We start from the raw sequence: 55,763 nt of genomic DNA, 5'->3' as shown, positions 1-55,763 counted from the left end.
TTAATCTATATTCATTCGGGTGGATGAAAATAATCCCAATTTTGGCAAAAGAAAAATTAAGTGATTTCTTCTCATCTGCGTAAGTCTTGATAGTCAAAGTTAACCAATACGTGTACCAATAATAGAAAGCAAGTATAGTCGAGAAGTGTAGCAGATTTGACATTCTATCTTCGGTTTGCATTTGCCACAAGTTAATGCCAAATACAAGCTTAAAATCATTTGTAATCTCGATACGTCATGAAACGAATCCATCAACATATAGCAATTAGATATAGAAAGCAAGTACTCCGTAATTGCTAATGCATATAAATCAAATGCACCAACCAAGAAACTTCTGGGAAATAACTAAGAAGGTGCTTTCACGCAAAGATACTTTGGACGAATCTACTTCTGTCCGCTGATCAATTAAGCAAGGAATCTAAAGTTTTCAACAATGGTTACAATCCATACACACATTACACCTGCCTAGTGAATTTTCTAGTCGAATCTTTCCACATGCAGATTTGCAACAATGTTTTTGCATCCAAATGCAGTTTCCTGCCTGGCTATACTGGACAACAAATGAACATCAAGCAAGCCTAGAGGCAAGACGTAGCTCTCACATAAAACCCCGTAGGTCTAAAATTGAACGGACAAAAGGTGAGGCGAACATCTCATGTAAAAACCCGTAGATCCAAAACTAAACGAACAAATTGTACGCGTATTTGGAGAACAAAAATGTAACTGTTGTTTGCAGATCTTTCAAAGTACACAATGTCCCCAAGTCCCAAATACACAGTCACCGGCAGTCCAACCCTTAGTTACAACCAAGCACGTTTGATAGTATTACTAACACAACTTCCACAACCAGGAAATACTGAGAAATCTTTAGCACTACATTGTCCTGTTAATCACAAACCTCATGTCTCACCTAAGGCAAGCAAAAGATAAACTGGACTCTCTCTTAGGACTTACTGGACTGAACTCTTGAGGATGATCGAGTATATAAAATAGATTTATAAATAAAAAATGATGAACATACCATATAAGGAATTATTTTTCTGACAGTGAGAAATAAGAGATCCTGTTTAGTAACTTGAATCCACTACTCATAAATTCAGTCATCATGAACATACCATACAAGGAATTATTTGGCTGAAAGTGAGAAATAAGAGATGCCTGTTTAGTAACTTGAATCCACTACTCATAAATTCAGTCATGATGACCATATAAGAAATTATTTGGCTGACAGTGAGAAATAAGAGATGCCTGTTAGTAACTTGAATCCACTACTCATAAATTCAGTCATGAAGAGATGTTCATTGAGGAAAGATAACTACAATTACAAATTTAACTCACTACATATATAAAGTCATAGGAGTAAAAGGTTGAAATGGTACAACACAAATTAGCATAAGGTCCTAACCAAGAAAAGAAAAAGGAAAAGGAAAAATGATACTTGATTCTTGAATAGTAAAAAAAAAAAAAAGTAAAAAAATTGGAAGCAGAGAATCACTCCGCTTCAAGCAAAGAGGCGCCATGAAGTACAATGTAACTTAAGAGGCCATGGACAACTGAAGCAGCTACAGATAACCTTGAAGCTTGAACTTGCCTAATCATGATTTCTTCCGTGTCATTGGACTACTTTTACAGGATACCTGTGGATACAATCCTCCCAGGGACCATTGGGAGAAGGCTTTACATTTCGTAGTGCCTGCCAAACAGCACTATTACATTTAAAACCACTTCCAAATGCAATCTGCCAAACTTTGTTACCTTTCCTCATTCTTCCTTTGGCCTCTGTATACGCCAGCTCATACCAGATCGAGCTGGATGAAGTATTTCCAAATCGGTGCAGTGTCATTCGAGATGCCTCAACGTGAACCTGCGTCAGCTGCAAGTTCTTTTCCAGCTCGTCAATAACAGCCCTTCCGCCAGCATGTATGCAGAAATGATCAAAGGCCAACTTGAAATCCGGAATATAAGGCTTCACATGCTTATTGAATATTTTCTTAATTATCAGAGTAGCAAAGAACAGAAGCTGCTCGCTGATGGGTAGAACAAGCGGACCCAAGGTAGTGATATTCGTCTTAAGCGCTCCACCAGCGATTGCCATGAGATCTTTCGACAAAGAAACCCCAGTTTTCCCAGCATCATCCTGTTCTTGATAAACACAACGAAACGCCTTGTCATCAGCCCCACGATGTGTCCTAACAACATGAACAAGCTTATACTTTGCCCTCCTCCTATCCACGGACTTATTAGACAGCAAAACAGCAGCACCCCCAACTCTAAACAAACAATTCGGTATCAACATACTCTTCTTATTCCCAAAATACCAATTCTGAGTAATATTCTCCGTACTAACAACAACAGCATACGTATTCCTATGCACTTGCAACATATCCTTAGCAAGATCAACCGCTATCACACCAGCACTACAACCCATACCACCCAAATTAAAACTCCTAATATTCCCTCTCAACTTATACTTATTCACAATCATAGCTGATAACGACGGGGTCGGATTAAACAAACTACAATTCACAACAAGAACACCAATATCCTTAGGTTTCACATTCGTATTCGCAAACAACTTATCCAAAGCACCAAACATAACTTGTTCAGCTTCATCCCTCGCAGCCTTCATCGAAGGCTGTGGGGGTACATGATGCATAGCCTCAGGTACATAAGTCTCATCCCCTAGACCAGAACGTTCTAGAATCTTCCTCTGAAACTCAAGTGATGACTCACCAAAATCGCGAATTAAACGCGAATGCTGCATAAACCTTTCATAAGGAGCTTTAAGTTCATCATTAGGTTTATAACATGAGTAATCAACTAAATAAACGGGTCGCGGTCGGGTCATGATGTAAACAGTGGATCCGAATACTAAAACAGCAGAACAAATAATAACTGATACAAGATTATACTTCAAATGTAACCATAAATGAAGTATATCATCAGGATTCATTTGTGAAGCTTCGATTAATATCACAGCCATTACTGGAACCAAACATAGAGCTAACAAATTAGAGATCAAGTAATGGTAACCTAATTTAACGTACTTTAAGTTTACACTGTTAAGGAAATCAGGCAACCTACGGCTCTGTTGGATCTCAACTCCGGCGACGGCGCCGCCGTCTGCGGCGGAGTTGTCGGCCATGGTGGTGGTGAAATTAAAGAGAGGGTAAAATGGGAATTATGACAGTGATGGAAAGGAAAAAAAAAGGAGAAGAAAAAGAGTTTTGTTGTTGTTTCTTATTTTTCTCTCTAGAATGAAATGAATGAATGTGATGGCTACTGGAAGTGAAACTGACTTTTTTGGAAATTGCAAATTTAGCAGAAAGATTCCGTAATATAATGCTCTGCTTTTATAATAGTACAGCTCGACATCCAATTCGACTGGTCTCTTTCTATCATTTTCCAGATAAATTCTTTTATTTATTGAAAATTATATGTCGAAAAGTTAATAATAAGTTAATCAAATTAAAAGCCTATTATCTAGAGATATTTGGATTTGAAACCGGCGTATTTGTATTTTTGACAGAGTATTAAATATAGGGGAGGAGATTTAATCGTAATATATTGTTTCATTTTTAAGCAGATGCCTATATATTTTGATTCGAAATCTCTAAGAACGGCTAGAAAGAGAGGGTTTTTTTTTATCTTTCATTCGGTCGTGTTTGAACCAGTCTCCACAACAAATACCTTCCTACTGCAAGGTGAAGCTGTGACCTTTTCCTGGAATTCACTTCGGTTCGGAGGAGCAACTAGTCAAACTTCTTGAGCTGTTGAAATATGTTTTTGACAACGAATATTGAAAACTTTTCCTCATCTCGAATCTTAAACTTGATTTTGAATTCTACACTATGCGTGAAAAAATATTTGTGGGAAACCAAACGTCCACCTATATGGTGGAGGCGCGTGAGCTACTCTCAGCTCACGTAGATCTGGTGGGATCAGATAGATGGAGTCGTGTGAGCTAATCTCAGCTCACGTCGAGATGTAGTGCGATCGGACAGATGGAAGCACGTGAGCTACTTTTGAGACTCACCATATTCAAATTGTGGTGGGACTGAATATATGTGACTTTTTGGCTCTTAACCATAAAGCTAGAGTTCGAATTTTGAAATGAAGAAACCTCTGGTTATATGGAGCGATTACCTTTTTAATGATATTTGAATTACTTAAATCAGTGAATAATAAATGAAGTGAGCTAAAGATAGAACAAAAGGTCTAAAAGATTTATGTGATTGACAGATCTTGATTGAGTTGTTTGATTGTTTATATTGGCTCTTAACCATAAATCTAGAGTTCAAATTTTGAAATGAAGAAACCTCTGGTTATATGGAGTGATTACCTTTTTAATGATATTTGAATTACTTAAATCAGTGAATAATAAATGAAGTGAGCTAAAGATAGAACAAAAGGTCTAAAAGATTTATGTGATTGACAGATCTTGGTTGAGTTGTTTGATTGTTTATATTGTCATATAAATTAAATTTTGTTATGTTATGCATTCTGGGGCTGTTACTAGTAATAATATTATTTTTTTCTTATTTTCAGGACCGCCAAGATGGTTCCTATGGACAGAGGGGATGAAACGTTTGACCATGACATCTGACACCTTTAATAATATGAATACAGAAAAATAAAAATGGAGTATCTCGTACATGTCCAACATGCTGATTTTGTCACCAAATATTCTTTCATTAATGATGTTGGATTAATAATAACATATAATTTCCTTTTCGACAGGTTGTACTAGAATCCACTGAACAAATAAGTTAAGTTACTATCAAATATTTATTATGTACCCATTATTTCTCGAACTGAATATAATATTAAAATTCTATACGTACGCTTATTAAAGAAGTTTTGAACCTCCAAAAAGATAAACATTTGAAGGTTTGAAATGTCTAACAAAGTATTTGAAAAAGAAAATGATGTTAAACACGGATCTTTTATCTTTGAAAGATTTGCAATTGATTGATTACAGATAAAGTGGGTTAGAAGTTTCTATTTTAAACAACCAAAGAGAAAGTTCGATATTTAATCTGTCCAGAAACTAAAAAAATCAAAATCAATTTATGAACTCCGTTAATAGTGTGAGTATGTATTTATACTATCGTCAAATTTCTTTATAACAACGTCAATTTTCGGATAATTTTTTGATTATGAAGTATTATTTAATAATAATATGACATGAAAAATTGGTTTCAAATAAAAATGAATAGACTTATAGTGAAATGTTATTATATAACTGTTATAGAGAAGTCTGACTAGATATGTTGTATATAATTAGTAGTCCTAAAACTAACAAACATTAATCATAAGCTAGATTGACTTTTAAGAGTCAAATATGAACAAATAATAATATGAGACTGCCATAAGGGTAGACCATATCTTAAGAGATTACTTTCACCAAAAAAAAAAAAAAAAAAGAGAGATTACTATACAGACTTGTTTGCTTCTAGAATGCATCACATTGTGTCATTTCTATCTTACCCTAATCGAATGTAGTTGTATATTAATTATCACTATAGATTATTAATAAGATAAGGCTACCGTATTTTAAGAGATATTATAAGTTATTCACTTTACTTCTACGACGCAACCAACGTGATTTCTATCTTACGCTAATGTAGGGCTATACTAGTTATCACTATAAATTATTAATAAGACTACCTACTTTTAAGAGATATTCTAAATTATTTACTTTACTTCTGTGACGCAACCAACGAGGAAATAAATTAAAGAATGTTTTTTTTTTTTTTATCTTACAAAATGGAGTAAACTTGTACTAATATTATTACAGAGTTGAGATAATCAAATTATGTCCTGTTTCTTAGAGTGAATCTCACTTTACTCCCCTAACATTTAAGGGTTAGGAAAAAAATACCCCCTCACATATTGAATGGGAACGATAATCCCCTATTCAATATTTTCCGGTGAGAATATTTTATTTTTAATAAAAATCCTTTTTTCTTCTTCTTTCTAGAATTAAATACAATATATAACCAACCTAAATACAGTCTAGTATTAGTACCCGCGCGAGCGGATGATATTAAAGACGCTAATCTATGTTACATTGTGATGTCGCTTGTTTGAGTGCATTGTATCATAACAAAATGTCAAGTATCATCTAATTTTCAATAGAATATACTCAAATTAACGATATTTCTGTGAAATTAAAGGAAACAAATTAAATGTTTTTAAATATTATTTGATTTAATCTTTAGATTTAATTCATAATGAATATGGGTGTGTGTGTACACACACACATTTCTCTAACCCTTTCTCATTTTGTTTTTCTTACTATGATATTTTAATTATTTTCTTTTTCATTTAGTATCTTACGTTTAATCAAAATAATATCATAAATGATTTTAGTCGTGATTTTGAATTCGTCCAAAATATAAATAGAAACTTTCTCATGTTACTTGTCGTAAGATATATTGATAAATTTAACAATTACTACTTAGCACTATTTTACAGAAGCAATTGAATTATCTTCTCCTTGGTTTCCAGTCCACCAAATTTTCTGTTTTAATTTTAATTGATAATATATATATATATATAGACGAAGGATTCAAAGCTTGGACATATAGAGAAAAATATAGGTAAGATTTAACAAAGATTAAATCTCGTTTCAATGGCTAGTTTAGTGACTTTTTATTATTTTTGTGAAATTAATTACTTATTCTCACCGAAAAATATTGGATAGGGGGTTATCGTTCCCATTCAATATGTGACGGGGATATCGTTTTCCAACACTTAAATGTTAGGGGAGTAAAGTGAGATTCACCCTATTTCTTACAGTAAAGTAGACTTAAAACTATCTCTTACACTAGTGTTGAAAGAATTTACTGCCTAATAATATATATTTTTTCCTTTAGTTTAAAAATGATAACCTTTAAAAGTAAAATATCTGTAATTATGGGACGACAAGAGAGATACAAAATTAAAACTTTTTGGTGCTATTTGTTGTCTAGGCATGGCATACTTTTGTCTAGTCAACTTCGAATTAAACTTATCCGCATTTGGCATCTATATTAACCCAATAGATGAACAACATATATTTGCAAATAAAATTTTAGCACTTAATTATGATCAACTTAGATGCATTCCATCTCTTAAATCACTTAAATATAATAAATTTATATAATTTTGATATAAAATTTCGGTATGAGTAAATACTGCCACCCCTTCATAAGCTTGTGAAGGATTAAAAAAAAAGAAAAAAAGAACAGGTATTTGTCAAAGATTGCAACTTAATTTGATTAGTCAATGTCTTGACGATCCTTCGACAATAACATTCAAAACGCTACCGTTGGAACTAACAAGTTGTTGTAGTCATTTTTCAAAACGCTATCCTTGGAACTAATTTGACTCCTTTTTTTTTTTTTTGGTAATTGATAATAATTAGTAGTACTTAAATTAAATCTTTCATAAGCTGCATTACTTGAATTAGAAAGCAAAAAAAAAAAATCATTTCTTTGAGTATAACTTTCCAAATTATATCAAATATATATTAATCTTCTTTTTCTAGAAAGTCTGCATGCGTTTTGAGTGTCTCCCTCCAATATCATGGATTTATGTCTTAGGCAAGTACTCTAATAGGTTCTACCTAAAACAATGGATTTTAAAGTTTTTATTTTTATTTTTTTATCATTCTTTGATAGTTGAGCACTTGATTGCGGCGAGATATATCTTTTTCATAGTTGAGGGAGAGAATGGATCAAAATAAATGGACATTGAGGAAGATGTTACACATGACATCCTGCAATTAATTGTTGGCTCGAGCTCGAAGCTACTCTTTGCAACATTGATACGTGAATTTTCAAAAATGGTAATTCAATGCATATGCGGGTTTAGAATAGGGGCGGCTCAAGAACATTGAAGGTCTAAAGCCGAACTTTATTAAGAGGCCTTAACCTTTACAAAGAAATTCATATTAAGTAATTTAATTCCTGCATTATAGTCGGGGGTGGCTTTTGGGTAAAGCCGCGCTGAAGCTTGGTCTTTAGGTATTGTTACAAATGTGGCCATGCACAGTGGAAACCCATTGGGGGAGTTAGCAAATTACCTTTAGGACCCTGCTAGCTAAAAGAACATGTGTACTTTGTGATGATGGATATATACTAAAGAGGAAATAGTGCATTACGGCTGATGATATGAAGTTCTCTTTATTTTCTTAGTTCCTCTTTTAGACTCTGTTAAGTCTGAACCTCCCTCCCTCCTTTATTTTTGCTTTTGTTTCAATGATGAACTCCTATATTAATGTATGTGATTACATTAATATAATTTGATGTGATTACTCATGTCAATACAATCCTTTGCTACAGTTTACATCACATACTCTTGGAGTGCGGACCTTCAAATCTTGCACAAATGAGGGATATTCAATACGCCAAATCAGAGATGGATCCTACCTTAAAGCGTTCATAGTTGCATCATGCATTCCATATAAGAGCTCGTTTGAATTAGCTGAAAAAAAGTAGTTTTTAAGCATAAGTGTTTAAAGTACTTTTAAGTGCTGAAAGTTATTTTATAAATTAGCAGTTACGTGTTTAGATAAAAGTACTTAAAGGGTTTTTAGAAGTATTGGAATTAACAGAAAATATAAGGAATAAAAGCGTAAAGTTGTTGGTCAAACCAAAATGGCTTTTAATCCCCCAAAAAAAACAAAAAATTGGGGTTGAACAATTTCTTGTTTTGGCTTATTTTAAGCACTTTTTAACTTAATTTAAGTTGTTTTCTATTTTTGCCAAACACCCAATAATAAGTCAAAAATGACTTATAAGCTGGTTTGACTAGGGTTGGGCATAAACACCAAAAACCGAAAACCGGACCGAACCGAATTAATTCGATTTTTCAATTTCGGTGTTTCGATTTTTTTTTTTTATAACAAATTCGGTGTTTCGGTTTGGTGTTCGGTTCCGGATCAACGGTTCTTCGGTATTTCGGTTTAACCGAAGATTTACTTTTTTTTTTTTTGAAGATTTACTACATGAATACAATTTTTTTTTTACAACACTCAGTCCACTCTCAGGCCCAAATTAATGTATCCAAGCCCATCCCTATAGAGTATAGACCCACCCTTATTTCATTCACTTAACCTAAGCCCTAACTTCATTTCCTCACTTCCTCTCCTCTGTCCTCAGTTTAATGAACTGATGAATTGCAGTCAGTTTAATGATCAGCTTGACATCCATAATACAAAAAATTACATCACGAGTTCAAATTTTCCAGTATTCATTCTTAAATGTGATGTCTGTCCCAAATATAGCTAATATTGGTGCATCTTCAGTTGTTTGGTTTATGTATATCAAAAGTTCAGAACCTTTGATAACTGTTCTTCATGTTGGCCTTTGATAGGCTCTGTTCATGATCCATTTTCTTGTTGCTTCTTAGTTGCTTAATATTATTTTTTGTATGATATCAACTTCTACGTCCTCTTATGTGTTTTAAGTTAGGTAACAAAACAATGTGGTATCGGAAGTTAACATAGAAGTCAATATTTTGGTGATGATGTTTACTTATCTATAGGACTTCATCATATATATGAAGCATCTCATTTTGAAACAATCAATAAGCATTCAATAATCAGTACTCTGTAGTCTGCGCAGAGCCACCAAATTAAATTGACGTTGCTCGATAAAATAATTATTAACTGATAAAAACGTCCACCCCTAATTTTACAAGCAGAAATTAGCCCATTTTAGGCCCATGCTGAAAAAAACCGAATTAGAAAAACCGAAACCGAACTTCAAAAAATCGAACCGAACCGAACTAATTCAGTGCGGTGTTCGGTGTCCACATTCAAAAAACCGAACCGAACTTTGAAAAATTGAACCGAAGAACCGAATGCTCACTCCTAGATTTGACTAACTTATAAGCCAATCCAAACGGGCTCTAAGTTATTCTCAAGTAAGATAGAATTAAGGAATTAATGTAGGATCTTAAGTTACAAGGCTAACCTGATCCCCATATAACCAATTAAATTGTAATAATGGAAAGCTTGCCACTTATTTGGAACATAGAGTTCTGGGCGCGGATTCCTATTGCTTTTTTTCCAGCTGGGATTAGTGAGACCCGAAAGGCATTATGTTGAGTCACTCCAAGAGTAGAATCAGCAGCTCACATGACATATTTTATCACAATTAATATTTTTTGGTTGATAGAGGGATCAAATGGTATATAGTTCCTTTGTTGGTAGCTTGGAGGATTAAAAGCATGACTCTTGCTTTTCAATTGACTATTTTTGCATCAATTGCTACTTCATTAATCTTATTGATTAGCGTACCCGTTGTATTTGCTTCTCCTGATGGCTACATTTATACAAAACTTCTACCCCGAGCACACGCAATGGAACCGTAGACAGTCAAGTGAAATCCAATCCACGAAATAATTTGATCTATGGACAGCGTCGTTGTGGTAAAGGTCGTAATGTCAGAGGAATCATTACCGCAAGGCATAGAGGGGGAGGTCATAAGCGTTTATACCGTAAAATCAATTTTTGACGGAATCCCCAATAACCGCATTTCATATTAGAAAATATAAGTAAACGGGCCTCTACTTGAGCCTCCAAGGATAAGTGAGCCAATAAAGATTTTTACTGTCATTGGTAGCATTGACCTCACTAGCTCGAATGCAGTCCAAGGTGGAACAAAGGCCCACGATTCTAGTACTAACGAATTATGTGGTTAGTGAATAATTTTTAAATAAATAAAAAAAAGGGCATTTTACATAAATGGCAAACATTTAGGGTTTAATCAAGCTGCATAGCTAATGTTTCAATATTTATGTTCTGTAGCAAATCAGTCCAGCTCCCACATGTGTATTCAATTATTTTTTTAGCTGTATTCATGAATACAATAATTTTTTCCAACTGTATTCATAAAATAATTATCTGTAGTCATAAATTGGCTTGTTGTATTCATGAATACAACTATTAAAAAACTGAATACATATACACCAGTAATATAAAATACACCAAAAAATTAACAAATATGCCATATTTTTCTGTATGTATACAACAAATACAAGCGAAAAAACTGTATACAACATAGATACACCAAAAAATTAACAAGTAAGCCATATTTTCCGGTATGTATACAACAAATACAAGAGAAAAATATTATATGCACGGTAAATATACAACAAAAACAGTGAAAATCTAGATTTTTTCTAGATCTGACCGGAAAAAATTTCGGCGATCGGAAAAAATTTCGGCTAATACAACAACAACATTCTTTTCGTTTTTGCTTCTAACAATGCTCAGATCCGTTATAGATCTGAGTTTTTTTTCATTTTTGCTTCCAACAATGCTTAGATCCGTCGCTATTTGGTGCTTTTTCGGCGTAGATTTGAGTTTTTTTTCCCTTGTTGGCGCCGGAGAAGAAAGAAAAAAAGGGTATGGCCGGATAAGAACGAGAAAAGGGGAAGGGGAAGTGACGGTGGTGAAAGGTCACGGCATTTCGCCGGAGCTCCGGTGGAGGTGGTGGCCAGCGGCGGGGTAGTGGGGAGAAGAGGGGGGAAAGAGATAGGAGAGATGGGTTGGAAGTGAATAGTGGGATGAGTATTCTATTTTTTTTTGTGTGTATATATATATAGTTACTAAATGGTATTAACACACAAATATTTGCTATGAGAAGTAATTAAATTAACGGAAAAGGGCCAAAAATACCCTCGAACTATTGAAAATGGAGCAAAAATACCCTCCATCCACCTTTTAGCCCCCAAATACCCTTACCATCCACCTATTGGGTCTAAAATACCCCTATTGCTAACAGAATATTTTGGTCAAACACGTGGCATTTTTTTATTGGTTGGCTTATAAAATTAATTAAACTAATTGACCAGATAACCCAAGTGCCCCCCACCCCCTACCCCCCTACCCCACCCCACCCCCCGGTGAATTTTTTTTTTTTTTTGAAAAAAAAGTTGACATTTTTTTTTTTGCACCCCACCCCGCACCCCTACCCCCCGCCCCGACGCAAAAAAAAAAAAAAAAATTTTGAAAAAAAAAGTTTTGACGTTTTTTTTGGGTTTTTTTAGCTGGGAGGGGAGGGGGGCGTAGGGGGAGGGTGCGGGGTGGAAAAAAAGTCAACTTGTGCCTTTTAGATTTTTGGGGGGTGGGAAGGGGGGTGCGGGGGAGGTGTAGGGTGCGGGGTGGGGTGCAAAAAAAATATTGTAGTCTACACTTGTGCCTTTTAGATTTTTGGTTGAAAATATACCATGTTTTTTAGGGTGAGATATTTTATTTTTTTTGGTAACTCAATTACATTAGACATTTTAATTTATCAAGACATTTCACAGTACTTGTGCTTTTTACTAGGAAGTTGAGAAGCGTAACAATATTTTTTTTGCACCCCACCCCGCACCCTACACCTCCCCCCCCTCCCAGCTGAAAAAAAAAGTTAGACTTTTTTTTCCACCCCGCACTCTCCCCCTCCCCCCACTCCCCAAACCCCGCACCCTACGCCCCCCTCCCCTCCCATCTAAAAAAACCCAAAAAAAAACGTCAAAACTTTTTTTTTCAAAAATATTAATTTTTTTTGCGTCCGGGGGGGGGGGAGTAGGGGTGCGGGGGAGGGGTAGGGTGCGGGGTGGGGTGCAAAAAAAAATGTCAACTTTTTTTTCAATTTTTTTTTTCACGCGGGGGGGGGGGGGGGTCGGGTCGGGGGGTGGGGGGCACTATCTGGTCAATATTGCAAAAGTTAATTAGTTTAATTAATTTTATAATCCAACCAATAGAAAAATGACACGTGTTTAATGAAAAGATTATGTTAGTGATAAGGGTATTTTAGACCCAATAGGTGGTGATAAGGGTATTTTAGACCCAATAGGTGGATGATAAGAGTATTTGGGGGCTGAAAGGTGGATGGAGGGTATTTTTGCTCCATTTTCAATAGTTCGAGGGTATTTTAGGCCCTTTTCCGTTAAATTAAACTATAGCTACTAAATGTCAATACCCACTATTGTTTGTTATATCATGTAGTTATTCCTAAAAAAAATAACCATATAGTTATGATATACTTCCTCTGTCTCATAATAAGTGTCACCTTATTTAAATTTTTTTATCCCACAATAAGATTTTTATCCCATAATAAGTATCATCTTAGGAACCCAAGATATAAATTGACTATTTTTTTCAATTCTAACTTTAGACAAAAAATGACAAGTTAAAGTAATATTTAAATGATGATTGGAAAAACCACATAGTAACTTAGTATTGTTGGATTCCCAACGTCAAAAGGTTACTACTTGTGCATGCTCTAATCAAGAGGAAAAAATAATTTATATTTATCATATAGAGGTAATTTAGTAAGCATCACATTATATTATTGGTTTCTTAATCTACGTGTTTTTCGCCATGATGACACTTATTATGGGACAGAGGAAGTATATATTTAAAAATATTTTTCTTCAATCAAACTAAAGAATAATTTATTTGCAAAGGGCCAAATATACCCCTGTACTATCAAAAATGGTCAAATATAACTCTCGTTAGTCGTTATACTTTGGGTCTAAATATACCCCCATTGTTATACTTTGGGTCTGAATATATCCTTGCCGTTATACTTTGATCTGAATATACCCCTTATTTTAACGGAGGTACACGTGTCATTATCCTATTGATCTATTTTAAACTATCCCCCAATTAATTAAAATTCAACCCATAACTAATTATTCAATTAAAAGATTCATACCCATGGAAGATAGTTGTATCTGATGGAACCATGGAGTGACGATGACCAGTGCGATGGCATCACCCTCCCGCCGGCTGTTTATCGACTCTCGACATAGTACCAACACTATCCCCAAGAATGTGGCAATTTATCCAGCAGCATCAGTTAAAATCAAGGGTTATTGAAGCACTGTATCTCCTCACAAAGATCCTAAAAGTTATTACTGTTTGGCATACTACTGGTTAAGCTTGAAATTGAATTATGATTTCAGTTGCCATTTCAGTTCTCAATTGAAATTAAATTATTATTTCAGTTGCCATTTCTTTGCTCAATATGAAAACGTGAGAGAACTTTTATGGCTGGTTTACCAACTGAGCAATTACTTCCTTGGAAACTAGCCTCTGAATTTCAACCACTCCATCTTCTTATTGAGATAGACACGTTACCCATACCTATTGCCATGGTCATCGTCGGCCATTGAAGTAGGTTGTATGGCCATGAGTCTTTTAATTGGATAATTAATTATGGATAAAATTTTAATTAATTAGGAATAGTTTAAAATAGACCAATAGGATAATGACACGTACATTTTTCGTTAAAATGAGCAGACCAAAGTATAAGGGCAAGAGTATATTTAGACCCAAAATATAATAGCAAATGTATATTTAGACCTAAAGTATAATGAGGGGTATATTTGACCCTTTTTCGATAGTACAAGGGTATATTTGGCCTTAATTTATTTTCCAAATATAATTTAGAAATTAACTATCCAAATGCATAGATATATTATATGTATAAGTATATATATTTATATGTATATTTTGTACAATTATAGCCGGCTGAACGGATATTTAACGTAATTATCCCAACAAAAGTAAGTTATGGGTGTAAGGTTATTTTTGTATTTCTTTTATTATGTACGCTGAGTTGTAAAAAGCGGATTAGGGCAATTGACTGTACTATTAACACACACTCCTTTCAAACAGTAACACTTCATTCAGTAAATTTCCCTCCAATCGGTAAAAATGGAAGCCAATGCTCCTCACTTTAAGGTAAATGCTTTCCTTTACGGTAAAAAATTCTTGTTGTACTTATACTGAATTCATATATATACTTTCTCAGTTCAATTATTGAAATCCTTTTTTTGCATAGTTTGCCTTTTTTTTTTTTTTTGGATAAAATGTTCAATTAACTCGTGTTTTTCCAGCTAATTTTGGGTTCATCATCTACTGCGCGTAGAAAAATCTTAGCTGACATGGGATACCACTTCACAACCATGGTAAGTTTCCAATGTACGAGGGATATGGGATAAATTATCCCGGGATTAAATTTGATATGAGTTTATCCCACTTTTGGTTGGGATAAAATCGCGCTATAACTAATCCCAGGGTTGTAGTGTTATTTTATCCCTGTGGGAGGGTGGAATAATTAATCATGGGATAATTTGTTTCCCAACCAAACGACCCCTTATTGCTGTGGATATGTATTTACAATTCAAATAGACTTAAACTTGGACCAGTTCCTGCACTAAATCATTTTAATTGACCCATGTTTAAGTAGAGGTGGCAACCGGTTTGGCCTTACCGGTTTTAACCGGTAACCGGACCGGTTAAACCGGAACCGGAACCGGTAGAACCGGTTAACCGGTTCCGGTTAACCGTTTAATGGTTTACCGGTCCGGTTCCAATATTTTGGAAACCGGAACCGGTTAAACCGGTAAAACCGGAACCGGACCGGTTAAACCGGTAAAAAATTAAAAAAAAAAAAAAAAAACTAAAGTATATAAGTTATACATATATATAGTATATATATTAAGTTATACATATATTTAGTACATATATTAAGTTATACATATATATAGTATATATAATAAGTTATACATATATATATATATAAGTATATATAGTATATAGTACATGTATATATATATATAGAGTATATAGTACATATATATTAAGTATATATAGTATATATAGTAGATATATATATACATATATATTAAGTTATACATATATTTATATATATTAAGTTATACATATATATAGTATATATAATAAGTTATACATATATATATATATAAGTATATATAGTATATAGTACATATATATAAGTATGTATAGTATATATATTAAGTTATACATATATATAAGTATATAGAGTATATAGTACATAGTTATACATATATTTAGTATATATATATATATATTAAGTTATACATATATATAAGTATACGTAAGTTATACATATATATGTATACGAAAAACACTATTCTGTATTGCTGACTTGCTGTTAGGCTGTTAGTCAGTAAATATTTAAACTTTAATTATAAAGTTGTATAACATATGAAAATATAGCTACAACAACAACAACAACAACCCAGTGAAATCCCACAACGTGGGGTCTGGGGAGGGTAGAGTGTACGCAGACCTTACTCCTACCAAGGTAGGATGGCTGTTTCCGATATGAAAATATAGCTACAATATACAAATAAATACTATAATATATATATATATATATATATATATATATATATATATATATATATATATATATATATATATATATATATATATATAATACAAAAAACAAAAAAAAAAATAGATTTTAACCACTCCGAACCGGACCGGTTCCTTAATCGGTTCCATAACCGGTTCCGGTTGGAACCGGTTGCCACCTTTATGTTTAAGTGATAAATTGAGATAAAGATACTTATTAATTAGTAGCAATATTGTTAAGATGATAATGAGCAAGTGTGATGATGACATGACATGAGGAGCTTAAATGGAATAGTGAGGTTTCGTATAGCCAATCCAACTTGTTTAGCCTGAAGCGTAGTTGTTGTTATTGTTAAGTGACAAAACTTTATATCCAAATTTAAGTGCCTTACTTTCCTTTTTGGTTTGTCCCAAAAAGAGTGTCTCTTTGTATATTTAGTAAGTTGACTATTTAAACATCCTATATGGCAAGTTTAAAACCACAAGATTCAAAGGATATTTTAGTACATTACACACATCTTTAATTTAGGACCACAAGATTCAAAAGTCTCTTTTTAGTCGTTAAACTTTGTGCCCAGTCAAATTAAGACACTTAAATTGGGAGGGAGGGAGTATAAAAGACACGTGTCATGTTTAGTGCATGCACCGGGTGTTCCATTTACAATTCGTAGTTGACTAGATAAGAGAGATTCATATAGCAACCCCCAACTAGATTGAGATTGAGGTGTAGTTGAATGATTGTTTTTAAAATTGGTGGATTAACACGTTTCTTGTAATGTAGTCTGCAGATATAGATGAGAAAGCTATTCGGAAAGAAAAGCCCGAAGATTTAGTTATGGCTCTTGCAGAGGCAAAGGTTTGTTTTCCTAAGAACTTGTGCAAGTCCAGATATCTCATAACATATTCTTGAAATGGTTTACTGCTTTGAAATTGCTATATAGAATGGTATATGGGTTAAGGTACATTGCTTATACTGTGATGCCGTTTTGATTTTCTCTTGTATGTGGTGTTGGTTTCTGATTCATGAATAGCTGTTTGTAATGTGTGAAACTTCTCTTTTAGGGAATCTGTAGCCATCTCAACTGTTACTTTAAATGTGACATTCGTGTTATTTCTAAAAGTGCTCAGTTACGTTTATTTTTGTTATTTTGTATCAGATGTTTTAGGCAAATCATGCAGACTTTTCTATTTCCTGCTCGAGTTGAGTTTTCTGTTTGCATCATAGTTTAATTAAAGCCTTGGTTTGAAAATGCTTATTTTAATTCCACGTAACTGCATTTGCATGTCAGGCTGATGCTATCATATCAAAATTTCGAAATACTGAAAACCTAGAGAAGGATGTCAATCCGACAATTTTGGTTGCAGCTGACACAGTATGTCTTGCTTTTTTGCCTTTTCAATCTCCCCACCCGAAGTTATTTTTCTAGCTTCTGTTTGATGAGATTAAACCTATAATATGCTATTTCTGCCAGTGCTTTTAAATGATGGTAAAGTTGTGTGCTTTTTCTTTTCTTGTATTGTTTTCCTTGCTTTTATATTTTCTCAATTTGCTTTTCTTCTTTCAAAATGATTCGATTTCTTGTTGGGATATTGGATGATAATTGTGATGTCCGCAGTCTTGCACAATTTCACAGATGTTTTCTTTCTTCAAATGATAAATTGTTTGCATTTATTGGACTTTGCTATATAGTCTCAAAGCATGCATCATAATTGGCATTAACCTGAATTGCTGGAACTGTAATCAGGCCGAAGCCATCATACCAAGGGTTTCCATTGGTGAATCCGAAGGGGATGCCGAGCCAACACTTCTAATTACCTGTGACCAAGTATACTTAATTTCTGTTCTTGTCATCATTTATGGTTAAATATCCGTTATTGGCTTACTATAATGCTTTTACTACTACATTAGCTTTGTTTTCCCCCCAGCTAAATTTACTAGTTTCCTAGAGGTGTTTGGTTCAAATATAACAGCTCTGACAGAATCTTCCTTTTTGAGCATAAAGTGGTGTCTTTTTAAAGAGCTAATCTAAATAATATGATTTCTCATTCCTTGACGTATCCGAGCCAAATTGGTGAAACGTGGATGTAGATACTTAGTACTGTTTCTTCAAAATACACTACCAAAAAAATGAACTTTTATCGGATACTAACACCATACTCATATTGGATACATACATGTTTACAACTCCATATAATATAAGCTTAACAAGAAGACTGCCAGTTACCAGTTTTTTTTTTTTTTAAAAGACTGCCAGTGCTTTTTAGCCTAAGCAGCAGAAACCGGTTAATATGCATTTTAATACTTGGTGTGCTTCGAGAATTAAGAATCTGATTTGCTAGGGTAAGATACTGTAATTAGAATTTGCAGCTTGGCACAACCTAGAGCAACATGTCTCATTTGGTACAGTTTGTTCGATGATTTAGTTGTAATTTAAATGGTTAGTTGTTGGTTCTACTCATAGCAATAGGCTTTCGTTGCTTTATGAGGGTTTAAAGCTTAGGTTGTAGCAGGCTTCTTTGTGCTTTTCAAGTTGAACGTGTTGATTTTACTCATTTTTAGCTAGATTTTTTTTTTTCATTAGTTTCTTCGAAAAGTCAAACATTGCGTTCAACTAGCTGGTTCCACTTTTCTATTTTAGTACTTTTGAGTTGATAACTTCACATGGTCATAAAAAGAAAAGATTAACTTGAACGAGGACACCAAAGAGTGACTATTTCAGTATTTTGGTTTTGAGGCGTAAATTTGGCAATTGAAGCAGCTATAATTTGATAGGATACTTCCGCCTCGCCTTTGATTCTCGCTTAACTTATCTGAGGTCATAATTCCTCTATTAGAGATGTTTCCAGTAGCATGGTACCTGCAGTCTATGTACATTACGCTATATCTTCATACAATAGTCTCTTTCGGGTGATAGGACATTCTTTTTTGATAGGTAAAGCAAAACTTTTTATTGATTTCTTTAGACTTGTAATGAAAAAATCTTCTATTGATTTCTATAGCACCATGAAGGCACCAGGAGTAGTACCCTTTTGGAGTCTATGATGATGTAAATAATTGATGAGAACTTGATCTTCTCTTCCTGTACTTCTGAAGTACCCTCCTGCTTTGTAATTAATACCTACCTTGTTAAAGAAAGGAGTCTAGGAAGTCCAATATGCTATAAATTTCATTTAAGAAATTCATTATATACCAAAAGTTCAATAGATAAAAGCAGCTACACTTTATAAAAGATACGGATGTTGCTTTCTCTTCGAAACATCTGTGACTTATCTCTAGCCAAACTCTTCACAATTGTCTCTGATCTTTCATCAGGTCCTTGCCAGCTTTGTATACTCTCTTAAGGTTATTAGGCATCACCCACCGCACTCTGTCAAGTTCAGAAACATGCTTCAGATCCTTCATTTGTTCTCACTGCGTAGAAAGAAATGTCTGACATGCATCATCTTTAGCTAACCATCCAATACATGCTGCCTTAGAATTTCACTTGGTTTTCCAGATCATCCTACATGCCCGCTGTGTATACCCTTCTATATCTCCCTTTTGCATGAATTGATAACAATATTTCATGGAGAAGATACCATCTTCCTTCAAAGTCCACTGTCCGGATTTGATTGGTGCGGAGCATCCAAGGGTGTGGCCTAGTGGTCAATGAAGTGGGGGAACCATGAGGTATCAGGTTCAAGTCCCAACCCCAACGGAGGAACTAGGAGATTTCTTCATATCTTCCTAAGCCTTGGTGGGTAGAGTTATCTGTTACCTCTGCTGGTCGGAGGTAGCAAATACCCGGTGGAATAGTTGATGTGCGCACAAGCTGGCCAGGCACCGCCATCATTAGAAAAAAAGATCTGATTGGTGTTCAGACATATGTAATCCGTGCACCTCTACTAAAGAAGAAAGACTCCCCATTTCCCAATCCATTGTTTATTTTCTGGTGTGGACTTCTTCTCCCTTCACTACTGCATTCTGCTATAGTCCATTAGACAATATATCTATTTATCCCTTTGAGAGGGGAGCATCTTCAGTCCAGATATCCTGCGATAATCTTATTCTCCTGCCGTTTCCCACCTTTAATCTTGTGCAAGATTGGAAAATCACCTATAATTGCTGATTTATTTCCAGAGACCTATATCATTAGAAATCTTGACTTGACTGGTTTATTGCACCAGTAGTCCTCAATGCTGTATTTGCCTTTTATCACCTCCTTCAATTCATCTTTCTCTTCATTGGATCTCCATAGCCATTTGCATAACAGACTGCTGTTCTGCAAGATCATTTCTGTCATCCCTCCCCCATCTGTTTCGTGCTTTCACTTCTAAAAACTGTTTGCCACTTATGTTAAAATTGTCAAAAAAAACAAAAAACTTGTTTGCCACTTGATTAGGTGCATCATCTTTCCATCACTATTGCCTTTCTATAACAATTCTGGTGATGGTACATTCTAGTTTACATGTTAGGGAATTTTTTCTGCTGCCCAATTGTTCTCTGTTTTCTGTCGTTTATTTTGATGTATGCGCCTTTCTATGTTAATGATCTTATCCTAACTTGAAATGATCTGGAGGTGGTGGTCTATGAAGGTGTGGTCAGGGAAAAACCATCCAGTGAAGCAGAAGCACGACAGTTCATGAAAGGTTTACCATTGCATTTATTGATTTCTTACCATACTAGTTCTGTAGTTCTGCTAGTCTTACACTGTCAACTTGCAGATTACGCTAATGGACATGCAGCAACCGTGAGTTCTGTCCTTGTTACGAACCTGGTAACAGGAAGCAGAAGAGGAGAATGGGACAAAGTAGAGGTACCACTGTTGATTTCTTCTCAGTACTCAATTAGCAGACAGGTCTCTACGGCCTTTTGTTCTTTCTGTTTTTCAATGGATTTGCGTCTATTTGTAATCTAAAGTTGTTGCCATGCATATCTGTTAATTTAAATTTTAATAATAAAAGTCTAAACGTTCCGTGTTGATTAATGACTTCTACGTTTTGGGATAGGCTTAGTGAACACTTCACAAGGTTCCAATTCCCACAAGCTGTTCAAATTGAAGTTATACAGAGATAGAGTTTTTGTGGAAAGTAGAAGTTAGTTGAGCAAAAAAGGGTCTCTCTCTTAGTTATTTGTGTAGCTTAACTGCTTGAGATTTTCAGCATAATCTCCTTTATATATTTTCGCTCATCCAGGAAGAGTGATAACATTTCTTTTGGTTGCAGATCTATTTCCATGACATACCAGATCAAGTCATAGATAAACTGGTACAACTTTCAGCTGAACTGTTAGTTATTGATCATATCAAATGATGGTTGCTGTTATCTTAAGATCTTTTTTTTCCCTATCAGATTGAAGAAGGGATAGTTCTTTATGCAGCTGGTGGCTTGATAATTGAACATCCTCTCATTTTGCCTTATGTTAAGGAAGTGGTGAGTGGTACACTGCCGCTTCTCTCTAATATCATCCAACATAAGTCATAATATTGGTGGTGTTAACAGTTGTTTGCCTGATCCTTTGTCCTTATAGAGACCTTAACTTTTATGAAGCCATGGATGCAAATTTGATAAATATAAAATGATGGGACAGAATATCTTTGTGATACCTGACCAAGTGAAAGAACTTCGTGATTTTTATCTAAGCCAGGATTTCTGGATTGTGCATGTTCATCCCTGATGCAAATCCAAATAAATTCTATTAATGCTTCCCAATGGTTCATGTCAAGGAAGAAGCTGATATGCTCATTAGGTATATGGAATAGCCGTTTTAGAGTTTCGAGAGGGTGTTTTTGCACAAGGCGTGATTGAGCGAGAAGTGTCTTAAAGCATAGAAAAGAGATTAGTAGTGTTTTTGTTATTCGTGAAAGGAACTTGTCCTTTGTATAAAATGTACCATTAAAGATACCTTTTGAAATTGCTTTTTCCATAAAAATGTGGGCTTTAACCATGCCAACCTTTTTTACTTGATTGTACTAAGCACTAAAAGTCCTCTAAAGAATAACAAGTACCACAACCTTGATGAAATGCTTTTGTGACATGGTTGCCTACTACTAAGAAACTTAGGGCATATAACTCTTTTTCTGATGGAAAAGTTTTCTGATCCTCTTTTAGTGCTTAAGCAGTAACTCGCAACAACATCTGATGTCAAATATTCAGCATATTACCTTTTTTTGTCCATTCTTTTCTTGATTCAGTATACTTTATGACTTATAATAATAATAGTTTTAAGATGATTTTCATCTGCGCAGGTTGGCTCAACTGATAGTGTGATGGGTCTCCCAAAAGCTCTCACTGAAAGACTTATAAAGGAGGTTCTCTAATATGATTATGATCCTGTTTCTACCTCATTCCTATTTCTGAATGAACTGGCGATCGATAATTTTGATGTACTGGATGTCGCATATCGATTACCTGATAATCGGGTTTCTGCTGGTTTTATGTTGTCCGTTCAAATATCGTCAGTTTACATCTCATCGTCGTAATGGCATGATTGGTTATTGCTTATTTAATTGCATCTCGATTTGGCTAAACTTTTAATGGCCACAACCAGCTAGATATCTCCTTTAATAAGCTTCTTCGAGGAACCAATAGCATCCTCCACAACATCATAAGGAATTGACAATGGAAACTGTACGTCTATATCTTTGTTTCACTCTCTATTAACTGTGGCGTTTCATATTAAAAGTTAGATTCATCCTGGCCATTTTTCCACTTGATCAGCTAGTCAAGGTTCTTAATTTGTTGTTTTGAATGTTCTCCTTTAATTTTAAAAAACTTGCCAGCCTGTTTAACAGTTTTTTTTTTTTTTTTTTTTTTTTTTTTTGCAATAAAAGCTCTCGAGCTACCTACTTAAAAGAGTATGACAAGTGATTTAAAGTAAAAGAGTATGAGAAGTGATTTAAAGTTGTTTACTTGTTTTTGTCGTTTGGGATTAATTTAGATTTCCTCTTCCCAAAAGAATGTTGTGGCGTTGTGTCATTCTTCAGGAATTCCATAATGTAATAATGGTGTCCCCTTTAAAAGTTTTACGATATAGTCTAATATCTCTAGCTATAACAATTCATCCTCTATGACAATATTTCACTAAAATATTTTTAGAATTGATTCTTCATGTTATGTTATATTACGTGTTCTCTATATAATAATATTTCTCAACATTAGCCAAAAAATGTTCAGACAAACGTCATTATAAAGAGGTGAAGAGATTTTCACCGTAAGTGATCATACAACATTCCCTAGTAACAGAGACTGTTATTTAGGCAACATAAACGAAAGTTAAAATATTTTTGCTACTTAGCGATAACTGTTGATATAGTTTTCTCTGCAATATTAATGAGTATATTCTCCATAAGATAAAGAGGACAAACTTGTACCACGGAATCCAGTACGTATAACATTAGCACATGGAAGATTACATTTGAGAGTCACTTTAGGAGACGTACTTCATACATGTATAGTTTCTCAAAGGAAATTTATCCAATGAAAACCAAATTAAGATAACTAAAGGTTTTGAAAAAGAAAGGCAAAATCAACTATATCCTTCCGTTATTACTTGTTAATTTACTGCATATCATAAGTTCCATTTGCTCACATAAAATAGGCTCCTGATGAATCACGTGCTTCGATATTCTCGCTTTTATTGGAGCTTCAGATACTTCAGCCTATCAAAAAATGATAAAGACAAAGAAGAAAAAGATTTAGTTCAATCCCAACCCATTATAGAAATAAAAGAAAACTAAAAGAGGTAGCTTACAATTTATCACGTGGATAGCGTGTTGAAATAAGTTTTTAAGTTATCAAACATAGCAAATTAAATAAGTACAATAACTTTTGGAGCTTGTATGAGTAGAGAAGACTAAGAACATGTCATGAAATGCTAGTAATAGTATTACAAATTAGCTATGATAGACTGACAGTGCGAACGGTATTTTACACTATCAGGTTATATCCGTCCATAAAAAATTAATGAGATTACTATATAAGCTAAAGAATAAGTCAAGTTATCTGATACAACATGTTAAAGTACACAGACAGGTGCAAAATCTTTTTAAATTGTCAATGTACATAGTAAATCCTTTTAATCTATTGTAGTATATATGTCAGTGTAAAATCAGCGTATATAAGATATGCTTTTGAAGAATCGGATATCCCATTGGTCATATAATCAAAATATGCTTCTATTTTAATCTACTCAAAATGCAATGTGAGGACAGTGTAAAATCAGTATATATAAGTAATTGGTACGTTGTGAGATTGTTATTTAATTTACCTTTGTTCCTCATCCATGAGATTGGAGACTTTGCTACGACCACCATTATAATTAGGCAACGGAACACCTCCAGACTCAATGTGATTAATATCTTCAACAAGTTTTTCATAGTGCCTTTTCACTTCTTCTTCAGTTTTTCCACCAACTGCTTTGGCCAAATTACGCCACCGGTCCGGTGTGTCCCTGTCGTAAATAGCCAATGCATTCTCAAACTTCTTGTTTTGCTGGTGAGTCCATGTCGAATTCGTGGCCATATTTTGCAATAAATTTTGAAAAAAGGTATATCAGTGTTAGAAGTGATGATAAAGAAAATGTGGAGAACGTTTTGGTGTATAGAAAGTTAACATGTTTGTTCTATTTATATAGCAATGAGGAGACAGAATATGGTGGGCCGGTGAGGAGGATGCTCTTTTTCTTTCTTTTTTACCTTTCTAATTTTTTTGTTGAGCTTGACAGTTGATATGTTGTTACAATTTACATAAACCAGGGGACATTTTGTAAAAGCCAACGTGGTTTTCTTTCCAACTAGTAGAAATTAATTTGTTAATCCTGGAAATGTGGTAGACTAATGCTGCCCTATTGAGTTCTACAAAATCCACTACTTTTGGAGGATTCGACAATCAGTCCGTCGACATTTTTTAAGAATTCGAGCTACATGCTTACAATCACGCATAGAAGGAAATCATATATCAAAAAAACCTATAATATTCTTCGAACCCATACAAACTTAGGGAAAAATAAGGCACAATTGAAAAAAAAGGATTTACGTTTATTTAACGCCCTATTAGAGATTCATATGCCAAAACTATTTACAACTTTTAGTACTATTTGTCTCATTATTTTTTGTTTTGTATAATATTAGATTGAGATGAGCCTAAATAGAATAACATGATCAGCGATGATTCATATAGACGATCCCGATTTGCTTGGATCGAGGCATAGTTAAGATTGTTATTAGCTAGAAATATTTTATTTATAGCCTAGACAGGGTTTCCTTAATCCAAGAAAAGTGGTTCCCCTAACCCCATATTAAATTTTTTTCACTTTCTATCTAGATCTCAAAGTTCTGGGTTTTTCTTAGTTGTAACGTAAAATATAAATGTTCACTTCCCAATGGATGAAAAAGCAAATGGTAAAATCAATTTCCAGAGGCTGAAAAGTGGTAAAAAGAATCTTCATTTTTTCATATTTTTAAAATTATTTTGAAGATGTAGTACATATAATGAACGTTGAGAGTGAGATCAAGCTGTGTGCATGGCACATATATGAAAAGTAGCTTTTATTTTTTTTCCTTTTTGGGACAAATCTTTAACGTGATAAGGTCTGTATTTTTCTCACTTTCTTCTTGCCTGTTTTAAACAAAATTCCATATCAGTTAGCTGGCTATGTTTTCTTTCATTTTCTTATGGAAGAGAGCAGAAGAATTCCGTACAATAGCTGTACATTTGTTTAGGTTCAGTCCAGCTAGTCCTTGACCGAATCGGCTCCCCTCCAGTGCTAATTCCATCCAGTTGCTCCAATGCACCTTCTGATTTGTGACACTTGTCACTTAATAAAATTAATGGCCCAGATTCATTCTCTAATCATTCAATATATCACACTGAACTAAACCCATTAATCTTCTTCCCTGAGTGTCCTTCATGCCTTTCTTTTTCTGCTTCTGCACTGTGATAATTAATGCACGCTCCCTTTAATTCCTTTTCTCTTCAAATCTTCAACAACTACTGTAAATCTATAATGACTTATGAATGTTAAGCGCTAATATTAACGGATCAAAAATATATAAAGGAGCCGAATTTATTTAGAGCTAGTTTTAAATATTACACCAAAATAAGCAAAAGGGAAAATTATAAGAGTAATCCTTCGTTTTAGTTTAAAAGATTACACCAAAAGAAGAAAAAGGGCAAACTATAAGAATAATCCATCGTTCTTTCAATAATGGGCATAAAATTGCCAACCTTTGCTGAGCCGATTCGATTAAGAGCTTTAAGTATTACCCCAAAAGAAGAGAAAGGCAAATTAAGACTGATACATTATTCTTTCAGTCGTGTGACTTGGGAATAACATTACCAATTTCATATCGGCACTCATTAGGTGTGAGCGGGAAGAAAGGAACTGGGTTTGATTTTCTATAGGGGTATGTTGAGAGTCATATTTGGAAGAATGAATCTGGGTCTTTAATTTTATTAAGTGATAAGTGTCACAAATCAGAAGGTGCACTGGAGCAACTGGATGGAACTAGCACTGGAGGGGAGCCGGTTCCGTCCTTGACAATCTTTGTCTCGTAATCATTAATATCTTTTTTGTTTAACCATTCGGTGGGAGTGACAAAATTAGACCATGTAACTCGCTGAAATTCAGTTCAATCCGTCCATTTGACAACTCTACCACTCAATATATGTGAAACATACCGGCATGAATAATCTAGATTCAAGTGGGGGAGGCCCACCGAGGAGCCGGTAAAAACCTCCTTTATTAAGAAACTTTTCATCCATAGGGTTCGAAAATGAAATTTTTGGTTAAAAATAAAAGAATTCGCACAGTATAACCGCACAGGTTTAGTCTAGCTAATCCATGATATAATCGTCATCTCGCAATTATTAATATCCTTCTTTTGTTTAACCTATTTGGCATTCAAACCTATTAACATGAATAATTCAGATTCAAATCGAGGGACTGGAGAAGCACACCCAAACAAGAAATTTTCATTCTAATTAAATTTGAATTCGAAAATTTTGGTTAAAAGTGAAAGGATCCAACTATCTACCACACCCTTTAGTGGTGCAATGATTAGTATCCTGGGTACAACATGACTTAATTAAACTGCATATATAAGCCCTTCATAACTGACAATAACATGTACTGTACTTACCTTTTCTGTATAATTATGGTTATCGTCATATCACCTCGTCTGTTCTCAATCTTTGTCTTCTAATTGTATTGTAAATTTGAAGATTATTCAAGTGTCCTCGAACATTAAACGGCCTGCGTTTAGATTGAGAAACCTAAAGGGAAATTAGTATATGTAATGATCTCTAAGAAGTGGAGTTGTAACCTAGAAATAATTGTCAGGTAACCTGATATAACATGTTAAAACATATTAATAGTGTAAACAAAATTTATTTTGTCAGTGTATATAAGTTAATTACACAGTAAATTCAGAAGAAAAAGCCGCGCTTTATGCATGAACTACATTGGGAGCTGTTGAACTCTAACCGTGTTAGTGTCTCTCTTTCTAATTAAATGCTCAAATGACACGATTTATTATTTCAATATGATAGCGGAGTAGATAAAGATATTCTATAGTCTAGTCTCTCCGTCACATATTAACAAAATATTTCTACATGTTTGACCTTATAATACTTGATTTTTTCAAAGAAATATATTAGCGACCGAAGAGTAAGAAGATGCTAAAATGTTGAAAATAATATGGCAATGAGAAAGGAAGCCAAAAATAAAAGAAATGTACAAGCTGATAAAATGAGGTTGCATGATAATCCAGCTCATATATTTGGAATGGAATCCTTATCATCCACGTTGGTGTCCAGTAAAATTTTCATATTTGTGGATACTTGTTATGTCCTTCTCACAATCTTTAAAATCACCAGTATTCTCCTTTTTCTTTCTTTTTTTCATTGGCCCCAAACACATTTTGCAACTTGAAGAGGGCTTCTTGTTTTATATACTTGAAATAAAACCATATTGATATTTTCAGCTTAATTAATTGGCTGTCATTTTTACAAGAAAGAGGTAGTGCCACAAGCAAAGATTGCCACATTGACCAAAATGTCCAGTAAGATGTTGGATTAATTTCATGTATGTTCATGACTGAACTTCACCGATTGTAACCAAAAGTCATAAAATTATTTTTTGTTACATTAAAATGATTGAAATCACAAGATTATCTTTTGTCATATTAAAATAGCTGAACTTTATCCAAAGTCGCCTTGACTGCTAGGTTATGTAGTTAAAGTAGGTATATTTTAGTGACTTCATTGTTTATAGTGAGTAAAGCTCAAATTCCTCAACGTAACAAAATTAATTCATGAAGAAAGTTAAGTAACAATTCATAAAATTTATTAACTTTATCACATGTTAGTAGATTCTTGAACCTAATTTCCTTCAAGATAATGGGACTTTTCTTAAGTTCATTTTGGGGTTTTGGAAATTTAAATTTTAAGGTCACTGTCCCAAATTATGATGAATATGCTCATGATAAATGCTATGAACATTTCATAGAATTTCAACTTTGCAACTTTCTTGGGAACCTTTTCAAAAGTTGATATATACTCCAAGATACCTCATGCTACTGATAATTGGATTCCTTATAATCCTTTGAGCCTTTTGTGGTACAATGAGATAAAAGATTTCTATGGTTATCTCTCCAATTTATTGTCAACAATCTTTGGAAAGCCCCCTGTAATAATTCTCCTATATATGGTCCCTTCTTGCAACCTATATATGGTCCCTTCTTGCAAATTGATCAGCTTGCTGCCTAACCTTACCTTTTTTGTGCTTCTCTGGTCCAAGATGTGAATTTCTCTGTCATTCTCTAGATTCTTCCAACTCAAATGCTAAGATTGTTCTAGCCTGAAAAATGAGGAAATAAAAAAATTTCTTATAACTGCAAAAGAAGGAAAGGATATACCTCCGATTGTTTTCTGTATATGGAACTACCATTAGGTGTGAGAAAGAAATCTCACATTAGGATTTCAAAAGAAAAATAAAGCATATAAGGTGCTGGGATCCTATGGTGTAAGGCCTTTCCTAAAAAATCGTATGAACTCAATTCAAAGCAGACAATATTATACTACCATTGAGAGTATTGTATTAGTTACCCTCTTTAAAGACTTCTCGTCTCTTTGAAAAAATTAACCTAAATAGCCGCCCATCCGACTGCTTAAACTAAAAGTAGCCGGCGGATATATAATAGAAATGTAATTCATATATTATACGTATTAACCGTCTATAATCAATATATAATCTGTGTATACAGACTAAAAAAACGGTGAATCCAGCCAGCTATTTGTGTAAAGATCCCCTCACTCTTTAGAGTGGCTTAGCCCATCAAGAACAAGCATAAAGTGATCATCTTCCTTTGAGGGGACTGTCCAATGAAATGGAATATAATTTGCCTCATCCTTTTGCTTATAGTCAAAGGATCGGATGTGATTCCCTCACAACTGTGTTAAGCAAAATTATGAAACTTTAGCAAAATTCAACATGTTCAAAGATCACACCAAAGTCTATTTTGGGCCAAAGATATATTAGGTGATTAGAAGTAGAGAATTTTCCAGGCTGTAATGAACAACAACATGTAACAGCATATCCATAAACCACGCAACATGGAGAAGCTGACATTTTTTTAAAAAGAAATGAAAGCCATTGGACATGATATGCTCATGGTAAAGAAGATTCAGTAGAATCATCCATTCTTGCATGATTTGGATGTTCTTTTCTAATAAATTCTTGTTCTCTTCTTTCGAAAAGGAAGATGGTGGGCAATAGCCTTCTCAAATGGCGGGTAAACCTATTAAAGGGGTAAAGTATTTTCTACACAAAAAAATTCCATTCATATGACTCTAATGCGAGAAATTTTATTAAGGGTGAGGAAAATCCCAATCATTCCACCACGACCCTCACAGTTAAATCCATGGACACAAGTCTGATGCTCTTATGATATAGGACGTTACAATTTCTTAATGTTTGAAGTCAAATAGTAACAGATTGACTTTCATTAATGAACAGGGACAGTACTTAGCTCCCGTTTGGCCATAAAATTTTGAAGTTAAACTTGAAAATTTGAGAGTTTAAAGTTGTGATTTTTGGGACTTGAAGTTATGTTTAGACATGCATTTTATTTGGAAAAAATTTGAAGTTTGTGCGTGGAAGTCCCAAAAATCCAAAAGGAACTTGATTTTTTTTTGAAGACAGATATTCAAAATCTGTCCAAAATCTATGGCCAAACAGATGCTTGAAGATAATTTTTCAAAAGCTGATCCAAAATCTATAGCCAAACGCTAGCTTAGACTACCGACAGTTAAAGAGTGAGCAATATTTATAGCATACTAGTAAAATAGTCCGCGCTTTGCGCATCCATAAAACAAAAATGTACATTCACTTCGTTTTAAAAAAAAATACTGCGATTTATCTCGCATCTGAAATTCACTAATTCTCACAAGTAAAAAAATACAAAAATAACTATTTGAAACTCCATATTTGTTTTATAAATATAGTAGTATGTTATTTCTCTCACAGTTAATTCTTTGGCATTTAACCTTGTTCTAAAAAAAAAATAAAAAAATTAGGTCTATAGCTTTCTCTTATTTTAAGATGTCACAAAAACATTTTAAAACAGAAAGTTGCTACAATTTCATTCGCAAAATACTGTTTCAACTCGTAAGATATTTAACATTTATGACACTAAAGATATTTTGGGAGTATCACCGAGAAGCCGTAAATGATTGCCTAAAACTATAGTACTTACAAAAAAATCATCCGTGGTCGGAGACTTGTATGTCTCTCTCACCCTAACTCCACAAAAAATAGAGGCATCATTGCCCAAAATTTAGCAGGAAGAGAAACATAGTATATTATCATAGCATAAAAAAAAAAGATTAGTCTTCGAGACTTCAATTAATTATGGTGTTTCTATTATTACATGTAACAATCCCAAGTACGAACCCAAATATTTGTGCAGAATCTAATGTTACTGCATTGCCACTGCTTGTGCCTCCACTGCAATCTCTTCCGCCCATTTCGTGACCACACCATCATTTCTTCTTTATTAAAGACTTAAAGTCATTGTTAATCAATTACATGTTTTTCTCAATCCTCCTCAGATGACGAAGGCCTTTTTGTAGTTTAGCCTGATCACGACAAAAATCTCTATCAATAATTTGAAATGAAAAATATGAGAGAAAGTTAACTCTTCTTTATTGCATTCAATACAATTCTCATAATTGAAGTTGAGAATTGGAATGAAAAACGTTACTCTTCCATTATCTATTAGTTTTATCGGTGAAGAGAGGCAGAAACTTCATTCCTTAATTTAATACTTCCTACTTTGCCTTAATTTAGTACTCGTTTATTACACTCAATTCAGCATTGAAACTGAAATTAAGAATTGGAAAGGCAGAATTGAACTTGTGGGGTAGATGGATCCACGGGGTTGCAAATGAGTCATTAAAAATACCTAATAATTGAATATGAAAAAAAAAATTAATGTCATTGGTGATCAATAAGAGGTGTAATCTCAGTGATCTATCACAATTATATAATACTAGTGAAATAGCCCGCGCTTCGCGCGGTCTTTATATATTTAGTTGATATCGAAAAGCTAAAAGTTTATAACAAAATTTACAATACAGATATAAAATATAAAATATACATAAGCAAAATATATAAATCAAATGATCAAATATATAAGATAAAATACATATAAAAGGAAATAAAAGTGTCTCGTAGTTCTAGAGGAACAATCTTATCATAGGAAAGAGAAGCTAAGCTTCATATTATAGGGAAAAAAAAATATGTAACATGAGTCTTCTAGCTTGTCTTACTATTTATATTTTGTCCACAAATAATTTATTATTAAAATTAATAACCACTATTTAGTTAATATATCTAGAGGTAATTTTTATTCATAATAATGGATACATTTGGTCTCAAAAGAAATAGAGAATTTTAGTCCAACAGAAAAAGACAATTTTAAAATAAAAAGTAGCAATTCGAGGAAGATCTAAATCAAAAAAGAAGAATCACTTTTCATTGTTAAATAAAAAGACAAAAAAATTATACCTTCATAGAAATCCCATATACAATAAGGAAAAATTGAAAGTCCATAAATTGATATAACAACATAATGAAAATTATGTTCGGGAAAATAAGAAACAATTTTAAAATTGAAAGTTCAGAAAATAATATAACGAATGAAAATAATGTTCAAGGAAATAAGAAATAATAGAATTTATCATCATATTTTTTATATAACGTAAGTTCAGAATTACATTAATATAAAAAGATGTAGATTAAGTGATCACTATAATAATCTGCATTTGTATTTTTTTTTCTTTAGTAAAATCATTCGGTACCCGATATTCGTTCACGGGGCTAATTTGTATTTTTGGAATGTACCGCAGAAGACCCTTCAACGAAAGAGATGGAATTTATATATCCCGCACCCACCCGATTCCTTAATCGTAATAATCTAATCGATTGCCAAATAAGAAAGGAGTATACCGCTCCAAATTCTCCAACTTTGCACACACAAAAAAAAAAAGTAAGTACAAAACTTTCTAGTCTCTACATTTTCCCACAAAGCTATGAGCCACACCTTTTACAATAAAAAAATTCTTAGCCCGTTGAAAGCATACAATAATTACATGAGGCATAGCGTTCATAAGGCTACAAGAAATGCAGTATGTCAACAATTCAAGTTTTACTTAAACACAAGATATATCCGTATATATGCTCATGATTACTGAATTCCTTGAGCCAAAAGAATCAATTAATATATTATTTTTTTAAAAAAAGTTACAAACGTACAAATCAGAATGACTGCCCTTTCACATTGAATTAGAATTAGTCAAATATATCGTCCTAAAAGAAATATTGTCCTGTTGAAAAGCACTATCAATATAGAATGTATTCTCCGCATACATCTCTGCCTTTCTATCCTCCATCGTAGAATCAATACTATCTATACAATTGAGAGGGAAATAACACTGTAGAGATCATTGATTTAACACTGTCAGCCCATTTTTTTTTTGAGACACCAAATTTAACAATGATCTTTATTTTCTTGAGAATCCGCAAAGAGATTGGAAAGAGCGGCAAAGTTATTTTTCTTGCTTGCATAGATTGTTATAGGAAACTGACTTACACAATAGAAGGACAGATTAAAATTGAAAAAGGACAAAGAAAATAAATCATAACTAACAAATTCATTAATTACAAAGATGAAGATATTAGTGAGGAGAAAATTTTGATACCTGAATCCATGGATTTATGTGGGATTTCTCGTTTGAAAGAAGCCAATGAACGCATCCTTCAGAAATTTATATATACTCTCTAAATCTAATGAATAGTAATTATGGACCCTCTTTGATTTATTGAGGGGGAAAAAAAAGGAAAACAAAAAGCATGCGTTTCCTAGTATTCTGAAACAGTGGATGCATAATGCAACATTTATTTTGCGACTTTATTACTGAGACTTGGGCATTAGTTCCACGTTTAATTAGTGAGGCTTTTTTAAGCCATTTCATTAATTGATTATGCATGAAAAAATTCAAAAAAAGGAGAAAAAAGATAAATCTAAATCCTGGCCATAGAGAGATGCCACATAAGATTGTCTATGCCTAGATTTATATTATATATAGATTAGTAGTATATAGTCCATCTGAAACAAAACTCTCTAACTTTCATGGTAGGGGTAAAGTCTGCATACACCTTCTCATAGCCCACCTGTGAGATTACACTGAGTATGTAGTTGTTATTATAGTAGAAGATTAATGAATGTCTATGCTCTTAGTGCACTAACAAAATATTCCAATACTGATCGTATAAAATATCTTAATTTTGCTTATAAATATGATTAAAAATTCCCTGGCCACCACAAAAACATGTCTGACATGATAAGCTTGTTTATCAAGATTTCATTAATCTTCTCCTAATTCTCATGATAATTCAATAAAACTTACTTGCTTATATCACATATTTCAACAAAAACTTAATTAAAATGAATGTCACAAAAAGTTGACGAACAAAAAAAAACAGAGGAAAAATAGCCATCACTCGAAACCAAAGAGAAATACATATGCAACTCATTAACCATGTAATTCAAGCTCAACTTCAGCAAACTTCTTGCACGACTTTTTCTATATAGATTCTTAGCTAGCACTGCACCTTATATGGAATTGTTCGTCTCAGAGACCAATTTATTTTTGTGGAAGTTGCCTCTTTATATACTCCATTAAAGAACGTTGCTACTTTATAATATATTAAGCAAAATAGTATTACGGCATGGAAAGAAGGAATGATCATACCTTCGTGAATGAGAGATATCACAATCATACCTTCATGAATGAGAGATGTCACAAAATATTCTGCCTCCACTGCAGAGACTAAATCAGAAAATTAATATTCAGTACAATTCAAGTCATTCCAAAATTAGTTTAAACTCAAGAAACAAAAAGGGTAAAAAATAAAAGGCAAAAAACACAGAGTGAACTACACAAAGCAAAAACTTTGAAAACTTACAACTTTAGATTTCTTCTTTTCCTTCCAACTATGGCTGCAAAAACTCACGTTTAGAGTTCCTCTATAAAAAGGATTGTTTGAAGGGATTCTTCGGTGCCATATTCTTTTTAACTGAAATGATAATGGTGGTCTTAAAGGTTATTAAAGATAGGAAAACATAATCAAATGGCAGTTAATATTGAGTAACTATTTTAAGAAGAGACTTTTCAATATTTTTTAACAGCACATAGGTGAAGAAAAATAGGAAAAATGTCAAAGATTGAGAAAAAAGATAAGTACCATTGCAGGTCAAAGAGAGGTGCCACATCACCTTTTATATGTAATATATATTGATGATTGATTGAATTAGTAACATGAAATGAAAAAGAACGTATATTTGAGTAATTATAAAAATGGGCAATTGGCGCGAATGCCCTTCAAATGCGCTGGTCTTTAATTTTTGCCCCTGTAATGCGTGGTCTTTAATATTTGTCATTCTGAGCTAAAAGATAATAAGAAAAAGACGTTACTACCCCTACCCATAACATATAAAAACCTGAAAGTCTGTAACGAACCCCAAACATCCAATTAAACCTATTCATCATTCCAACAACAAACCTTTCAATCGTTCCATCGTTCCAACATTTCACCGGAGAAATCTCCATTGATTTTGCTGCTACAACGTCGGAAAAGGAAAATACATAATATATAGCGTTTCAATTGAACGTAATTCAACTCAATTTGATGCTTTATTAAGTTTAGATTTGTTAATATTTGAAAATAGCAACAAATCATCTTCTATGAACTAAACAACTGATATTCAGTTGAGATTCAACATTGCGAATCATAATTTTATTCAACAACATAGAATTGATCAAATTTATTGCTTTGTTCTGATTTTGATTAGTTTATACGTTCCATTTGATTAGTATACAATGCTCAATGACTTAGACTTGAAATTATAGTAACTTCAGTTGACAAAAAATAATCAGGCAAAGTTCTGAACAAGTATGCCGGAGGAGGCAGAAGTTCACCTTGCAAAAGAACAAAGTATGCCGTTAGAGTCAAACTTTCATTTTCATAAGCAAAACATCAAGTATACAAGTGTTAAGAATTAGACAAGTCTGCCGGAGGAGGCAGAAGTTCACTTTACAAAAGAACAAAGTATGCTGTTAGAGACAACTTTCATTTTCATAAGCAAAATAAAAAAGTACACAAGTGTTAAGAATTAGACAAGTCTGCCGGAGGAGGCAGAAGTTCACTTTACAAAAGAACAAAGTATGCTGTTAGAGGCAAACTTTCATTTTCATGAGCAAAACAAAAATTTACGCAAGTGTTATCAATTAGAAAGTATGCCGGAGGAGGCAGAAGATTACTTTACAAAATAACAAAGTATGCTGTTAGAGGCAACTTTCATTTTCATAAGCAAAATAAAAAAGTACACAAGTGTTAAGAATTAGACAAGTCTACCGGAGGAGGCAGAAGTTCACTTTACAAAAGAACAAAGTATGCTGTTAGAAGCAAACTTTCATTTTCATAAGCAAAACATAAAGTATACAAGTGTTAAGAACTAAAAAAGTATGCCGGAGGAGACAGAAGTTTACTTTACAAAAGAACAAAGTATGCTGTTAGAAGCAATTTTTATTTTCATAAGCAAAATAAAAAAGTACACAAGTGTTAAGAATTAGACAAGTCTGCCGGAGGAGGCAGGAATTCACTTTACAAAAGAACAAAGTATGCTGTTAGAGACAAACTTTCATTTTCATAAGCAAAATAAAAATTTACGCAAGTGTTACGAACTAGAAAAGTCTATCAGAAGGGGAAAAACTTCAGTTTACAAAATTACAAAGTATGCCGTGAGAGGCAAACTTTAATTTTTCATAACCAAAACAAAACATTATTAACAAAATAACACCAAAAACACATAAGATTGCATAAAAACCAAAATTATTAACAAAACAACACCAAAAACCAAGACACACATAAATTAACTTAATTCATGAAGTTATGCTGGAACAGGCATAACTTTATGCTGGAACCGGCATAACTTCAGTTTCAAAAACTAAGAACTCTGCCGGACCCGGCATATGTTGCCTCAGACAAACACTGTCTTCATGAAAATACAGGTTACTAAACAAAAAAAAACACCAAAAATCTTAAACTAAAGTTTATAATCAGGAAAACATATAAACTTTCATAAAAACCAGCATTATTAACAAAAAAAAAACACCAAAAATTCAAAACACATACAAACTAACTTAAATCACGAAATTATGCCGAAATAGGCATAAATTCAGTTTCAAAAAACAAAAATTCTGCCGGAACAGGCATATGCCGCCTCGCACAAACACATTCTTCACAAAAACCAGATTATTAAACAAAAACAACAGCAACAACATAAAACAGTTGTTCACAGGCAAAACTTCAAAGATTCAACAAAGAGAAAACCAAAACGCATATCAAAATCAACTAAAACATATTACGACATTCAAAAAACCAAAATATATACATGGGGAATGAAACTAAAGTTCAAAAAATCATACAGACACTTTAACAAAACACTATAATTTTAAATAAAAAAGGATCAATTAAATATAAAAAATGACGAAGACAAAGATATCAATTCAACAAACAACAATTTAACATAAAAACAAATATTGAAACGAGCAAAAGATCCAAATTCGTACTTAAATTTTAGAACAGATAAGACAGACACAAAACAGAGGAACGAAGAAGCAAAAAAGAAAAGAAAAGGGCAAATGACGAAATAGAAAGGGTTTTAATGGGGTAAGGGTAATTTCGTTAAAAAACTTTCATTAAACAGGCGGCAGGAGCAAAAATTAAAAAAGACATAAATGAGGGGCAAAATATAAAGACCAGCCCAAAAGAAGGGCACTCCGCGCAAAAAAAAAGTACATTAATTAGTAGTAGAAATTAACCCCTAAAAATACAAAAAAATGAGGGAAAATGCCAAAAAAAAAGGAGGAAAAAAAAATACCAATGGAGGTCATAGAGAGGTGCTACATCACCTTCTTTATGCCTAGCTTTATATTATATATAGATTTGGTCAAGCTCCTAGAAAGTCAAAAGTGCTTATTTTCTTCCTAAAAAAGCTTTTAGGAAATCAAAAGTGCTTATTTTCTTCCTAAAATACTCATTTGAGAGAGTTAAAGCGCTTTGCCAAGCTTTTAGGGGGGAAAATATTTTTAAATTTTTAAATATTTCTAAACCTTGAATATTGTGGGAAGGATCATACAACCAGAGTAACATTTGTAATGGATTATAAAACCAAATCTCCAATGAAAAATACTGTGAATTGGGGAAAAGAGTGGAAATCGCCCCAGTGACCTTGGAAATGGGTGGTCTTGGACTTTTGACCCCCACTTGCCCATAGGCAAACCTTCAAGGTCAAAAGCCAAAACTTGCTAAACTTAAAATTTTGGCCATGGGAAATGTGGGGTCAAAAGTACAAGACCGCTCACCTCCATGGCCATTATTATAAATCGCCTGATCATATCTTAGATCCTATTAATATTCTCAACCTGCCCGGTTGTCATTCATAACTAAGATCATTCCAGTTACTTTATATAATGTAAATTCACAAACAGGCAAGTGCCAATATGAAATTACACAAACAAATATGATAAATTTGAGTTATTTTACCACAAAACATAATGACTCTACGTTGGTGCAACTTAAAGGGTTGCATTCCCAGATGGCCTAAATCAACAAAGAACTGAAATATATAAAACAGGTGGATGCACCTAAAAGTTAGAATGAACAAAGCTCTTTTTCAAAATGCACTGCCTGTAGCTCCTGGCTGACAGGATTTCTTCAAATAGAGAGGATGTCAAATTCATGGGGCATAAAATCCATGCTCGGCCTATAGTACTTATCTGGGGAGTACAGGCTCAAGTTTGTCACTTGACTGGTGTAAAGGCACGCGAATCTCTCCACCTGTGAATCAACAGAACGTAACTTCAGTTTTCAAGTAAAGATCACGCCCACAAAGTGTAGGATACTTCCCAAGTATTTTATTGTACCTGATGTGCAAAACGAGAATTCTGATAACCGGTCTTCATCAGTTGTCCCCAGACCTTGTGGAACTGTAAATGTTTGATGACTTAATCAGAGAAGAAAAGAGTAAACTACTTTGTTGTTGAAAATCCAAATCCGTTTATTAATCCCACAGCGGAAATTGTTAAGTAGCTACTGGCTCAATGATTATGGGATTAATATTGAAGTTTTGATGATTTGACAAATAATATACCCGAGACAATCGAAAGGAGATAGCCAGTGCCAAATGCAAGTCAACAAGAGAAGAAAATTTACAAATATTTGATTTGACTTTACAAAGTTTAAAGAAAGTATAGTTGTGTATTACATATTATTCAAAATATATTTCACCAAAGCTTGCTCCAAACAAGGATGAACTGTTCCATAAAGAAATAATTCCACTTTTAAATGAACTCGTCTCTTTAACAATCTTACCTTTTGGTGACATTCTCGTTGTGCCTGTAGATGATTGAGCCTGACCTCCTCACGTTGGGACTATAAGATGACATAATTAAAACCAGATTAATTGAACCCCCATTACAGAAAAAAATTCATTGCCAATTTACTTCAATGCAATTTGATTCTCCAGGTGACAGATACCAAGGAAGAGAAATTGACCAGATATAAATATGTTTCTCTTAGTATATTAAAATTTATCTTCCTACTGATACTATCCTGAAATAACCAACCTGTAGCTTATCAAGCTCCGCAAACACCTTCTCCTTGTTAACATCATCAGTATCTTTAGACCTGAAGCATATGACAGCTCATGTAATGATTAAAGACGAGAAAAATTTAACCTTTAGCCGATTTCAGATGATACAAAATTTTTTATTAACATAGATGTATGAGTGTTAACAGTCAAAATGGTTCTACAAACAGGAAGATCTTCGTTCCAGACGCACAAATAAAAGGTTTCTTAATTTTTTCACTTAAAGAAACTTGCCACTGCTCAAGTCACAAGACTACTTCACACTGAAATAAAGTCCCAAAGAGGCTGAAAGTCTCTGCTCATAAATAAAGGCTCTCCTGCTTTCTCATTCTCCAACCACCTTAAATCAATCATTCAATCAACTAAACCTCATTTTGCTTCTTCTTTATTTCCTCGTTTCTTTTATCCTAGTACTTCCTTAGCAGAACGGACTCAACATGAAAACGGTTGCACAGATAAGATGCACCACCAAAAATCACGCACATATGAGTTCTACAATACAAAATAAAATGGAGAGATTCATTACTTGAGAGACCACTTAAGATGTTGTATTTCATCTTCAATGTGATCACGCTGACTCCTCAATAACTGACGTTTCTGTAAACATGCAAAAATTGCAATTATTACATTACCATGTAGCAGAACATAAAGCAAATTTTTAGGATTTAAAGTAAAATGCTATAAATTTACAGATAATTCATTCTCTTCATCTCTTAGCTCACAAGACCATAAAAGAAACCTTAAGTTCGTATTTAATCAGTTTATGGCATATGGAGAGAAGTTATTTGCTTAGATGAGAAACAAATTGCTTCCCCGTGAAATTTCAATTAAGAAATATATCAAAAGACCTAATCGATAAAAAAAGAAAAAAAGAAGAAGATATGAGTGATTAAATTGAAACAATAATCAAAGGATAAACATGAAAAAGATTGCCAGTAAAGCTGTTGCTAAAGTGTCCAATGTTGACGGAACCGGTTGTTGTCTCCTTATATGGTCTTGGACAATCCTCAACTTATGTGATAACTTTTGGGTTGAGTTGGCCCCAGGTCCAGGTTATTTACATGGTATAAGAGTCAGACTCATCACTAAATGGCTGAATGTGTTTCCCAATATTGGGCGCCCATGTTATATTGTCTACGCTCCACATGTCCAGTTCTGGGTCCATAGGGCTAGGGAGTGTTAAAATGTCCCACTGGTTGAGGGAAGGATTGTTGTCTCCTTGTGTAATCTTAGACAATCCCCAAAGCTAGCTTCAAGGGTCGAGTTAGGCCTAAGGTCTATTTTCTTAACAGTTGCAAGTCCCAGCCAAATTGTGAGCTACTCAGATTCGAGGGCTCCACGTACAGCTGCAAGTGAACTTAGCCCAAGTATCAACTGCTCAAACTCAAAGTTGCTAGGCTTATTGATAGCTCCATGGGCAAGGATGGCGCTATAGAAGCCCTAAGAAGATCGTCGTCAAGGTCACAAGTTAAGGAGATGCAAGCCAAGGTTGCTGGACTTCAATTGGAAATCAAGAAGAAACTTATCATGGAAGAAAAGCCAAAGAACGAGTTCAAGAATTGTGAAAAGGAATGGGCTAAATGCTACACATACTTTATGGTCCAAGTCCAAGCCCAAGAGGAGGAAGATTGGGGCCCACATGGAGCTCAAAGGGAAGCCCAAATAGCTGAAAATCAGACCCATAAAAGGGCTGAAATTCTGCCCAAAAAGGGCAGGAAACTCACGTTTGAAGTGCCCTAGTATTAGGCAACTTTTCCTATTTTGATAGGGAATAGTTTTGGCAATTATTTTACATGCTTTCCTAGTTTAATCCTTATTAGGTTCTAGTATTTAATTATATCCATAAAAGTAGATTCTAATCCCATTCTATTTGGGATAAGTTTCCCCTATATATAGGGGTGGATTTTGTTATTTTCATTAGACAAATATTATTATTATTGAGAGTTTCTCTACTTTACACCTTTGTGTGTAGCTACTTTGGATTTATCTTGCAACCTTATAAGAACGATTCTTTTAAGAGGTAAGATTAATTCGTACTTGATATCTTTGGTTCTTATTCGTAAATTAAAGAAGGTAATTAGTCTTATACTAGTTATTGTCTCTAATTTCTTCGAAATAGGGGTCTAGATCACCTTTTGATATAAGTTCTTGAATTGACTCTATTAGTATCTTAATTAGTCTTAATCCGCTAATTTTGAATACTAAGACCAATTAGGGTTCTTATCACTTAATCTTGAAATTTAGAGATTTTATTCTTGAATTTCGCCTATATTTACATTCTTGTCTTTAATCTTCGTATTTTCGCTTCCGCATTATAATCTTGTTTTTGTTCAAGTAACCCGATTCTTATCACTTATAATGTTGACGACCCCATCTAACCTCGAAGATACAAGTATCTAACTATATAAGGTACATAATTTATATACTTCACAAAAATATTACTATCATTTTAGAATGATGATGGCTGTAAGCACAAAACCAATGATTGCCAGGTGGTAGGGGTTTGAACATCAATTTTGAAACTCAAGTTTGATATGCTATTACATCTTAGGAATATCAACAAATTTCCTTCATTTCAATTTTATTTGGACATGAAAATGATCCACTCCAAAATACTGGTTTCCTCGGTAAAGACATCAGAAGTGTGTACTTTCAAGACATGTGGCACTACACAAGGTTGACAAGCACTTCAATGATCCCACCCTTATTTTACACGCCAGATAAAAGGCTCTCACAAACACAACAAATTTCCCATTTGCAAAGCCATACTAATTGTTCTTGTTGATTATGTTCTCACGTATAGAGAGAGACGAAGCATATGAAGTACAAGAAAATCTAATGGAGTACAGAGAATAAGCCGAAGGGGATATGCTTATATACCTTGCGAGTATCCCTTAATTCCCAGAGAAGTTCAACCTCTCTCTCAAGCTCTGGAACAACAAGCATTGTTCTCCAACCTGCTCAAACATCATAAGATCCTAAAGTCTAGAATTCGAACTTTTAAAAAGAAGCAAAGGAAAACAAATAAAAAGAGTTATACAGGATATGCTACGGGTTGGATATGATAATAGCCATGATCATGGAAAACAGTATCGGAGAGAAACTTGGACATTAATTTTCTTTCCATCCATGTAAATATTGGTTCTTGGAAATCTCGGAATATTCTTTTAATCTCACTATTAGTGCTAAAATATAACAGCTAGTCAACAGCTTTTGTGATCTTAGTTGCACATGGTAAAAAATAATGTAAATGCTTATCTATAATTAATTTTATTTGAAGCATAATAGTATCACTTTATCATAATTGTTCTAATATGGCTCTAACATACTGGATGTATCAGTTGCATAAACCTAGTTTGATGAACTAGAAAGGTGTGCAGCAGCAGTCCTTAGAACTCACTACCAATATATGAAGTTTTAAAAAAGCAACAAAGAATATAGCAAGAAGGAGCACATGGAGTGGCGGATGCATACCCAAAACCTTTTTGCTGCGTAAGATATCACCGTAAATGTGATCCCCAACATAAAGAACCTAGTTGAAGAGAACAATGCGTTACCATCCAAATAAATAAATAAAAATGGGAATTAAACACCACAGTTAATCACCCAATTAGAATTATGAAACAAGCTCATAATAACACCAAGTAAATCCACTACTCCTTCCCTCCATAACTTCGTAAATTGAAACTAGAGTCCTGACGGTTAAGTTATATGCTGTCTCTTTCAGCCATACTGAGTATTTAAAGATATGCCTTTGTGCTTGTATTTAAAGAGCTGAAAGCAGTATAAAGTACGCAATACCTGTGAGCTAGACTCGATTGAAAGTAATTTATGCAAATGGCCAACATTTCCCCCCTTGAAGAGAAATAAGGAAAATATTCAGTCATTTTACACAAACCATCAAATTCAACAAACTAAGCAGCATAAATTATATCTGCATCCACACCTGGAAAATTCTGTAGCCTTCCTTCAAGCTCTTTAATGGCAATCTCAAAGAAGTGCTCCCCACCTAATGTATCGGACAAAGTCAGAACATGCACAAAATGGAGAAAAGGCAGTGGCCAAGAGAAAACGAAGTTTTCTGCACTGACCTGTGCCATAGGAGTCCCATTATCAGTGTTAATTAGCATGCCACTTTCAGGCTCGACCTCAAAAAGGTTTGCACGGATTTCATCATGAAAAAAGCCTGGTTTTGCACTGCATAACGTCAAGTACTTGTTTGTCAGCAAGGTGATCACAACTCTACAAACAATAGCTGGAAATATAAAAGAGACAGGCATATGCCCTAAATGTGGCTCCATATGGTTGTGGCATCAAAAGAAGCACATATGCATATTCTCGAAAGTTTCAAGGGAAGAAGATTACCTGCCAGTGATGACAACATCGAAGTACCGGAGCCAATCAAAACTGGAACTAGACCCATCAGAAAGTTTGGGCCCACAAAGGAAGTTCATGACAATGTTTGTGTAGTCCCACAAGCTGCACACATGTAATTAAGATCATTATAAAATGTAAAGAATGCATAAATCATCAGTGGAAGAGAATAATTTGAGTAGTTCTACTGATGGAATTTGAAGAACCTTTCAGGCAATACAACCTTCAGAAAGAGAAGCACCTAATGCTCCCCCAACCCCTCCCCCCTCCCCCCCCCCCCCCCCCCCCCCAAAAAAAAAAAAAACTGACAGAAGAAGAAGGAGACTTCTGTGAGAGCATCATCACCTGTTTGTTACCAGAAAGGTAGCACGACCGGATTCTCTTAGCATTTTGAGCATCGGAACAATTGATGTATCCTCATTGATATATCTGATGTTGCCAGAGGCAGATGGCAAGATAAACAAATTAGTCAAATAAGCAGTGAATTATGAGAATATACAAGACAATAAAAATAACAAACCCATAGGTTTTGCATATTTCTAATCAAAGAACATAGAAGGTATTCTCAACTATTCAACGTTTCCACCCGTTCTCATCTCCTAAGTCTTAAACTTTCTAAGGCGACAAAGCTTATAAATTACTCTCTTCAAAGCTTTTGTAATTTAAGTTTAAGAAACGTTTATTAACCACTTGAAGCACCGAACAATGTTCAAAACAATACCTTAATGATATAAAATAGTACCACATATCAACCTATCAAAAAAAGGGATTTAACCAAAATCCAGAAAAATCTTCAACATGTGTATTAGAGGCTAACCAAAAAAGTTATATTGAAGAAAAACTAACCAAATGACGTTTACACATACGATAAGCAGACATTATTACTAATCAAACAAATTAAATGGAGGACTTAGCATAAGCATTTATCATCACTTTGTGTGTCCAGTGAACTTTAAACTTGGAACCATAATGTCCGGCAAGCTACCCATTATACCACGACCCTGAGCAAAGATATCAACCTTTTCCTCTTTTGGTCAATCCTAGGCTCACTAGCGAGAGAGAGAGAGACAGAGAGAGAGAGAGATTCAGAAGCACTGTTTTTGTAACAGAGGTTAAAAATGGCGGTAACTTCCACGAAAGCTACATAGCAACAAGAAGACACACTTGCAGACACTGCCAAAATAGATGGATACAGCAATTTCTGCACCTTGGCTTTGGCTACTGTGGTTGATGCTATTTCTGATATAGATCTTAAGCTTTGATGTCAGAATACAGATGGTCCCTAGATAAACCCACAGCAAAATAGCTGCCAAACTAGATCAGTCTCTTAGATATCAGATTTACAATTATCACGGTCAGCTATTTGATCAAACAGAAAGTGAAGATCGGGCGCTGCCGTCAAATATTTCAGCATATTGGTCAATTTCCTTGCTGAGTCAGTTTCGGATCTTATTTATTTCAAGACCCCTTTTTCTTCATTTACACCCAGTGAAATCCCACAACGTGTGGTCTGGGGAGAGGGTAGAGTGTACGCAGACCTTACTCCTACCAAGGTAGGACGGCTGTTTCCGAAAGATCCTCGGCTCAATAAAAAGCATAAAAAGAGGTCAGATAAGGCTAAGAAATTCAAAGCGATATGGAAATGCAAATAACAAAAGCGACACAGATAAAATAGGATAATCAAAGTACAGGAAATAACAGATAATAGCAGAAATCAGAGCACAAGAATTTATACTGCGATAATGCGCCTACTAATAAGGGAGGATAACGAGACTATCTACTAGCCTTCTACCCTAATCTAGGTCCTCCAAACCTTCCTATCTAAGGTCATGTCCTCGGAAAGCTGTAACTGCGCCATGTCCTGTCTAATCACCTCTCCCCAATACTTCTTGGGCCTACCCATACCTCTTCTGAAACCATCCATGGCCAACCTCTCACACCTCCGCACTGGGGCATCTGTGTCTCTCCTCTTCACATGCCCAAACCATCTCAGTCTCGCTTCCCGCATCTTGTCTTCCACCGTGGCTACTCCCACCTTGTCCCGAATAGCCTCATTCCTAATCCTGTCACTCCTGGTATGCCCACACATCCATCTCAACATTCTCATCTCGGCAACTTTCATCTTTTGAACGTGAGAGATCTTAACTGGCCAACACTCCGCCCCATACAACATAGTCGGTCTAACCATCACTTTGTAGAACTTGCCCTTAAGTTGTGGTGGCACCTTCTTGTCACATAGCACTCCGGAAGCGAGCCTCCATTTCATCCACCCTGCCCCAATACGATGTGTGACATCATCGTCAATCTCCCCGCTGCCTTGCATGATAGACCCGAGATACTTGAAACTACTTTTCTTCTGGATGGCCCGGGTACCAAGCCTCACTTCCACGCCAACCTCTTGAGGTGCTTCACTGAACTTGCACTCCAAGTACTTTGTCTTGGTCCTACTCAGATTAAACCCTTTAGACTCCAAGGTATGTCTCCAACTCTCCAGCTTAGCGTTAACTCCGCTACGAGTCTCGTCGACCAGGACTATGTCATCCGCGAAAAGCATACACCATGGCACCTCACCTTGAATTTGCCGCGTCAATCCATCCATCACCAAGGCAAATAAAAACGGACTAAGAGCTGATCCTTGATGCAACCCCATCACAACTGAGAAGTGCTCTGAGTCTCCTCCTACTGTCCTTACCCTGATTTTGGCTCCCTGATAAATGTCCTTGATCACCCTAATGTACGCCACAGGTACACCTTTAGACTCCAAGCATCTCCATAGGATCTCTCTTGGAACTTTGTCGTAAGCCTTTTCTAGGTCGATGAATACCATGTGTAAGTCCCTCTTCCTCTCCCTATACTGCTCCACCACTCTCCTCACAAGATGGATAGCTTCTGTAGTTGAGCGTCCCGGCATGAATCCGAACTGGTTCTCTGAAATAGACACGCCTCTCCTCACCCTCAACTCCACCACCCTTTCCCACACTTTCATAGTATGGCTTAGCAGCTTAATACCTCTATAGTTGTTGCAACTTTGGATATCCCCCTTGTTCTTGTATAGAGGGATCATTACACTCGACCTCCATTCTTCGGGCATCCTTGCCGTCTTAAAGATGACATTAAACAACCTAGTCAGCCACTCCAAACCTACCGAGCCCGCGCTCTTCCAAAATTCCCCAGGAATCTCGTCAGGTCCGGTCGCTCTTCCCTTGCGACCTACGAACAGCACCTTTAACCTCCTCAACCTTAATACTCCTGCAATACCCAAATCGTGACGCCTCCCTGTATGTTCCAAATCTCCCAACACAATGTCTCTGTCCCCTTCTTCATTCAAGAGTTTGTGGAAGTATGAATGCCATCTCCGTCTAATGAGAGTCTCCTCTACCAATACTTTGCCATGTCGTCCTTGATGCACTTCACTTGATCCATATCATGTGCCCTTCTCTCCCTCGCCTTGGTTAGCCTGAACAATTTCTGATCCCCACCTTTCTCCTCTAGTTCAGCATAAAGGCGTTCAAAAGCTGCCGTTTTTGCCATCGAAACCGCCAACTTCACCTCCTTCCTCGCTATCTTATGAAGTTCCCTATTCGTCCACTTCTCCACCTCATCCTTGCTTTCTATCAACTTCGCATACGCCACCTTCTTTGCTTCCACCTTCCCTTGAACTTCTCCATTCCACCACCAGTCCCCTCGATGCCGACCACGACTACCTGTCGAGACCCCAAATAGAGAACAGGTACAACCAATTATCTCTAGATTTCCTGAAATATGGTCTACTACAGTTATCTTCATTTCTTCTACTGCCCTTTACGCACCACACTCCTAGAACACCAGGCTTTTAACTTTAACTTTTCACAGAGAAGAGGGAGATTAGTTCCAGCTACCCTTTTCCCTTAAAACCTAATTAATGAATGATATGGACATTGAGATGTTCATGCAAAGCATAGGCTAGACAAGCAGTACACTGAACACCAATCCTAGCATAGGATAACTGTATTTCCAATAAGAACAACAACGACGTGATGGTCAAAGCGTTCGTCTCACTCCTCGTTCAGAATAAAAATGTTAATCTCCTTTCCTTTTCAATAATATCCTTGATTTCATATTAGTGAACTATCAAACAAGTTACATGCAACAGACGACAAAATAGGGAATACCATATCACACAAGCTTTTAAGACAAATAAAGCATCAAGAGAAAACAAACGTAACATGTGCATATGCAACAACTAAAAGGGAAAAAGTGTAACTTTAAGGCCAAAACCCTAGGTAAAGCATGTCTTGTTTTCTAAGGTCCACCAAATCTAACATTCCCTGGCATATGAAAACATGCACTAACAGATTTACTAATTACCACTCAGTATGGTACATTCTCAAGAAGCAACAAACAGTAGCCCACCTTTTTGGATCTTTTGCAACCATCTGCTTCAAAGTCCCATCACGGTGGCACAAATCTACTGCTGCTCTAACATCCTTGTACATGCGAGAGTAGCTGCAAGAAGTGTTAGCAAATAAGCATACCATGTAGACTATATAAAATGCTGCCATTAAAGCAGTAGACAGTGAAAACACACATGGAATATTAATAAATGTAACCCAGAGGCCAATCATCAACTTGTAAACAATTCATCGCATGCATGCACATACCCGCCATAAATTAGCAGCAACTTCCTGTTCAATGAAATTAGTCCAAGAATCCTTGGGAAAAGAAAACCGTTGCATGGTCATGCTGACACATGCATATCAAATTGCTAAGGTACGAGAACTAGTCACAAATTTTAAATTTTAAACATTGTTACACTTCTGAGAATATATATCTTGAAGCAACTAACAGAAGATGGCAAGACCACGGAGATTTGAGTGAATTGAAAGATGTAACATATCTATAAAACAAGCTGAAACTAGAATATATCACTCATTGAAGATACATCTATGGGACATCCTTATCGAAGAAATCTAATTGCTTCCATAAAGCTACTACAAGTAAGAGCTCCAAAAACAGAATAACTAGGTATTAGAAGAGAACTGAAACTAGATTCGACCACCAGCTTCTTTGTTTCAAGCATATCTCGTTATAGATTGGTAGATATATTTGTGAAGAACTTCGGTTAATCTGTGTTTACACCTCTAGCTAATGGAAAATAAAAACGAAATGACAACACAATAGTCAAATTAACAGCATGCAAAGCCGAATTAAAGAAGACATCGGCAGAAATACAGATTGACATCACTGTCCATAAAGCTATAAAAGAGTACTGGTTACTCTCTTACTCTGCATCTTCAGGAACTTTTCCTGGATTTTTGTCCTTGAAGTCCACCAGCTGAGCGAATAAGTAGGTTTCAGCGAGAGAGAAAAGGGTATCGATAAGGGCATAGTCAGGTTCATCAAATGAATCCCGAAGCAAGGTATTGCCATAAGTAGCAACTTTATCTTCCTTCGAAAGCTCCCTAAATCCATGATAAGCTACTTTCACATATTTGTGTCGGTCCATCTGTTACGTGAGCAAGTAGAAAAGGAAAAATAGTTAAATAAGAAATAAACTAAATTACAACCCTAAGCGAGGATGAAGTGAAATTAAAGATTAAGACTGGAAACAATTACAAGGACAAAGAGGCGACTAACCTTTAATATATTCCCCCTCTTTTTATCAAGAACCAAACCTCTGACCATATAGCTCCAATCAAAGGACCATTCCAACAGCTACACAACACCCAACATGGTGAAAAATCGTCCAGTATCACTTCATAAATCAGTAATAATAAACAAGAAAACTCAGATCAAGAGTCAAATAATCCTCCAGCACAAACAATAAATGAGCAGTGATTTTTTTATGGCAATCACCAGCTCGCGACAACGTATCCCAAAACAACTAACTGCTTTTATACCAAAGACAGAATGAATGTTACCAGTTTCAAAAAAAATAAAGGACAGAATGAGATTGGACATTCAATTTCTAAATCATGAAAACAAAAACCTTCAACTCAACATTACGCATAACACATATCATTGTACCAATACCACACTCTAGGTCATTGAAGTCACAATTAATGCTACTACACATATAAAATGCATTGAGCATAATATCCATAAAATAAGATGAATAACCTTGTTGTGCAACTACCAGAGGAATAAATGCACATTGGAGACAACAAACTAGCACATAGATATGCCTCATCAATTTCTATTCAGACTTTTCCTTTTACAAGTATTAATATTACCTCTGAAGGGTATCCTAAATCATAAACAAGCTTTCTGACAGTGCCTTCATATGCAAGAGATTCGAAAGTCTCAGGTTTGTACTGTGCAAGGGTGTAATCCATGTCAAATCCAACAGCAACTATACTTTTCATGTTTAACGACCTGTTACAGAATATCTGCTTTCCTATGTCAATGTTGCACCCTCCTTCTGGAGATGACCATATGCACGAACTCTGACCACCATTGGCCCCATATCCCTTCTCAATCAGTGCCGCGCTGTTATCTACACCAACGCCATCCATTGTACAACTTGTATGCAACTGATCTCTCCCTGAACAGTATGATCATAACGAAATTAGCTAGTCGATGATAGTATATGAACATGTCAAATTCCACAACTAATCTGAAAATTGCAGCACAGAGCTTCTTGTTCAATGTTTTGAGGAATAGGAAAAACATCGCGAACTCACAGAGAGAACTCAAACAAGAAAAAACGAGCTTTTGACCAATCCAACGCTGTTTCCTATAAGACAAGGCCAAAACGTAGCCTTAGAGATGAAAGTTATAGAGTTGGCACCCATGAAGTTGCATATCATCTTCTGGCCTTTGATTACAATCAGGTTAAAGCCATTCTTCATAAAACTCATTATGGTTCAACTGCTAGTTTACGTTGGTATTATCTTATATTAGATTGCATAACATTATAGTAATCACTTCTTAAACACTGTATACTGATAACATAACCATGCAGAGAAATTAAGCAATTTCTTTAATAAGTAAAGGTTGAAAAGAGGAAATTGTTAATTTAAATGCAGACTACCAAAAATACAAAAATACATTCTCCACAAATTTATTATTAACATTAAAAGAGACAAGACCATTCACCACCAAGAGGAAGTAACTCTCAATCTCAGCCGCATCTAACATAATTATTTGAAATTCCACATGTTAATTTCCATCACATAAAGCAACTTTGATATAACAGTAACAAACACCAAACTCATCGGCACCAACCTTCTCAACTTCCTTTGGCTAGAGGAAAAGTAGCACTACAGATATTAACTTAGGTACTGTAGGAAAATAACAAGAACCATGAGTATACTTTGAATGAAGTGACTCTTTCCCAGGAACAAAATCTTAGCTCCTGTTTGGACATAGATTTTCAAAAAAAAAAAAAAAAAAAAAAAAAAATTGAAAAAAATTGTTCGTTCATGAAATTTGATCAGTATAAATTTTCTAAGTTCGTGAAATTTCACTTCCACTCACAAAACTTCGAACTTTTTCCAAGTAAAATGCATGTCTAGGACTTCAAGTTCCAAAAACTATTTTTCAACACAACTTCAAAAACTCATTTTTTCAAGTTTCGACTAAATCTATGGCCAAACGCTAGCTTAGTATCTTACCTTTAATCACACTTGTAAACCAACTCAAAGCACCAGGTTTATGTCCCAACTTGTAAGCCTATACTCCAAGATATGCTCCAATGAATACCTATATATTTCACCAAAGTGAATTTCGCTCGTTACAATCGAAGTAGTCCTATTGTAGATATGAGTCAAGCTCCAAATAACCTATTACGTGGAAGCATATCCCTATAGCAGTGCTCATAAGCAGCCAAAACTAAAACAAAAAAGTGAGACACATGGATCATAGACCTAGCCACTTGGAAAGGACATCAAAGTAACACAACTTTTGTGGAAAAAAGCCCTTCAACTTGACCTAATTTACTTTCCTAGATATCAATTCTGCTCCTTAAACAAAATTGTTCAAGCTCATATAAGATTCTCAACACTTTGAAGTATTCAGCCTTAAAGAAAGCGAAATCAATTACCAGGAAAATTCCACAACTATATATCCTGTTCAAAAAAACCTAATTCATTTATTACAATCACAAAAATTGCAGAAACATGATTAAAAAGAAAAAGAAAAAAAAACTATTTATTTACTACAATCACACAAATTGCAGCAACATGATTAAAAAAACCTATTCATTTAGTACAATCACAAAAATTGCAGAAACAAGATAACAAAACCTAATTCATTTACTACAACCACAAAATTGCAGCAACATGATCAAAAATAAACTATTCATTTACTACAATCATAAAAATTGCAGAAACAAGATAACAAAACCTAATTCATTTACGAGCTATTGCAGAGCGCAGGGTTTACCTTGTGCGCATCCAAAGGGTAGCCACTGCGGGTTCCCTTGTCATTAAAAAAATAAAAAAAAAAAAACCTAATTCATTTACTAAAATCATAAAATTGCAGAAACAAGATATGAAAAAAAAAAAACCCAATTCATTTACTACAATCACAAAAAATACAGAAACAAGATATAAAAAAAAACTATCATTTACTACAATCACAAAAATGGCAGAAAAAAAATCACAAAAAATGCAGAAACAAGATTAAAACCCTAATTCATTACTACAATCACAAAAATTGCAGAAACGACTTTTAAAAAAAAAAAAAAAAAAAAAAAAAAAAAAAAAACTTAATGCATTTACTACAATCACAAAAATTGCAGAAAAAAGATTAAAAAACTAATTTTTTGATAAATATTTACAAACTAATTTTTCATATAAAAAAAAAAACTAATTCATTTACAACAATCACAAAAAATGCAGAAACAAGATTAAAAAACCTAATTAATTTACTACAAATGAAAAAATTGCAGAAACAAGATTAAAAAAAAAAAACTAGTTCATTTACTAGAATCACAAAAATTGCAGAGACAAGATTTAAAAAAACTAGTAATTCATTGCTAACAATCACAAAAATTGCAGAAACAAGATTAAAAAAAACTAGTAATTCATTGCTAACAATCACAAAAATTGCAGAAACAAGATAAGAAAGCCTAATTCACTTACTACATTCACAAAAAAAATGCAGAAACAACATAAATAACTTACTACAATCACAAAAAAAAAATTGTTTAATATGCAAAAAAACACCACAAAAAAAAAAAAAAAAGGCACAAACCTTTACGACGAACTGATTTCCCTTTGTTCAACAAATGATCAGAACTGAGAAAACCTAAATGGAAATGGAAGCTTCTAGAAAATGATGAAACGTGAGGTGTGAAGACAGACAAACAAAGAGAAACTGAACGCTTAGGAATTCGCATCTTTGACTTAAATAGCCATTTTAGGGATTCAAATTTGGAATCTAATGTTGTGTAAAGCCAAATGTTATTACTAGCGCTGACTATGCTATTCCCTTCATACATTTAACAACTCTATACTTATTCTTCTACTGTACATCACTTTTTCTTTTCCCTGCCTATTTATGTTTAGACAAAAACGGTTGTTCGGATTACAGGTAAAAAAAGTGGTGGAATTGAATTCCTTTTTTTTTTTTTTTTTTTTATTTCTACACGGAATCGGATTCTTCCAAATCGTTAAGTTGAAGGAATGACGTGACGCTACGGTGGGTTGACACGTGTCGGCGGGCTTCGACCGGAGACTGACCCGGAAAAATGGGAGGAACCGAAATTTAGCTAAGGGCGGGGTAGGGGATGTAGACTGGTGAAATTTGCACTGCCATTCCAATTTTTGAAGCGACCGTTTAATTTCTCATTATATATACCGCGGTAATAGTATTCAGTAAGAATATTCTACCACTGCATATTCATCCGAGTGCTTAAACAATAAACAAGTTACCACGTAAAGGATATTAAACAAATTTTTTGAGAATATGCCAAGTAATAAAATTATACTTTTAAATGAGCGGTGTTAAGAATTATACATATCTTCTTTAGTTTTTTTTTTTCTTTAAGAATGCATTTTTATATCCATTGACTTCCACTAAATTTATTATTTATATGATGATTTAAAAAATATAAAATGAGGCTACCGTTTAATTCTCATTATATATAACCCAAAATTTATTTTACTGCGGTAACTGTATTTTAGTAAGAATATACCAGGTGAATTTGATTAAATGACCAGAAAGCATATATAAGAATGTCGATAGATCATATACTTCTATTCATTTTTATAAAGACCCTTTTTAACTAATTTCCACCACTACATAATGTTACCTCCGTCCCATTAAATTAAAGAATTTTATTGAGAATATGCTAAGTAATGAAATTATTCTTTTAAATGAATGGTGTTAAGAATTATACATGTCCTTTTTAGTTTTCTCTCTTTCTTTAAAGAATGCATTTTTATATCAATTGATTTCCACTAAATTATTTGTATGATGATTTAAAAAATATAAAATGAAATAAATGGAAATTTTAAGTAGGTGTTTGGATTATATTTGATTGAACAAAAGGTTAATATTATTTGAAATTCATAAGAAAATATTTTAAAATTGATTGTGTTTGGACGTGAATTTCACTTGAGAAAATAGTTGAAGTTCTATAAGTGAAAAGAAGTGATATTCCATTTCTTCCAATTTATTCGATGGTATCTCACTGGTAAACGTTTTAAGAAGAGATAAAGAGTTTGAAAATGCACGATCTAAAACAAGTTTGTATGGATATACATGAAAATTTAAAGTTAAATTATTTTAAGAAAATGAAGTATGGCGTTCTTTTGGAACAAACTAAAAGAAAAAAAAGGTATGACACATAAATTGGAAAAAGATTTATCCGCACTATGTGCTTAGATCAAACCAATAGATGCATGTGAATTGTCAGGTGTTTTTATATAAATTTATTTCTCTTAACCATGATTAATAACTCATGTTCTTATTTCAATAAATTACTTAATCATAATAGATTAAATAGATTTGGTATAAAATTCAGCGTGAATGAGTATTTACCCATAAATTAAAACGGAAAGAGTCATTTATGGCCAAATATTTTGATTATTATTGGAAATTTTTTAATCAAGAGAGCAGTAGTGTACTGTTAGCATATCTTTGGTATTAAAGAGGAGATTTTAAGGGCTCGTTTGGTACGAGGGATAAAGATAAATAGTCCCGGGATTATATTTGAGATGGGTTTATCTCATATTTGGTTGGAATAAAATCGTGATATAACTAATCCCGGGATTGCAGTGTTATTTTATCCCTGTGAGAGAGTGGAATAACTAATTCAGGAATAACTTATTCCAAAATAAATTATCCTGGAATAGCTTGTTAACCAAACGACCCCTAAGTTAATCAATCACCCACTCACCAGTATCTTCTTTATTGGTTTTTTTCTTAATTACCCACTAAGTATTTTGGGCTAAAAAGTTCTAGATTACATATTTACATTGCATTATGTCACGTGCAAAAATTAATCACCTTGCAAAAGCATTAAAGCAAAGACCATTCGTTCCTTATTTGTCAAATACCAGCGTCATTTGGCCCGGGCTAACGTTAAAATATTAATCTGTAGATATCTTTTAATTTTTTTCAGTTTTTGATGTTTTGTTTTTGTAACATCAATATGATACTTCAAAAGACTTCTAAAATATTAAAGTACAAAAACGTACCTAAAAATTAAAGGGAAGTATTTTTTTTAGTTTATATATTAGATTAAAAAAAAAAATCAAACATTTGAAAGCTATTCTAATTTCCATTTCACTTAAACGTTTTGATATTAAAGTCTCCGATAATCCAAATTGAATTTTCATATGTTAAATTAATTTCATTTGTTTCTTTGAATTGAATCTAAATTAATTTCATTTGTTTCTTTGAATTGAATCTATATTGACTAACTTGTTTTTTACCAAAGATATTACAGTAGCATGATGAAATCAATAAAGTTAACTTACAAATAAATATAAATAATTAAAAGCCTTGATATTACAAGAATTTTTCGTAGA

The 55,763-nt window shown here is 34.2% G+C and overlaps 4 protein-coding genes across 13 annotated transcripts; 1 reads left to right on the top strand and 3 right to left on the bottom strand.

Annotated features, from left to right (window-relative positions):
* Positions 1 to 1,279: 1,279 nt before the first annotated feature.
* Positions 1,280 to 3,315, bottom strand: LOC132628027 (3-ketoacyl-CoA synthase 4). The gene has a single exon (XM_060343712.1). It carries the CDS (start codon positions 3,143 to 3,145, stop codon positions 1,613 to 1,615), a length of 1,533 nt encoding a protein of 510 aa, XP_060199695.1. The 5' UTR covers positions 3,146 to 3,315; the 3' UTR covers positions 1,280 to 1,612.
* Positions 3,316 to 14,474: 11,159 nt separating this feature from the next.
* On the top strand, positions 14,475 to 22,869 carry LOC132628025 (uncharacterized). 8 transcript variants are annotated; one of them, XM_060343703.1, is made up of 11 exons: positions 14,475 to 14,553; positions 14,666 to 14,731; positions 14,887 to 14,958; positions 16,956 to 17,030; positions 17,464 to 17,547; positions 17,920 to 18,000; positions 20,734 to 20,803; positions 20,879 to 21,012; positions 21,380 to 21,421; positions 21,506 to 21,586; positions 22,402 to 22,869. In XM_060343703.1, exons 2-11 carry the CDS (start codon positions 14,705 to 14,707, stop codon positions 22,471 to 22,473), a joined length of 738 nt encoding a protein of 245 aa, XP_060199686.1. In that variant the 5' UTR covers positions 14,475 to 14,553; positions 14,666 to 14,704; the 3' UTR covers positions 22,474 to 22,869. The 8 variants fall into 8 exon arrangements, with proteins under 8 accessions (XP_060199686.1, XP_060199693.1, XP_060199685.1 ...); XM_060343702.1 differs by lacking the exon at positions 14,475 to 14,553 and having other exon boundaries at positions 14,566 to 14,731; XM_060343704.1 differs by lacking the exon at positions 14,475 to 14,553 and having other exon boundaries at positions 14,572 to 14,731; positions 20,879 to 20,970.
* Positions 22,870 to 23,520: 651 nt separating this feature from the next.
* Positions 23,521 to 24,769, bottom strand: LOC132628026 (protein RADIALIS-like 3). Its single transcript, XM_060343711.1, has 2 exons — positions 24,423 to 24,769; positions 23,521 to 23,814 (listed from the first exon to the last, which is right to left on the bottom strand). The coding sequence occupies exons 1-2, from the start codon at positions 24,674 to 24,676 to the stop codon at positions 23,790 to 23,792; spliced, it is 279 nt and encodes a 92-aa protein (XP_060199694.1). The 5' UTR covers positions 24,677 to 24,769; the 3' UTR covers positions 23,521 to 23,789.
* A 13,424-nt stretch (positions 24,770 to 38,193) lies between these two features.
* LOC132628023 (uncharacterized) lies at positions 38,194 to 53,565 on the bottom strand. Of its 3 annotated transcripts, none has more exons than XM_060343699.1 (18): positions 52,981 to 53,565; positions 52,168 to 52,203; positions 50,016 to 50,326; positions 49,420 to 49,497; positions 49,068 to 49,288; positions 48,196 to 48,288; positions 44,149 to 44,232; positions 43,795 to 43,908; positions 43,521 to 43,626; positions 43,376 to 43,438; positions 43,231 to 43,284; positions 42,904 to 42,961; positions 42,310 to 42,386; positions 39,956 to 40,026; positions 39,407 to 39,467; positions 39,153 to 39,212; positions 38,705 to 38,767; positions 38,194 to 38,618 (listed from the first exon to the last, which is right to left on the bottom strand). In XM_060343699.1, exons 1-18 carry the CDS (start codon positions 53,225 to 53,227, stop codon positions 38,496 to 38,498), a joined length of 1,920 nt encoding a protein of 639 aa, XP_060199682.1. In that variant the 5' UTR covers positions 53,228 to 53,565; the 3' UTR covers positions 38,194 to 38,495. The 3 variants fall into 3 exon arrangements, with proteins under 3 accessions (XP_060199682.1, XP_060199684.1, XP_060199683.1); XM_060343701.1 differs by lacking the exon at positions 52,168 to 52,203 and adding an exon at positions 51,399 to 51,486 and having other exon boundaries at positions 52,981 to 53,119; XM_060343700.1 differs by lacking the exon at positions 52,168 to 52,203.
* Between the last annotated feature and the right edge of the window lie 2,198 nt (positions 53,566 to 55,763).

Source organism: Lycium barbarum, chromosome 2 (assembly GCF_019175385.1).
Source record: "Lycium barbarum isolate Lr01 chromosome 2, ASM1917538v2, whole genome shotgun sequence".
Taxonomy (NCBI): domain Eukaryota; kingdom Viridiplantae; phylum Streptophyta; class Magnoliopsida; order Solanales; family Solanaceae; genus Lycium; species Lycium barbarum.
This window is presented reverse-complemented; position numbering and strand designations above follow the sequence as displayed.

Excerpts from the sequence above, each read along its gene's own strand:
- LOC132628027 (XM_060343712.1), bottom strand. The coding sequence starts at position 3,145 with ATGGCCGACAACTCCGCCGCAGACGGCGGCGCCGTCGCCGGAGTTGAG.
- LOC132628023 (XM_060343699.1), bottom strand. The coding sequence starts at position 53,227 with ATGTATGAAGGGAATAGCATAGTCAGCGCTAGTAATAACATTTGGCTT. Across the intron at positions 43,439-43,520 it reads ATGGGACTCCTATGGCACAG|GTGGGGAGCACTTCTTTGAG; the intron begins GTCAGTGCAGAA and ends CCGATACATTAG. Across the intron at positions 39,468-39,955 it reads CATCTTAAGTGGTCTCTCAA|GTCTAAAGATACTGATGATG; the intron begins GTAATGAATCTC and ends CATATGCTTCAG.
- LOC132628026 (XM_060343711.1), bottom strand. The coding sequence starts at position 24,676 with ATGGCCACGAATTCGACATGGACTCACCAGCAAAACAAGAAGTTTGAG. Across the intron at positions 23,815-24,422 it reads CTCATGGATGAGGAACAAAG|GCTGAAGTATCTGAAGCTCC; the intron begins GTAAATTAAATA and ends ATTTTTTGATAG.
- LOC132628025 (XM_060343703.1), top strand. The coding sequence starts at position 14,705 with ATGGAAGCCAATGCTCCTCACTTTAAG. Across the intron at positions 14,732-14,886 it reads CCAATGCTCCTCACTTTAAG|CTAATTTTGGGTTCATCATC; the intron begins GTAAATGCTTTC and ends GTGTTTTTCCAG. Across the intron at positions 18,001-20,733 it reads TTCTAATTACCTGTGACCAA|GTGGTGGTCTATGAAGGTGT; the intron begins GTATACTTAATT and ends AATGATCTGGAG.